The sequence below is a fragment of the Tympanuchus pallidicinctus genome, unplaced genomic scaffold (assembly GCF_026119805.1).
Source record: "Tympanuchus pallidicinctus isolate F22 unplaced genomic scaffold, pur_lepc_1.0 scaffold3, whole genome shotgun sequence".
NCBI classification, from domain to species: Eukaryota; Metazoa; Chordata; class Aves; order Galliformes; family Phasianidae; genus Tympanuchus; species Tympanuchus pallidicinctus.
The window spans coordinates 72,490,194-72,562,282 of record NW_026294747.1 but is presented as its reverse complement, the minus strand read 5'-3'; positions in this window follow the sequence as shown (position 1 = coordinate 72,562,282).

Sequence of the window (72,089 nt, the reverse complement as noted above, 5' to 3'; positions counted from 1 at the left end):
AGCTAAACATGAGAGAAGATCTAGAGGACAGAAAGAACTGCAGTTTGTCCAGAACAAAGAACTAGGACGAAGGCATCCTGAAAAAGGACTGTTTTTATTTTTCCACTTCATTAAATCATATTGCCATTTTCTCAGTAGACTGGCATGAGCCTTAGTATTCATAAGAGGTCACTGGAGAGAGAGTCAGATTAATAGATCACTTGCAGATTAACAATATTTGTCCCATTTTAAGATATTGATCCACCAGCATCCATTCAGAAAAGACATCCTGATTGGCTGGGATCCTCATCTTCCCCAACTACTTCTGAGTAGCTGGAGAAGAGAGGCAATGTTCTTCTGCAATCAGTGATCCAGAGGGGTACACCCCCTTTAATTCCCTGCTGGATTTCCAACAGCAAAATCAGGTTTTACAAAGAAGAATGACAAAGGTTTGCTCTGGCTCCAAGATTCAAGGAAAATTATTATTCCACAGTTTATTTACTGAAGACTTCCCACCATATCCAGGTAAGATGCAAGGTTCTAAGGAAGCAGCCTGTCCTGCTTTCACTTCTTCCACAGATCAGCTGGTTCATTAAGCTGCTGCTCTGAACAGGGGATAGATATGGACTTGAGCAATTGTGAAATAATTGATTGCTTTCTTGTTAAGTTTTCTTTGTAATTAACTAAGGCTTAATAGTCTTAATATTTAAAGCATGTAAACTTTTAAAATGTGAATTAATTAAACAAGAAGAAGCTATGAAACAAATTAATAATAATAATAATAATAATAATAATAATAAAACACCATTTTCCTGATCTGAGGCTTTACTCCTTTTCTTTGAGGAGTGTGTGGCTTTTGCAACTGAGGTGGAAAGCTCTAAGAAAAGGTACCTAGGAGCATGGATGTCCTGATCCAAGCATAGACACTATGGTGCCACAAAGCCTCCATTCTAATTCCTTTCATCTTTAGCAGGTGACTGTAACATCTGCCACAAAACAAGCCTTGAGAAAGTAGCCTTATATCTTAATCCAAGGTATAATATATTCATAAACAATTTTCATCCTTCCTTCTTCTTCTGCCTTTTGAAACAGAATAATATATTACTAAAAATAGGATTCCTGCTATCCAGCCGAGTACATTAATAGTGAAAAAATAAATAGTCTTCCTCATTACCAAAGCCTCACAGGAATCCAAACAGAGAGGGAGTAAACATAAAACCTGTTTCTAAGGTGTTCTGGAGTAATGGATCAGTGTCTGATCTTCAGATATACATCAGTAAATCCAGACTTTGATGTACAAAAGCATTTAAGTACTTGCATAACTTTGAGCATATGAGTAGCCTCTTCACTTGAGATTAGCATGCAGTTAGGTGCTTTTCTGGACTGTGGCTTTTAAAATGAATGTAAAGATTAGTTGTGTGTTTTGTACTGTGGGATGGAGAGGAAGGAAGGAAGGAAGGAAGGAAGGAAGGAAGGAAGGAAGGAAGGAAGGAAGGAAGGAAGGAAGGAAGGAAGGAAGGAAGGAAGGAAGGAAGGAAGGAAGGAAGGAAGGAAGGAAGGAAGGAAGGAAGGGAGGAAGGGAGGAAGGGAGGAAGGGAGGAAGGGAGGAAGGGAGGAAGGGAGGAAGGGAGGAAGGGAGGAAGGGAGGAAGGGAGGAAGGGAGGAAGGGAGGAAGGGAGGAAGGAGACCTGGCTTAGGTTAAAGAACAACAAACTCAAATTGAACATTCAAGCAGATTAAAAAATATCAAGTTCTTCTGCTTGAGGACAAAGAGAAATAAGGATGTACATACAGTACATTGAAGAAATAAACAACTCTTGGCCGTATATTAAAATTACCTCACTGAAGAATTGAGGAAATTTACACATTTTAGGGAAAAAGAGGATGCCCTCTGAGCATCTCATAGCTCCAGGACCACGTGGCATCAGCTTTAATTATGTATCTTTTGGCTTGCTCTGCTCATTCAGTCTCCCTGTTGGAAATCTTATAGAATTCAGATGAGATGATTATATAAGATGCAGCTCTCTGTTTTGGACACAAGGAGAACTCATTTAAATAGATGGTCTGAGTTCATTACTTTTTTAATTGAACATGTTTGGGATGCTCAACTCATACAGCTTACAGATGCATAACTCACATGAGCAGTGAATTGGTGCACTGGAAGCAGAGATGGCTATGCACAAACTGCCCAAGGGTAGGAATATTGGAGTTTCATGTTATACGGTTAATTAGACAGGGCCAGGAGACATTCCTAGGCACTGGAGCTTGATTATTTATACTATGAAATTGTTAGGATGATGGCTGGCATATTTTTGGCAAAGACACAAGCAGTCCCACCTATCACACTGCCAAGTAATTCCCAGGAACAACACAGGGAAGGAGCCCTCCTCTGTAGGCAGTTTGTATTCAGCCACTCTGTTCTGGAGGATAAGTTAATTCAGTAGTATGGATGCAGGCTGTTCTGCATCAGCTTGCCTCAGTGCTAGCAAATGTTCCTGAGCATGCTTAATTTACTTATACAGATGTAGCCATAGGTCCTATTCATGAACACAGTTCATTCAGTTGACTTACTAGTCTATTAAAATCCAGATAGAGCTTGATTCATTGTAAGCAAAATAAATACTTGGAAATGCCATAGAGGTGAAACTAGAGGGAATCTAGGAAAAAAGTGCAGATGCAAGAGGATCTGCTTAGAGCAAAAACTGTAATAAAACTACACTGGCTGTAGATGTAAGGTCACTTAAGGAAACAAACTGAGAATTTGTTGAGCTGGCACAAGAAAACAATTAATGTTAGTGAGCCTTAGAATTAATGAAGTCTGATTTGCTATGATTTATGTTTCTCAGTTGATTGACTTTGGTATTTAAGGAGCTTATTTCTATTTTAGATATATTTTTGTACGGTCTCTCTATTGCCTGGATTCTCTGAAGTCTTACCACATGTGCATGCATAATGCATTTTTACTTCAGTCAAGTGATTTAGAATATCTTTCTGTATGTTGCAAATTATTTTATTGAAGCTTTTAGGAACTTTCTTGCCTTTCGGACTTCTACCTCTTTGCCAGACTCAGTCAACGGGCTCAAAATTTACAGGAGTGAAAGCTCAAGAGTTGGCTGCTGACGCCTTGTTTCCATAGGAAACGACTGCAGATCTGTGGTGCATTAAGATAATGGTCATTCACTCAACATGGAAACAAAGAGCAAGAAAAATCAAGTGGGGAATATGTTAAAACTAATATGTAGCTAACAGTACTCATTAATACATGTTTGTTTCTTTTTTTTAAGTTGAGACAATTAACTAATTTCAAATCACTATTTCCTCATTTTCTAATTCATTAATCTCTTGAAGAAGCACCCACTCTGCTCAAAATATCCCTCTGAATATACTGCTGAGCTCTTGAAAAGATTTATTTTCAGCAACAAGCAGAAAAATAAAAAGATACAGAAGAATAATAAAAAATGGATTAAAGTGAACAGAAATAATTTATCAACTGCAGACATGTAGGAATGGAAAAGGCTGACTACAAAAGATTTCTCAGAAAAAAAAATCAAGGAAGGAAAGGAATTAAGCACAACTGTTTTACACTAACAATACATTTGTGTATATTTGTCAGCATTGCAGACAAGTTGCTTACCTGCCTGTTGATACAACAAGGAATTACACACAGTATAAGGAAAATCAGACAGACAGCTGCACTGGAAAAGTGAATTCTGTTTTTCAAGTCAGACGTCTATCAGGGCTGAATACCTCTTGTTTACATTGGCATAAATCAGGAATAGAATTATAGAATCATAGAATCACTTAAGTTGGAAAAGACCTTAAAGACTGAGTCCAACCACGACCTAATCATACTACCCTAATTCTAACAGCCCTCCGCTAAATCATGTCCCTGAGCTCCACATCCAAACAGTTTTTAAACACATCCAGAGATGGCGACTCAACCACCTCCCTGGGGAGCCTATTCCAGTGCTTACCAGAGAATCACAGAATCACAGGGTTGGAAGGGACTTCAAGGATCAAGTATCTCCAACCCTTCTGCCACATGCAGGGCAACCAACCTCCACATTTAATACTGGACCAGGCTGCCCAGGGCCCCATAATACCTCTAGGGACGGAGCATCCACAACCTCTCTGGGCAGCCTGTTCCAGCACCTCACCACTCTCATACTAAAGAACTTTCCCCTGAAATTCAACCTAAATCTTCCCTCCCTCAACTTCAAACCATTTCCCCTTGTCCTTATCAACCCTTTCAAAGAGTTGATTCCCGTCCTGTTTGTAGGCTCCCGTTAGGTATTGGAATGCTGCAATGAGGTCACCCCACGGTCTTCTTTTCTTCAGGCTGAACAAGCCCAGCTCCTTCAGCCTGTCTTCATAGGGGAGGTGCTCCAGTCCCCTGATCGTCTTCGTGGCTCTCCTCTGGGACCTCTCCAACAGCTCCCTGTCTTTCTTGTACTTTCTTGTACACTTTCTGTAAAGAAGTTTTTCCTGATATCCAATCTAAACTTACCCTGGACCAACTTCCGGCCATTTCCCCTCGTTCTGTCACCTGTAACCAGTGAGAACAGACCAGCCCCACTCTTGCTGTAAGCACCTTTCAGATATTGGAAGAAAGCAATAAGGTCTCCCCTCAGCCTCCTTTTCCCCAGACTAAACAGCTCCAGTTCATTCAGCCTCTTCTCATAGCTTAGTCTAATTTCAGTAATTGAAAACCTGAGGGAATAACTGGAAAACAGGTTGACTGTTTGGGAGTAACCTACAAGCTTGAGTGATGCTTCTGAGCAAAAAGTGTATAGGAGAACAACAGGCCTTAAAAGTACCTCTTGGAGCAGACAGATCTGATTGATAGACAGAGGTTGGATATTAGGGAATTTCTTTTTAGAGTGAGAGGTATTGGAACAGGCTGCCCAGGGAGGTGGTGGAGTCATCATTCCTGGAGGTGTTCAAGAAAAGTGGGGACACATAGTGGGCATGATGGGGATGAGTTGATGGTTAGATTGGATGATCTTAGTGGTCTTTTTCAACCTTACTGATTCTATGCTTCTTAATCTTACTTACCCAAATCTCTCTAATAAAAAACTATATATGCTTTTCTAAAAACAGATTCTTATTTCTATACATTATTTTCTAATTCTTCTGGTTTATTTTTTCCACCATCAGGTTTCCCATTTGCACAGAAATAAGAATGACGTGCCTGTCAGAGCACTTTGTCCCTTATTGTTTTACACTAGAGAAACAAACTGGTTACTGGAGGTTACTCCAGATATAGCTATATATAGCTATTGGAAGAACTTAAAATTAAACTTTGGCTTTATGCATTTCTCCCAGCTAATGAGTTAAAATCTTGTTTCCAGATAGAAGTGGAGGTGGGCACAAACCTGTCCAATTTGTAGACACAGCTCACTTGAACTCTGTAGTCTCAGTCTCTTCCATTTTAATGCTGAATTATAATAAAATTAACATCGCTATTTATGTTCATCTGGTCTTTTGATGAGATGAAGCAAGACACTATGTCTCAAGTACCCTCAGATGAAGCAAGGACTTTCACAAGCTCTCTTTGTTCCTTCAGGCCAAGGCCCACTTTGCTCTAAGACTCTTGGGCCAACACCAAGCCTGGTTGGTGGAGCAGCCATGCGGTCCCACCTTGGAGGCCTGTGCTGAGCCTGCCATGTATTGGCCCTGCATGTACAAGATCACAGCACTTCTCAGACTGGAATATATATATCCCATGCTGCGCCTCAGATCAGGTCAAGCTTAAGATATTGTGGTCTCAGTGATTCCTCCAATTTCGTGTGCTCTTTGTTTGCCCAACCCTTGGGCTGACCCCTGAGTGCTAGCAGAGGGATGATGTCCTTGGGAGGACGTGCTAATGCTGCGCTCCTCACCTTGAGACTCAGTGGTGTCACCTGAGAGACAGAGAGCTAGAAATGGTGACAGAGAAGAACGAGGGAAGTCTCATCAAGACTAAAATAAGGACAAACCGGAAGGAAGGAGGAAGCCAAGGGGAAACAGACTGAGAGTTGCAGGAGTTCAGTGCCAGCAGATGTTCCAAATCAGATAGGCTGAGAGAGCTCCATAGAGAAACAAGGGCTGGAAGGGAAATGCATAGGAGAACAGCAGGAACACAGAGGAAACTGCTGCCAGGTTAAAAAAGAGAGCAGGTTGTGATGACAGGCTCCTCTTAAGCCACTTTTTCTCCCATTCAGTCAATCGGATTTGTTTATTATTCCCCTGAATTTTTCAAGTCATTCTGTTCTGAAATATAAAGCACAGAAAAGGAGTAAGCTTTTTGTGTAATAGACACACATTTCTGATCCTCTGGCCAGTTTATATGCAGGTAAAAGCAGTTACACTTGTGCATCTATCGTCTTACAGGCATTTTATTATTTTTGAGTAGATATCCACCATGTCATAGGGCAAATACCAGGGAGTCCTTAACCATGGCAAAACACAAAATGAAGAATCAGTCCAGTCAGAGCCATCAGTAATTCCTGAATTTCAGCCTATCCATCTGTATAACAGTAAGAGCAGATGAAAAGAACTTAGTTTCTTTCTGAAACTTCAAGGTTGGTGCAAGGCATACTTAGGGATAGGAAATGTACTTTGTCTTACTGACAAATGTGCAGATTGTGCAAGGCACACATTCACAGATTTTCCTTTCCTTCACATTGCAGAAGGCTGGAAACCTCCTTTGCCTGGAGGTTTTTCTTTCATTAAATTCCATCTGGTTTTATGTGATAATGGGTTGAATAGCCCATTTTCCATGAACAAACCAGATACGAGTGAAGAAAGTTGTGGAAACCAAAGATTTTGGAAGAACAAATAAAAACTGTTTTTCTTCCTGTTTTCAACTACAAATTTGTGAACAGTATTCTAAACTAAAATTCATTAACTGTCTTGAAATACTGATTCCTCTTTCTCGAAGTTATATACTACACAACTCTGTTGTTGACAAGAATATTGTGTCAAATTCAGCATCACCTTAAAATCTCTCCAGATTAAAAAGAGAGACAGAGAAGTGTGCACTCTTTCTTTCTCTCTTCTGGGCTCATCCTTATTCTTGGGTCTTACAATGGATCAAATTTTCCGATTCTTGACACCTACCTACAACTTGGATCATATTATCCTTTCATGTTACAAAAGGGCTTTAGGCACAGAACTTCCCATATTAGTTATGTTAACTATATTTTACAGGCTGAGAAAGATGAGACAAGGGAGGTCATTTAAAATGACATGCCAACCAGTTTAAAAAAAAAAAAAAAAAGTAAATTTTATTTGAGAATAAAATACAATTTTTTTTTCCATCAGTGAGACAGTGAGCCCATCCTAATAAAAAGGAACTGTGGAATTCATATAATCCCTGTGGCAGCAGACCCACGTGTTCCAGATAATATTGAATCATGTTCAAATTCTGCCTGAAGAACGGAAACAGTGAGAAAGACCTGAGATCAAAGCAAGTTATGCTATTCAGACCCCCAAAATGTACATGTTCTCAAAAGCATGGCTAAAGCTGACATTTCTCTTGAGCTCTTTTTATTTACAAAGCAGATATAACCCAGGCAGATACTAATTTTCACAACACTACAGGGAAATCATGATCAAGTATATTTTCCACGAGGAGTTTCTCTAATAAATTAGCCATAAACATATTTTCATTCCTCAGAACTCCATATCTCTTGTGCCCATGACATGAATCTCAGATTCCACCACTTTCATGATTTAAGTGAGTGCTCACATGGCTATTCAGATTCTGAAAGTGGTATCAGTAACAAGTGAGCCAAATTTACTGCTTCCTAATTGAAAATCAAACTCTGCTGAACTCTGGGAGTCTCCAAAGAAGGCATCTTTTTTGTGTTTCTCATTCTGGAACAAAAGTAAAACTAAATTTGTTCCATCAAAGGAGAACAAAATTTTAGACAGTGTCATTATTGTAGATAAGACAATCAAGAGGACTGTCTTTGCCACAAATTGTTTAAATGCCCTTGAAAAAGGCCACATGTCCGAGCCTATGTCTTCCATTGCTAAAGTGAGAATGCTATTATTTTACTTCTTCCATTCTTTACTTTTCTGGCCTACTTTGAATATAAATAACGAAGAAGTAAGAGCTGCCTATGGAATCAAACACATCAAACGCAGTACCTTCCCTCTGGCAGTGACTAAGAGCTGATCTTCAGAAGACTGTGAAAGATACTCCAGGGAAAGGAGCAGTAGCATAATCCACCCTAATGAAAGATTCACTCTAATCCCTAGAAATTAGAGAATGACCTAAACCATGAAGCATGAAGTTCCTATCCAGACAAATTTATTTCACCTATTACAAACTGTTATCGTTATTCATATGCGTACCAAATTCCCTTCTAAATGCTGCTAAATAATGTGGGAATGTATTTTGCTGAATGATTCTTAATGTCTGTTTGAATTAAATCTGTGCTATGGGGTATAATTGTGGCTGGGGTTTTGGTTGTTCTTATAAAGATAAATGGTGGTAGAGAAGCAAATAGGCAGAGGAGGAGGGAAAGATGGGTGCTTCTTATAGCTTTAAACTTCCTTTCCTTTGTATTTTGGCAAGAATTTATGCATGAAAGAAAATGTTGAGTTGTTCATTTTGCAGCAGAATTCTTTGCTAAACTATATCAAACAAATGAGTCTGCTCTTTTGTATCCTCTTTCTAATTTCAGACGCCTCTGAGGCAGCTTTGCTTTCATAAAAACAGGAAGTTTGGGGATTCCTTTCCTCCAGATTTATTATTTTTTCACTTAATAAAGCAAGATAGATGAAGCAAACGACACTGATATCTCCCTATGTGACTTTGCAATGCATTCATTTGGCTTGGGAGAATGCAGAGGGGCAGTACCACGACCCCAAATTACTTGCCCTGAATATAGAACTGCAGCTTGAGTGTATTTCTGTGTACAGATCCCAGGTGGGAAGAGTAGATCACACCTTTTCCTTCCTTCAGGCGGAGTTAAGCAAATTGATGCTTCATTTTCTTTCCAGCACTGAGCCTCTTCAGACAGCTGTGTGTGTGTCAGCTCTGTTTGTCCTTTTTTTGCCTCTTGCCCAGGCACAAGAAGCAGGTTTCCCCACTACTGTAGGCTGCATCGGATGCTGGGGCCCCGTGGGAGAAGGGGGAAGTACCCTTCAACAGCACACACCAAGATGAGGAAAAGCAATTTCAATTCACAGCATCAGGCTTACAAAATAAATCACTCTGCACCACCCCAGATAATTTGCAGGGTATTAAACTGAATCCTTTTAAAAGGAAAAGCTTGCATCCAAGAAAAGGGCAGCAAAGTGAGGCTCTAGACTGAGGGAATTGCCAGCCCTTACTTACCGGTACCGCAGGGCAGAGATAAACATTAAATAGATTCAGTAATCAAAATAAGGACTGGGTGAAAGCACCACTGACAGAGGGATTCTGTCCCACTGAACATTCACGAAGATGGGAATTTATTCCTCATTACATCCGCATAATGACTGAAGGAGCAGCAGCACGGGTGCTTGTGCAGCTCCCAGTTCAGCTCAGCTGTTCCTCTTGTGCCACACAACAGCAGACAGTGTTTGGCTGTAGCTCTGTGCAGCGCTGTAGTGGTACTGACAAGAATGCCACTACCAAAAGGTGCAGGAAGAAAATGCATGTCTGGTGGGGTTCATTGCTGCAAGCCATGGGCAGGGAGGGCTGGAGAGGAGATGGTGTTGTCCTGGGAAGGATAGCTGGTGGCTTATGAAGTGATACTGCGTTAATATGCTTCATGAAATAAGTGACGTACTTAAACATTTGAGCATGGGAAAAGACAGAGAGAATGAGATATTTCAGGGTGATGGAATTGGCTGAGGTGGGGAGGTGCCTCTGGATAGCAAGAGCATGTTGCTCCATTGGGCTCCTGCATAGCATGCTGCCGCCACTGCGATATATGTAAGAAAACTGGAGGGGGCTTTGAGCCGTGCTGCAGTGTGCAGAGCAAGTACCCTGAGTGTTAGCCCTCCAGGAGCTGGCTCAGCCGTGCCTATGTGGGCCTCTGTGACTGCTTGTAGAAACACCCTAGTGCCACACAGTGCAATTGCCTCCATTTGGAGCCTGGCGACGTTACAGGTAATGTGGAGCCAAGAATGGAAAGCCTTTCCAGAATTATTTAAGTATCTCAAAAAATAGCTTTTTATTTTTGGCTAGGTTTATTGAAAAACATAATTCTTATAATTTGTTCAAAATTCTTCATGCTACTAGAAAGTCAAATTTTATTTTGTATCTATACATGTTCTGATATAATCCACAATCTAAACATTTAAAAGAAACAGTAGTGTTAAAGTAAGTTATTTAAATATTTTACATTTCCTTAAATATAATTTTAATGTAACTGACATAATTCTGCAGCAGGTGAAAATACGAATGTTTCTGCTGAAAAGTGCTCACCAAATCTGTTTTAGTGTTGAGTAGGAAAATCTCTCTCAGAAGACAGGGTTGCATTTCCATTAAAATATTAAAATCCAATCTCATGTTCTTCGGTCAGGCCAAATTCACACATATTTCACTTGGATTCGTTCCTTAATGAAAGCTGCAAGATCTGAGCTCTGCTTGGATTTCTGCAAAGAGTTAATGAAAACAGAAGTACAGGTAGGTGCAGCAGCTCTCTCTCCCATGAGAAAAAGAAGTGAAATAGTTCAGTGAATATCTTTCCCATGAGGATTAAAAGGAATATATATGTAAAAATGCTTTCAGTATGCAAACTCATCAATTCAAAAGGAAATTGTTAAGGATAGGAGCAGCCTTCACACATACTGATTTCAATAGAAATTGAAAATACTTGGGAAAAACGTCACTATGCCCTTAAATATACTGTTTTTAAAGTTCTCATCTTATATTCTGATATAGCTCATATCATGTGGTATGCAAAACTGGTTCTGCGTCTGCTGCATACATCCTACTGCCGGGGGCAGGCTTGCAGAGCTAAACCATATCATGAAAAGAGAGCTGAGATAGCCCAGTGGTTGTTCACTTTTTAGGGAGAAATGCTATAAATCTGATATCTTTCCAATCTTTCTTGCAGCTATTCATAGAGGAGCCCATTCAGATGAGCAGGATTCAGCAATATTAGACTAATGCCTGTGTAAAGGGTATGAGAAACCATATCTTTTCATTTACTTTACTGCAAGCTCTCTGCACACAATCTACATGCAACACAAGAGGTTAAAGATCCTTAGAGGAAATATCTTTGTCATCTAGCTGCTTTGCTGAGAGATAAGGTTACTAAGACAAATAGGACAATGCCAACCACACAACATTAAGGATATGATTCTCAATGGCCTTAGCAAATTTAAGCAAATCCTTTTCAACAGTCTGACACCACAAATGAAGTGTTTGAGATGGTATCTCCAGTATTAGAAAGAGCAGCCTTGACACACTCTTTGATTAGAAAAGCTGACATTTCTGTTAAAGTTCAGCAAGTCACAGAATCCTCTTAACATATGGCCAAAGATTACAATGTTTTCTTCTGAAAAAGGTGAGTGTGATTGCAGATCTCATAACTTCTGGAGTCAGGAACAAAACTTATTGCATCTGCTTCACTTTTTAATTCTCAGCAAAACAAACAAAGATGGGAAGAAAGATAAAATACCAAAGAAGAATAATGATAACAATAAATCCCTCACATGCTTTGAAGATGTAGAAAAGACAAGAAAGCAATGTAAATTTTGCTATTATACAAATATTATGGAACTGAAATTGCTGAGATAGAAGTTGAAGGATATTTTGTATGATATTATCACTATTCTGGTTTGATGACAAACAAGTCACAAACCTAGAGATTGGACTCCAGCCATAGTGTGAGATTCAGCAGCCAATTTTGCCCAAAGCTCAGATTGCCCCTGTTCATATCTTGAGGTTTGAAGTTCCAGAGAAATACCTGCAAATTCAGAACACATGGAGTAGAAACCAGGCTAGAAACTGTGCCATAACAGAGCCTCCCGAATAGGATGCAGTACTGCTGGGTTGTGACTGGATTGGTATACTGAGAGATTAACCTTCAGAGGATTAAACCAGAAAGTGAACACTTTAATGTAAACATCTAGGAAGGATTAGATTTTATTTAGTTCACAGTGCAGCTAAAGGATCTGGTCAGTTTTTATTTACTCAAAGCAATTTACACTGTCCTCTTGTTCTGTTCTTCACCCAACACCATAAAAAAAGATCTCTGTAGGAAATAAAAAGAAGTATGGAAGTATGTCATAAACAGTACGTATTTACGCAAGGCTTGCAAACATAGAAGTGAATGCTCTGTTTATGCTATCCACCAGCAGTTCATGCAAGCTCTCCGTATAACTGCACATCCTAAACCACGAGAATAAGGACAATCTTCAGATTGTTTAAAAGGTTTAGAACTGCTTTCATTGAAATAAATGTACTGGAAACAACAGAATCAGGAAACTGTGCGAAGGCTATAAAGTTTGCATAAAGAAACCATTATGAAGGTGTGCCAATAGAACAATTGTTTGATGTTGCGTTACAAATGTATTTTTTTTCCCCCTAAGATTCAGTTTATCCAATGGCTTTTCCATTTAAAGAATAAAATGCAGGAATTATTTTCTGAGATGCAAAGTGGAAGTTTTCAAAGAATTAATGAAGACCTAATCAAGACTAGATGTCAGCGTAGAATGTTCTCAATGTTTTTATTGTGATTTAACCCTGCTCGTTGCCATCTCAGCTACACCACCAGAATTTCTTCTCACTATGTTTTCATTTCAGGTACCAGATGAAACCATGAAATACAGAATAATCCAGAAACTAGAACAAATCACTCTGAAATTATAGATTTCTGATGTTTCCATGTTAAGAAAAAATGGTCTGAGCTCCTTTTCAGTTAAGCTATGGTATCTGTTATATCACAGTGTCTGGAGAAGGTCCGCCCTGAGGCTGGATCCTAGACAAGGCAGTAAGGGCAGCCAGAAAGGTGAAAAGCTTCTTCTTTCCCATGTGTGTTCACCCCCAGCCCATCCATTAACTAGAAGATAATGTTTCAGTATTCAAGGAAAACAAAAGCTGCCTGTAACTTATCTAGAATTATAGTTAACTGTCTGCAAACATGTGAAAGGGAATGATAACATCTTTTGATCATCACACCACAACGCTTAAAATACCTTGTATTCTCTGTAATTTATTACCTTTGGATTTTTTTAGGAAACAAATGTTATTACTAGTGAAAGATCCCAGTCTAGCAGTCCATCAGAGAAAGTCCCTAGCCACTGAACAGGAGGATTGTGGCTCATCCCCCCTACCTGCCCCTGTGGACAGCTGTCCCAGTGGTCTGTCTGATGCAACTGCTCACAGGGAGGAGGAGAAGGAATTAGCACTTGGCTTCAGCACAGGCTCTGATGGTGCCTCTGGAGTGGGTTGTAATTTGTTGCTTTGGTAACTAAAGAACGTCATCCAAAACCCATGGGCTTCCCTTTCTGAAATTCCTTATAGAACACGACACCTCTAAAGGGTTTTATAAGAAAACATTAATTGTCCCTAAAGACAGGATATTACAATACTTAAATTTCTTTCCTAGAAATGTTAGGTGCCATACTGATTTTGGCTCTTCAAATTATTTTTATAAGCTCAGATGTTGAACAACCTTTCCAACACAAGTCCAGAGCCAATGGCTAGGAGGGCTCTGGAGGGCCAGCGGTTGAAGGCTGGAATCCCAGCTCTGCTCTTTAGTGCTCAGAGGAATCCTGGAGAGGAAATGAGACTATTGACTAGTCTTAATTCTTTAGCATTTGGAGTGGGCTCTGTGTGATAATCATGCAGCTATAGAGGACTGCAGGAGCGCAAAGGTAATGCAAATGCAGGATATGTTTGTGGGAGGGGTCACTGCATGAAACATTCAACTTCCTTTAATCATCATTTGGCTTCAATTCCAAACCACATTTTACCTCCATAGTAATCTCCTGTGAGTGATTCCTAAGCATATTTCATACAAGATGCAATGCAGTTAACCATGTGTTCCAATGGCTTTGATTTTTAACCTCTTAATTCTACCAAAAATCTGCAGGACATTCTTGGCAAAGGCTATCTGGCCAGTGTACTGCAAACAGTACAAATATCTTTCTTGGGTTTTCAGTTGCAAGTGAACTCTAATCCTAAAGCTGGGGATGTCACAGGAGTCTTTCCCTCGGCTTTTGAGAGCTTTTAAATAAGTCCATAACACAATCACTCTTTCAGTCCTCAGATGCTATTTCAGACTAATGCAGCCAGGAAATTTAAGTTCCTCCATTAATTTTGTACACTCAGAAGAATGCAAGCAAGAAAATGGATTGGAAGTAGAAACATTTCCAAGAACAAGACAAAAGGACCTGGGAGCATGGCCTTTGCTCACAGAAGCATGGTCAGTATATGGTGTCTCCAGCACTGAGCTTTACAGAGACTTAAGGGCAAGGTAAAGAAACAGGGCCAAAATTATAGGCCAAATACCAAAGTCTTATTTAGAAGAAACTCCCCCTGAGCTCAGTGGGAGTTTCCCTTAAGGAAGGGCGGCAAGGTTTGGCTCAAAACCCTTGAATATGGACTTAGCAAAAAATTGATTCATCTTTTCAGATTGAAGGAAGAGAAGTTTGTTCTCAAGAGAACAAACTATACATATGGACCTTGTTAATTACTGGGGCTTCCATGGTGTTTATCTGTTCACCAGCATATTTATTTCCCCTAACATCTAATGTACCTTTGACCTTTAATATAGCATCAACATGAAACAAGCAAACCAATAAAATAACAAGGTTACTGAAACTTATGAGTTTTTCTTGCATTGTGGAACTATCCTTTTCGCAGTCTCATTCATTTCCTGTCAGGAGAGTTTGGCACTCTGTCTCCAGTACATAAACAAGCCCAGAAGCTGGACCAAGCCAGACATTTTGCACAGCTAACTGTAGAAGATGCTTTACAATAAAGCAAAAATTGTTCTCCCCACAGGACCTGATCTCATTTTGGGTGTTCTATGTCCCCCTGCCCAGCTTGTTAAGCATTTATCTCCATCCTTTTGGGGAAATGGCCAAATAAAAGCAGTAAGATAGCCTGTTATTTCTGTGCTGCATTTCAAATGATTTTTTTTCATTGACTCTGAAGACGGTTTGAAAATACAGCTGTGGTTGCTCCTGATGCAAAAGAGATACACTGGAACTGTCCCTTCCCTTGCAGATAGTGAAAGGAGGATACAGTTGCAGCTCCATGGGAATATGAATTAGCTTGGGCAGGGAGGTAAGCCCTATGTGGAGCACTGTCATTTCCAAATTGATATTGCCCATTAGCAGAGCAGTTCATCCACATCATTTAGGGAGCTGAGATGAGTTCTGTAGGGACAACCTGTGAACCTCTGCTTCTCCTCAGAGCATTTTTTTGCCCCACACACATACTCATGCCATTATCTGTGTCAAAATATCCCTTTACTCCTACAGCTCTTTTTTCGAGACTTTGCCACAGAATAATCCTTTTCTCCCTATAAAATTTCAGCTTTAATTGCCTTTCTGGGACTCTTATTCACTCATTTGTTTTTCTCCATGTAAAATAATTCTGCCTTACACTCCTTTGTTGCACCTTGGACCTACAATTATAAAATATCCCCCTTTGCCTTGTTTTCTCGGTTGTTCTCTAAGTGATGTGAGTTTAGTGCTGATACTGCATTAGTGATCAATCAAAACTTTGCCAAGAGCACACAAAATAAATAAATAAATAAACCTTCCAGTATATTTTGATATGCCTTTGAAAGGAGGAAAATTCCTTTCACATGGCCTCTTGTCCCTAGAAATCTACAAGTTTCTTTGTCTTGGCAAATGGCCAAGCAGCACCGTGATGTACCATTTTTCTTGGCCAGTGTTTTTAGGTCTTTTGAAACCAGACCAAGTGTTCACATGGTATTTCTTCATTTAACAGCTGCAAGACAGTGACCACAGCTGCATGTGCCGTGAAACCCAGCTTCCATCTATAGTAAGGGATGCTGTGTTTTTGTTTTTTTGAGATAGCTGACTAAACGAATTCAAACTCAAGGCTGATGCAAACAGCTCTGCAGCTTCCTATGAAGCCATTTTACTATACCTATAAACCTTAGTGCTTTAGAAAGTAGAGTTGGAGGGGGGCCGTTGCAGTGTGAATATGTATACACATGCTAATTTTCTGCATGCCTGGGACTGCATTAGCATCTCTCTAGGTGGATGCCATGCAAGTGGACTGAAGCTGAACATCTGCAGCCCACCTGACAGCAATCTTTGCAAGCCCACACCGCTTGGTTCCTCTCCTCAACCCAATCCTAGACCCCAGAGGTTGCAAACTTGGCAGCCTGTTTAAATTGACCATATTTAGAGTGGTCCCTTACATCATTTCATTTCATAAGCTGTTAACTAAGCTATTTCTGAGATTGGCCCAAGTTGCTTGCTGACAAATTGCAAAGATGCTTGTAAAAAAGAAGAAAAAAAAACAAGGAAGGAGAAAAGCCCTCAAAAAGTGGTTCATGAGCAAGGCATAGTCAGCCAGAAAATATTTATGGTGGCTCTTGAATGATCAGATGTTCTGGAAAGGGAAAAGGAGGAACAAATGTTTCCCTGTCTGCTTGTTAGGGGTTTTTGTGGTGTTCCAGTGAAGAGTGATGAGGTTTTTGTGGGGTTAAGACATCTGAAGCTAAGCCTGGCAGGATGGAAATATTCTGCCCATGCTTAAAAAGAGACTATGCATCTGTGCACTAAAACATGCTGTTTTAAGACCTTAATAATAATATTACTAACTAGTTGATAGTTAGTAATGGTTTGAACATGAACTGAGAGTGGAACAAATTTGTTTTAGAAGCCATAGCAGGAATGGTACCTCATGACTTCTGAGACAAAATTCCCAGTGAGTTTAATGGTTTTTGTCAGGATTAGAGGTCTAGAGCAGTGGTCAGTCAGGTGAATGTGGTACCCTTTTAGTTTCAGTTAGATGCAAGGATGTACGGATATGTTTTATCTGTTTGCTTAGGAATTGTGATAATCTCATTGTGAAAACAGGATTCTTGCCCAAGAGGTCACCTAATCTACACACAATAGGGAATAGATAGACAGATGGGACAAACTGACAAAATCAGCTTGAGATAACAGCTACAGTTAGTAAAATAAACACACTTTTCCTTTTCTTCAGGTTATTTTTTCTTTTTGCTATTTTAGCAGTGGCCTAAGGCTGGGAAGAAGTTGAAATGCAACTCCTGTCCTGGGGTTAATTCTGGGAAAAATGGGGCAAACAGACTGTGCAGGGAGACAGCCTGAGTCTTTTCCTATGCTGAGTGAGCCAAACCCCTGGCAGCAGAGATGGCTGAAAATGCCATTGAAGGGGGGTCACTGGGAACTCAGCATAGCGACCATTATAGACCACCCTGTCTTCAGCTGTGATGGTGGGGCTCTGGGGAGCAGCTTGTGTTTCCTGCCTCCAAAACGCTCCTGGAGGTCTCCCTCCTTCAGAGTCCCTGAGGTATGTGTTTCATGTCTCTCGGCCACACAAAAAATCAGGCACGTGGCTCTTAGGGTCAAGAGGAATGACCACCCTTGTAGCAAAATGAAGCTAATCTGTGTTTATTGAATTCTTTTAGCATGTTGTTTTTACTGAGGAGAAGCCATCTCACCCCATTTCCTCTCCCAGCACAGGCCACAGCATGCTTGCTTAGGCCTTCCTAACAGTCACTATCTTGCTTGGTGTTTAAGCACATATGCTTCTGCAACCTTGTCTGAAGCTATGATGTAATTTTAGTGATTACAAGCCATGGATTGATAAAATTAAAGGGAAAAGAATTACACATTCTACTGAGGATTTACTTACAAAATGCATTCAAAGGTTTGCTAACACATTTGTACTTGCTTAATAAAGGCATAAGCAGTCCAATGGGTCAACAGGTTGCTTTTATCCAAAGTTCATCACTAAGCATAGTAACCTATGCCAGCATGCTTACATTCGGCTTTGGCAAAGCCCCTTGTGTCTATTATGTATTCAGACATCATTAATAATTGATTAACCCTTTACAAACCATTTAGATGTGGAATGTTTCTCTGAAGTGGAAACAGAAACTGATCGGACAGGCATCTGTCAAAGAGGCTATTAGGCAAACTCCTTCCTGTCTAGAGGAACCACATCAATGAACTTGTATGTTCATTCAGGCAAATTCTGCTCCATTTGTGTCTGGAGTTTGTTCGTGAGCCAGTCATTTATTCTTTGTCTTCTTTGCTTATTCAAAACTGTTCTCAAGTACTGTAGGGGAGATGGGCTGTATTTTTTGTGAAAGAGTATCCAACCTCAGGGTATCTATCCTATGTTGTTAATTCCCTCATCCTACGTGACCTGGTCTCCTCAGAACATAGCAGGAGTTGTGCACATGCCCTCAGAAGAGAGAGTAATGATTTCTCCATACAAGGCTTCCAGCCTGTTTGTTTTCAGAAAGTGCTACCATACAACAGCTGAGCTCTGGAGGGAAAACATATGTAGAGGTTACATGAGTGGCTTTGTCTGAAGTCCTGTCCACTAGGGGCTGGGGCTTTGGTTTCATCATCCACATTGAGATCACGGAGGCTATAATTCTTAGAAGTGCAAAGCACATTTGTCCTCGTAGGTTCCCTCAGAAGGACCTCTCCCCTCCTCTCTCAAGCAGCATGCTATGACTTGCCAATGGCAGGATCCGCACACAAGATTTACAGTAACTTAAATGGAATCCACTTGAAGACTCAAAAGCTTTCTATACAACAATATTAGTTTGTACAGACTCCTAAACAACACTCTTTTTAGTTAAAAACCACAAGTCTGTGAATTGGGAAGCACCAAAGGGACTGAGTTGCACAACTGAAAGGTATTGCTGACAGCAGGCTCAGGGGATTCACTATAGAGGTTTCATAAATTTAAAATAAAGCATCTGATTCTTTGTTGAGTCCTGCATTTCTGTGCTACTGAATGCTTCTTTGAAACTAAAGACATTGATATATTATTCACTGCAAGGAGATCAACAAAAATTTTAATCACAAAGTTAAATAAAAGCCAAAGCTACTGACATTACAACTCAGTTAAAAAGTGTGAGTTTGTGCCACCATCCTAAGCCATTCACCACTTAGATGTTTTCTGAAAGTAAAAGTGAAAAAGCAGCAATGTGAATGTGGAGACATGCCTATGAAATAGCAAGATACACTGTGCAGTAAAGAGGCACCAATCACACACATCACAGCAATGCACATGCAAATGAAGATTCACAGGTATTTATTCACCCTTTAATAAGTTGGTGTATACAAATGTGCACACAAACCTATAGGTATATGCTGCTACAAGAATGAAATAAGTAATTTTTTAAAACTATTTAAAATTATGTAAGATAGAGTCAAATACAGTTGTTAATTCTAAATCTAAGTGCTTTTTGTTTGTTTAGTTAATTGCTTCAAAAATAAAAACAATCAAATTCATGAAGAATGGCAGCAACTCTTCCACAAGGGTTGTCTTTATTCTGTAGGTTGCTTAACAGGGAAGGAACGGAGTTTGCAGGATATAAGACTTATTTTCTAAATTGGCTTTGAGTTTATTTTAGAATGATGAACAGAAGCCTAGTTTTTCTTTAACACCAGTTCCTGCTCAGAATCAAAAACAATAGGAGGAAAGTAGTGCAACGCCTTTAGATAAGTTCACTCATGCCTCATTCACGTTCATTAGTTCTGAATATGTTCCGAAATCTCAGTCTTTTTCTAATCGTCACAATATTCTGGTTGGTTGTTCTGCAGCTGTAACTTGAATTCTGGGACAAAAACCAGGAACAACCTGATGAGAATTGTGTCCATGCAGCCATTTCCAGGATGGGGACTGGCTTCTTGAATGTTCCTCTTTGTGGAAGTAACCTTAAGGGCAGAACTTATATAAGAATCCAATAGGGACAGACACAATTGTATCTATCATAGCATATAATGACTTTCTGGACTGCATGTCACTTTACTTTGCATCTTGAAGGCAATTTGTGAATGGCAGTTGGAGAGACAAGATATGCTATATATATTTTCCTGTAGAATATTGAACGTGACACAATAAAGTCTGGTTTTAATCTCAAGATAAATAATAAAAAATAACATAGAAAAGCTGTTAGTAAACAATGTAAAAGGAAGTGCTCGAGGGTGCGTTCTGATAGTGTAGTTATTTATAAATCTTTCCCTTCTACATGCTAAAAGTCTCATTAAGGATGGGGATACTGTATAAGAGCAATAGACTGCATTGTGCTGTGGGTAGCATGAAGTAAATATTCAATAGGCATTGAAGAGTCCTTGTTCAGGGACCAGGCTTGGGAAGTGATGTAAACTGTTCACAGTGCACTTAATTTGATTCAATCAGAGATTTATTTCAGCATATGATTGATGGAAACTGACTAAGTGGTAGTGTGGCAAAAGTACAAAAGCTATTGAACTATTAATGTTATTTATAAGGACAGGACTAACTGTGATAAGCAAGGAGCAACGTGAAATTTTTGCTTGCTTTTTTAGAATGAAAACCCTGCCTTTGTGAGGAGCAAGCACTATTGCACCAGCTTATGGGAAACTAAAGAAAAAGTAGATCTACCAGAGTCATCACTGGCTCAATTCCACACTGTATGATGGTGTGGGAAGCAAGTCAGAGATGGATGATTTTGCATCAGATTTGGAAGCACTTCAGTCAAAAAAACCCAAAACATTAGCACAGAGGTGCTGAACTCCCATGGGTTCAGAAAATGCATCCTCATCCGTGACATGCTGTCTCCACTGGGCTTTACCTTTTAATTTCTCTGTTAAGGAAAGTAGAAATGGGTAAGCAAAGTGAAGCAGAAATCAGTATTATTTGTATTTTACAATAATTTTATTGCCTTTGTTGAGTTCACATTTCCTGAGTGCTTGAAAAGTGTGACAGTATAGGTAGATAGCTCCAAAAGTAATGCCATCTATTTTGTTTTTCTGGGAACTACAACAGCTACGAAGAACACAATAGCAGTAGTTGATAGAGAAGATTCTGAGGTACAAAACACTATTTTTCAACATAGTCACCACCATTAGCTATACATTTTTACCTGCATGTCACTGTTGCTACCACCACTGCTGAAACACACCACACTACCTCACTGGGCTCACATCCACTATGTTGATGAAAACTATTTCGTTTTCTTCAACATTTGGCAAGCATCAATGAATGTCAGTGGGCACAATTTTTTCCTCATGAAGAAATTCAAATCCACACCTTTGTTTCATACGAAATTCCATGTCATATGCCATTTTGTCAGACAGCTCCTCTGCTGCCGTCTGTCACATGCCAACAAAATATAATGGAATACTGGTAGGAAGGTTCAGTCTTTACTGCCATACCACCAACATGCACCTCTGATGTTGTTGGCCAACATAATAAAATAGGAGATATTATTTTTGGATCAGCCCTCATAAATATATTCTAACCAAGTGGTTAGCATAATAACACATTGTGAAATTATATGTAAACACCAAACTACATTGATTGGGCAATTTCCTATCCAGTTATTCTCGAATTACCACTTCCCTGAATAAGTCTTTCAGGAATGTCTGAGCTAGAAAGCAATCCGCGAAGTTTTATTCTCTTTAGACCTAATTTATTCAAAATATTCCAACTCCTACATACCGGTCGATACATTACAGGTTCCTGTGCCAGCAATAGCAACCCAAATTGGCAAGTGACTGACCAGCTACAGAACTCAAGGAGGAACATGGGTAATTAATTTGTAACTATTTGTATGAAATAATTGAACAATATCTTGCACGTGATTTACTGCATGAGCTCTCTAACCCATTTAAAACCATTTCCCTGAACTCAAGCAGAGGGACCAGACATACCAGCATTCCTAATACAGGAATCTCCATGGTACTGTTTAACTTGTGGAGGAAGGAAGGGTTAAAGTCACAGGTGGCTTCACAATTCTTGGGAAAAGTCCCACTTCCCATACAGGTCTCCTCAGCAGCTACACAAAGCCAACCAACCTGTCAATCAAATAGCAGCAAGTAGAAATTGGTCCAAACATCTGCCTTTCTTGTGTGGTTTCCCCGGGTGTTCTGCTTAGATTGTGTTCCACAGAAATGCTTGACATGAAAGAGTTTGCTCACTTCACAGAAAAAGGCACGGCGGCTTCTTGGACTTCTGTCTTATTTGCTTTAGTCAGCCTATCATCTGCACGGCAGAGAATGTATTTTAATTTGATGCTGGTGCACTGATTAACAGCTCAGGTCCCTTTACAGATATATATTTCTTAGACTTGCCAATCAGCAAGATTAAACAATGAGCTTGTAGTAATTTACTTATAAAGAGTGAGCGGGTGACAGCCTCATATCAGCTAACGTTGGCGTATTATCTACTGAAAGAAAATGAAACCAAATATTTTGTCTCCCAAGAATCAAAGTAGGAAAGTACAGGGGGAATGTGTGGAATTTCTCCCCAGTGGATCAGGCAGTCATTTTTCAGATAATAATTTGGTCTCCTTCCTTTATTGATATTGTAGGCTGGATTTATGCACAAAATAAAGTATCTGAAGTAATGAATCCATAATCTGCTTTTGAGTTTATTCAAAGTTCATGGAGGCCAAGGAGAATTTTGTTTTAACAGGGCTTTGAATGAGATGCTGTTTTCTCAATGAAGCCTCCTCTATTTGGTTATCTGTAATATTTTGGTGATTTTTCTTTCTTTTGAGAGGGGGTTTTCTGACCACCCTTATGAGTTATGAGGCCAAAATAACATCTAAAAACTCCCAACTGCCTACGTTTTAATTCTGACAAGAATCAGGATGTATAGAGATCATTTTCATTTTCATACAAATTTAAACCATATTTTTTTCAGAAGCATTCACATGAAAAACATTTGGTTTGTAGTCTTTATCTCATCTTCATCTCATCTATCCCAAGGATCTCTAGAAGTTGGGGAAAACACATGGGAAGTTCTTCAAAAAGAAGTTCAGATGAACATAGAACTTTTTCTGCCTCTCCGTTTGGTCCATAAGCCCAGACCCCAGACTGTGAACTATCTGTTGGCCATGAACTATACAGTAGCACCATGACTGTGATCTTTTCCTCACAGAGCTACCAACCAACCTGTAAGACCACGTAGTGACAGATCAGAATCCTTCTGTTGATCTGCACAGCACATGCCCAGCCCTGCCCGTATTGCATGCATCCAACGCAAGAAGACGAACAAGAAAGCTGCCAACCACCAAATCTGCCTGGGCTTAGGTAGAGCAGGACAGCCTGAACAGAGAGAGGCTGGGATGGACATTCACATGACTGTGTGGACATATGAGTGTGCTGCACAATTAACAGCAGCTGAGAACTGGATGAAGACCTGGCCTATGCCTTCCCCCTCTGCTTACAGCAAATGCCACCATGGTGCTGCTTGGATGCTGCACCAGCCAGGACACCTTTCCCCCAGGCTCCAGAAGTGTATCTGGCTTTGTGGAAGAAAAGAGCACTCTCTGCTTTGAATCCTGCTCCTGTGGCTCGAGGTGACTCCTACTACTGCTGTCGCTGTTTTTGTACACACATGTAATGAAACTTTATTGCGTGGTGCCTGAAATATAAATTTGATGCTAATTTTTCTTGTCTGTCCGTATTTTAATTTGACCAGACTTATTTTCCCTGTTGCAATCATACCATTCTGTGTGTCTGTTATACTGATAAAATGTCTCATGTGCTTTGCCAGAAACTGTCATGTTTCCATTGTTTAGTGATTACAGGCAAGCTGAGTCATAGTGGCATTCAAAACAAAACACATACACACAGAAGGAAAAAATGCCATTTGTTCAGCAATTCAAGCAAAAGCAGAATGTAATTTAGAAAGCTAAATCATAGCAATGCAGAAGGTCAAAAATAGATAACTTCCCCATCTTCTTAAGATAAGACACCCAGTCAGACTAAACTTCTATCTAGAGTATCTCAACACAGAGGTTTGGACAGAAGTTCCATGCACTTGAGCAGTAAGCAAACTCGAAGAGTAGGAGATGTTGGACTGGTCACCTATTTTAGGCATTTTTTTGCTATAATTTATCATTTAATGAGAAATATACATGATTTTCCTCATGTGCTGGACTCTGTGCTGTTTGTAGGATGTTGCAGCTTCTTGCCCTATCTTTACTTTTTAATCTTTCTAATTGGTGAGGCAATAACACAGGAAAGATGTGACGTGCTATGCAAGTGCAAAGAGCAGGCCAGGCTCATTCATTTTAGTGGAAATTAGGGCCTACATCTATGTTTTATGCTTATATAGCACATTCCTTCTTTCACACTTCTCCATTTATGGGATAACATTGTCACTAGAGAGAACACATCGCATTCACTTCCGTATTATTTAGTCATGTAATGTGATAGTGATAAGATCAAGATGTTTGGCACTAAAATCCCAACTGTTTCAGCAAGTGCTTCATGGTTGCTTGGAGTATCATATCTTTTAACAAGCTTATTCATCATCTTTGCTTTTTCCTTGTGGAACAGGTAATGAGCAGTAACTTGTGTATCGTCTCTAGTCATCCATTGCCGTTACAGAAACAGTTGTCCTTCAGTTCCTTCAGTTAAGGAGTAAATCTCCCCTTAAGTTGGAAAGTTGGATGATTTGTTTTTTAGGGATCGTTATTTTGTGGGGTTTTTTTATTTTGTGTTGAAATCTTTTAGCTAATTTACATACGAGATTTTTTTATGCAGAGGCACAAAACCTGAGATGCAGAACACTCTGGTTTTTAAATACAGTACATCTGGGAATCCCCAGTCTGACACACGCTGTTATAATCATAGACCAGACACTTTACAGTCTCGTCTATTTCTCTGTAAATGTGGGACAATCTGACATTTACCTTCCTTGTGGTCACGTGTTAGGACTTTGGAAATGTTTATTTTACAAGATTGTTACTAACATTACATTGTTTACTCCTGCAAATGTTGATTAAGGCCACTGAAATTATCAGTATGATAACAGGAAGGTACAAAAGGAAATGAAAACGATTCTTTAATCACTATGTGTATAAACAAACACAGATAAGACCATTTCCAAACACACTACAAACAGGACTTTGCCTACTGAGTACAATTTTGTCACACATTTTCTGGCAGTTGCATCGTGGCGAAACTTTCTTCTGGCTGCCACAGGCTGGTAACTTGCAACCAAGCTCTCAAACATGATGAAAATGATCAAGACAAAGAAAGTTAATGGCTACAGCATCTCATATGGGTCTCACTGCCACAGATTTGGTAACCTAATAAGGAGCTGCTTTCATTATGAGCAGTGGCACACTGTGGCTTCAATTACATGGGCGCTGCTGTGTTACTGCTCTGCCTACTGACAGCAAGATGCTGCCTGAATAAATACTGCCTCCTGAAGAATTGCATTGAGTCAAGAATGATGGTAATTTCTTCTGGACGAGACAAGTTAGCATTGCTCTTGCTGACTCAAGCAGTGATTGGCATAGAAACGTTCCTTTGTCCAAGTCTGCAACTGCTCCCCTGCTCAGGAGGAGCAGCTCCAGCTCTCTGCATCTCCTAATTTGGTTGGTGTCTATCTCAGCTTGCTGTGATATTCACACATCAACCCACGCATTTCTTTGTCCTCACCAGGAAACTGCTGCATATTATGTGACATGCCAACTTTGGAGCACTTTCATTCTAATGACTTTCACTGACTTCTTAAAAGCCCCCAAATTCTCAGAAATGTCAAGAAGTCATAGTGAAGGAGAAAATGTAGAAAGCTGAGACAAAATATCTGTGATACCTGCATAAGCTTTATAAAAACTATATATTTACTGATTAAAAATCTTCAGTTCATCATTGTTTCCTTCACAAGCCATGTTCACCCCAAGTTTTCTTAGTCCCTTGCAAATGTATTCTGGCAATGTGCATGCAAAATGCTTTGTGCAGTACAGGTGCAGCAATGTATAGTGCAGATGATAAAGGGCTTTTAAGTGAGTACCAAGAATCTTTCATACAGAGTATACATTCATTAGCTTTTCCCCTCCTGGAGCCCAGGAAAAACAGAGGAAAGTAAGAAGTTTGTCATGGGCTCTGTTACTTTCCTACTTAAATTTCCAATTACTATTCTAGATCTCTACCAAGATCATTCCTTCTATTCCTTGGTGCCAAATCTAGGATGACCATAATCTCTTACATAATCTCTTACATAATCTCTGTCCATACTGTAAAACTGCTAACACAGCATGTAGCATTTCTTGGACCAGGCAATCCAACAGTATCCCAGACAAGTAGTAAGCACGGCTCAGGGGTCAGCATAACCCAGAGCTTGTGTCCAACTTCCAGTTTAGATGCATTTACACTACCTGTGAGATAGAGGGGAAGGTTAAGTAAACATGAACAATTGTCTACAGCTGCAGCCACATGAGAGATTTAGTTATAAAGTTAGTCAGATATGAAGTGTGTATTAGAAACTAATTTCTTGGTTCCCTGTTCCTCACAATCTGATTCTGAAGGAAATACATGGTGCAAACGTCCTCCGTCATCCAAAGTAGTACTTCGTCATGAAATAAAATCATGACAAGGAAGCTATTGTTACAATTCCCAAGCTACTTTGTACAGAAGTAGCTGTACAAGGTCTTGATGTACCTTTGTTGAAACCTGAGGCTTGAATACAACATTGAATATTTTTTTCCTCGTGCTCCTCTGACAGTGTTGTCCTTGATTAAACTAGTTTGTAAAGCTGCCATCAAAAGAATCAAGGCTCAGTGGTCTAAGCTTTTGTGCCCAAAATGCGCTGACACTCCACAAGCAGACAGATTAGAATAGATATGCAAAAGGTACAGTAAGTTCAACATAAAGAAGCATGTAACAGCTGTTCATTAATTCTCACTTGGCCACTAAGATTAAGCAACTTTGAATGGCTAGTTTCCGATGATGTTATGGACTTACTAAGTATTGCTGGTATTATAGCTGCTTTTCTTCTAGTCATGTGTTTGAAGGAACCACTGCTTAGAACAGAATATCCAAGGAATATTGTAATGAGATCTCTCTAGATAGTATTTCAAATTTCCACAATTATCTGTAAACCCACATTATTTATGTGAGATTGTAATAATTTTTCTTTGAAATACTGCTGCTGCATTTTGTATAGCAACAGACCACAGGTTATTTTGGTAAGTAAAAAAGAACTTTGATAGGTTAAATTCAGGGACGAGTATCATGCTTTCCCTATGCCCAGCACGGGGAAAAAAATTAGTTCAAAGGCATATCCTGGGGATGCCACTTCAGAGCTTTCCAGGGTGGTCTGGACTGACATTAACATCAATGACATTGTACCAAATGCTTTGTAACAAATGGTGCCCATCTTCCACATCATAGTTCTTCTGTTGCCAGATTTCATGTGCCCTCACAGAGGAAATCAGGCACTCAAAAAACAGTATGGAAACAAGTGCTAGAAGATGAGAGATTTCATCCAGCAGATCTAGAAAATGATTACATTGAACACATCTACTAGACAAGGTATTTTGTGTTGTGCAAAGATGTGTACATATCTTCTGTATAATCTGTACTCTATGAAAAACAACACTAAGCTCTAGACCTGGAATGTACCTTGTAATGCTATAACAGGATGGAAAGTACTGCAATAATAGCAGGGTAGCAAAGACTTTGGCTGCAGCAAATGAGAACAAGCCCAAACGCAGCAGTCACAGTAGCGGAAATAATGAAAAGAGCATCTTATCCTTGGAAAGCCTCACATAGGCAAGGATCTCCAGCAAGAGATGCCTTCACTGCCACTGCCAACCCTTAAATAAAGTCTGTGAAGGGGTGGATCCTTGCTGCACTCCTTCCGGTCACACAGGGGCACTGCATGCACCTGAGCTCGCCTGGATTGTCCCTGCCTTCCCACCAGGTGCTTAATCACTGTTTCAGGCCATGACTTAGCATTTCCACAGAATACTTACATGGGACTGTAAGAACCTGTTCTCTGGCTGTCCATCTGCCGGGCAGATGGACATCATAGATCTGTCTTTTATCTGTTTACTTCTTTCCCCATATCCAGTTGGCAGTTCTTGTAATATTCTGGGCTGACCCTTCCAAGGGCTTGATATTGAATCTGCCATCTGGCTAATAATGAGGCCAGCTGGACACTGACACCAAGGTTCAGTTCCAGACTCACATTTTCTTCATCTGGCCCATTTTTGATCTGTTTGTTCTTCCTCTTGTCAGGACCCAGTGGACAAGATGTTGTGCAAAGTCTCATGAAGTCCTTATCCAACATTTGAGTTTCTAAATATGCTTCACAACAGTGGGGCATTGATTTTCTGTCTCCTCAGGCAAAGTTTTGTTACTGTAAGAGGACCACAAAGAACACCCAAAAGAGGAAACCTCAGTGAGTTTACTATTATTGTTAATAGGAAGCTACATCTTCTGCTTGCAGTGGTTGGTTTAGATAAATCAAGTGATCATTTTCCTCAGAGTTTAACTGAACCACTGCACTAACTCGTCACTTTGATTTATGTGACAGCATACACATGGTTTAGTAGGAGCTATTGGGAATAGGTGAACGGTTGGACTGGGTGATCTTTTAGGTCTTTTCCAACCTTGGTGATTCTATGATTCTATGATTCTATACACAAATTCTTGATTCATAAGAAAATAATGTTTTGTCAATCATTTAGAGATCATCCTCTAGAACATTTGGAACACTTGAATCTGACAAAAACATTGGGTGCTACTGAATCCAACAAAGTTACAGAGCAGCGGGTTTGACTGTAAGAGAAACATATTTGCATTGTGCATAAGCTTGCTGCACGGACCCCATTGTGTCTATCTCCACTGTGTCAAGGACACTTCCGTCAGTGAAATGAGAATTTAGTGGATCTAGGTGTCTTTGTTGTCTACAGGCAAATGACCATTGAGAATGAAGTTCTAGATGTCAGGGAGCAGACTGTTTGGTAAGGTAAGGCAGGTGAGCTGGTGAGCATGGCAGCAGAGCAAACAGAACAAGACTCTGGCCAGTCCAGCCCCATAGCATCCCAGCAATGTGGGCAAAGCAGGTCCAGGGACAGAAGCTGGTTTCAGCTAAGAGTCAGGATTACCAGACAAATCTGTAGTGATGACCCTCAGGTCTAAGTCAAATCAAGAGGACAAGTCTGTCTTTCAGGATCAGAATCCACATCAATAGGATGTATGGATAGACTGTGTTCACACTGGCACAACTGAAACTTTGCTTAGATCAGGACCGAGTGATAGGTGTGATGATTCCTGCCAGAATACATAAGGTTAATCAGATCTGTTATCCTTTATTAGTTTTGGTAATGTGACATAATAGATGTCTTCCTTTCCGATATAAAAGTATAAAGTAGCTATTCTTTGATGAACATATCAAAAAGCATCTTAACTGCTCCACAGACAAGTGTTGCTCTTTATAAACATGACTTTGCAGACATTTTATTCATGAGAGACTGTGAAGTCAGTGTCCATGCTGTTATAGCTTTGCTGCTCATATCCAATAACATGCCAGTGCCATGTCTTCACGGAAGAAAGAGATCATTCTCTCCCAAGGGGAGAGTCTTATTCAACATCTGTTCTATGTTTTCTGCAGCTCCTGCTGCCTGTAACACAGATAAGGCCACTCTCAAGTGTAAAGACCTATTTGAAAATGAGCAGTTTCTTGCCAGCTGTTAAATGAAGTACAGTACAAGGACAATCCTTCACATGTCCATGGAGATAAGTTAATGATCCTATGCTAATCAGGTGTGCATTGTCCTCATTTAGAAAACCTTACTCTATATGTATATGAAGATCTATTCACCCTGATCCCACAGAAGCTTGTGGCAGAACATTGATTTACGCTGTTGTTGCCTTAGAAAGCACAGAAGGGTTCATATTGGCAGGGATGTGGGATCAATCCTGTAATTACAGTCCATTAGCAGGGATGCCACTGTTAGGGCTCTCTTACATTAGAAATAGACCATCATTTCTAAAACTGTCCAAAACAATGAGGTCTATGGAAATATCTTCCACTTGTGAGGAGGCTTATACAATCTGCTGGAGAGGTAATTGCATAGGAGCACAGGTCAGCGCAGAGGGGACATGATCCTTGTCTCCACACATTAAAAGTAATGCACTATGGCTATCGCTGCATCCCTTGGTTTGAGAGTGATTTTCAAGGCCACATTTGAAATCAATCTGCCTGAATGTGGTTTTCACCAGAAAGATTTCCAACCAGACTTTTACTTGGTGCTTTGCACTCTGTCTTCTTCATCTTGCAGAACTTTAAAGAATTACTTACAGGTTTCCCAACCAGTTTCTTATGGACACTTCCAGGCCTCAACCTCACCCATCTTCATCCATGACTTTAGACACTTGCCTCTTCTCCTACCCAGATTTAATTTATTTGGTAAAACCTGTGCACTGATGGAAGTGTAACACCATTTCTGTGTGCTGCGCTCAGCTGAATGTGCTGATTGTATTCAGCATTGCCTTCACCACCTGCTTTTATTTCAGAACTGGAGAAAAAGAGAAAGCCTAATTGTTAGAATAATAAGAAAAATCTAAAGATTATTAATAATGGCTTCTTTCCTTGGTCCCCTTTTGCCTTGCGTAATCATTTAGTCATACCTCCAGTTATTCAATCATGCCAATCTATCCTTTCTTCTATCTCATGTCCAAGTGTCAGCAGTTCTGGGTATGGTGGGGATCAGGCCCTCTGGCTAGGTAGGGCTTAGCAATGTATCCTCTGGATTACTGGAGAAGTTTATGCTAATGTAACTCCCTGGATTTCAGCCCAAAGCCTGCGCATAAAAGAAATGAAATCAGCACTCCCCAGTCTCTAATTCCTAGCTTGGTCTCTACACACTTACTGTAATCTTCCTGGGCTGTCTGGGCAGTTCTTCTAAAGGAAGGGCAATCTCACTCGCTGACCTATAGCATTTCTCTCTCTCAGCTAGGTCAGCAAGCTGCCTCAGCCAAGAAAGTGTTTGACCCTTCTGCAGCAAGGATTGCACTGGGTGATGTTTCCCTGGCTCCTCTACAAGAACAGTGTCAGTGATCATTAAGATCATCGTTAATGATCATTTGTTTAAAAACTCTATGATGTGAATTTCTTGGCATGAAAGTATAGCACAGACCTTCGGGAAATTCAGACTCTCTTGCAGAACTTCATTCCTGTAACCTCCCAGTAACATATCCACAAAATGATTTAGAGAAACTTGGAATTGTCTGCAATATTTTATCCAAACTTCACAACCTAAACCTATTTTGACCTGTGCATGCCTTAGGAGAATTGGCTCATTGAAGCACAGCACGCACAGCAGCTCCCCACTTTGCTCCAAAACCTATGGAAAAGCCAGGAAGCTGTATGAAGCTGCTCTTCTGTCAAGTTAGCAACTGTTCCTCACTTTTGTTGCTTCCATCACCCTGTGTGCAAAAACTGCTCAGTTACACTGTAAATAATTGCATTTCATTCCTCTCCCATGTTCCCCATCTTGTACCAAGTGATCTGAGTGAGTCAGGTAGACAGCTTTCTTTTGAAAAAGAAAAATCTACACAAAATGCACAATCAGTAGTTAAGGTACATCTTTGAAATATCCCCTTACTGCCGCGTGCATATTTAGGTGCTCTTGTACCACCTGAGAAGAAGCAGAAGTGTTTTTGTGTTACTGTGCTGTTTTGCAGAAGAGAACCGAGTGACTGCGCTGCACGTGGTTCACAGAGCCATGGGAAGGATGGGCTGAGCAGCAACAGGCTGTGGCTCACAGGTTCCTCTGTGGACTTATTCCCCAGTGGGACCAACAGCCAGCCACCTTCCCCATCAGATGACTGGAGATGACAGATGCATTAGTCATGATATCTCTGCTGCCTTAGGCTCCAGGAATGAGGCGGTGGTCAGGGCAGAGAAGATTGGAGCTGTGTGACAGATGACAGCCACTCAGGTCTGAAGGGGCATCACAGTGTTAAATCCACCCCTCTCCAGTGCAGGTCAGTGCCCGAGGCAGTCCTCCTGCACCCTTCACAATGTCACAAAGGATTCCCATTTCCCCAAGCACACAACAAACCTGAGCACTTTTTGCTTCTTTTCTCCATGTTCTATGGTGTCTTGCTGTGGGCAACGAGGCCAACCTGAGCCCAAACAAGGACACTCACTTGCCACAGGAAGTCATGGGAGAACAGGAGGGGAGCTTGCAGTGTGGGCATGACAGCAAGTGCAGCACAGCCTGCCACCCAATGCACCAGCAGCAGTCTGTGGAGGTGCTGCTGTGCCCTCCGTTCAGCTGTGGAAGCTTTTATGTGAGCCATGGTGTGTGCGAGCAGTGCTGCAGCTAAGTACCTCCTTTCAATCAAGAAGAAGGCCAATTCTGAATCCCTTACGGACACACAGAAATTTTCAAAAGTGACATACAAAAATCATGGGAGAATCTTTGCTAATATCCGCCTTCAGCAGCTGCTACATGTACAGAGAGACAGCTACATCCTAAAGTGCCTCCACTCTGAGAGAAAAGATAATAAATTGGTACAGAAAGCTATCTAGGAATTACAAGGAAACAGCTAGAAAACTGGTCAGCACAACAAACACTAGTTTCAGCACAGCAGCAGCCTGCCAATTGTCACATCTTTTGCAGCCATCACAGAGAGAGAGTATTTTAAAAATGGATTTGAAGGAGGGGCAGCCCCCACAGAGGTGCTGGTTTGAAAATGGAGTAAAGGAAGACAGAAGAAAATAAATAAGAATTGAAGTACGGAGTGACATTGGACATTTCTGGCCTTTGTTTTTGAGACTGAGCTGTTCTGGGCTGGTGGAAGTATTTTTAGGTGGAGAAGAGAAGGAATACCTGCATGTAGGCACACACGCACAAAACATCTCCCCATTGAGATGTTCTCACTGCCTATATCTCAGAGCCTTTGTTATAGTTATATTTGGTTCTCATTTAATCTTTTCTGCCCTGTCATGCCTTTGTCTGTCATCCCTCTATCGCATTGAGTCTTCTTTCCAGCCTCTCTGATCACAGTGTCACCGAGGCCTCGTGCCAGTCTTCCTCCTCTTCTCCTCTTAGTACTAGGGGAAAGGAGTTAAAACAAGGCTCACTAGAGATAATCCTGGGGGAACAATTATGGGGTTGGGTGTGAGGCAAATGACTCAGCTGAAGAGCATCTATACCAGCACATGCAGTATGGGCAACAAAAAGAAGGGGCTGGAAGCTATCGTGTTGTAGGCAAACTATGACTTATTTGCCATTACTGAAATGTAGAGGGATTGCTCCCACAACTGGAGTGCTGAAATTGATGGTTCTTCAGAAGGGGTAGGCAAGGAAGGGCAGGCAATGGTGTGGCTCCCTACTTTAGAGTGTTCTGATATTGCTAAGCTCAGGGCTGGGAATGATAAGTTTGTGTCTCTGTGGGTAAGGATCAGGGCGAGGGCCAACAGGGCTGACGTCCTGGTGGGACTCTGTTACAGACTGCCAAACAAAGATGAAAAGACAGACGAGGTGTTCTACAAGCAGCTGGCAGAAGTTGCATGATCGATGGCCCTTTCTCTCATGGGGGACTTCAACTTCCCTAATATGCTGGAAATATAATACAGCATAGTAGAAGCAGTCCAGGAGGTTTCTAGATTTCTAGAGTGTGTGAAAGATAATTTCCTCGTAAGATGGCCTACCAGCAGAGGTGCCTCACTAGACCTGCTGTTCACAAGCAGAGGACTGGTGGGAGATGTGAACAGAAGCTGTCTGGGGCAGAGTGACCACAAAATAGCATACTTCTCTTTTCTTGATGAAGTCAGGAGGCAAGTCAGCAAAACTGCTGCCTTGGACTTCCAGAGGGCAGACTTTCAACTATTCAAGACACTCTTAGGAAAGGTCCCTTAGGATTCAGTTCTGAAGACTAACAGGGTCCAGGGAGGCAGTACGCTCCTCAAGAAGGTAGTCTTCAAGGTGAGGAGCAGGCTGTTCCCTTGTGGAGTAAGATGAGCCGGAGGAGAAGAAGACTGGTGAACAGGAAATTTCTGAAACTCCAGGAGAAAAAGAAGAGACAAGCAACTTGAGGAGGGCATGAGAGATCTGCTAGGATTTGCAGGGGGAAAATGAGATAGCCCAGCATGAGCTCAACCTGACCACTGTAGTAAAAGGGAACAAAAAACTTTTTAACAAATATGCTCAAAATATATACAAAGAAGATCAGAGGGTTGGAGCACCTGCCCTAAAAAGACAGGCTGAGGGAGCTGGATTTGTTCAGCCTGAAGAAGAGAAGGCTGTGGGGTGACCTCATTGCAGCTTTCCAGTACCTAAAGGGAGCCTACAAACAGGAGCAACTCTTTACAAAGGTAGATGGCAGCACAAGGAGAGAGATGATTGTTCAGTCTGGAGAACAGGAGACTCAGGGTAGAGTTTATTGCTCTCTACAACTGCCTGAAAGGAGGTTGTGGCAAAGTGGGGGTCAGTTTCTTCTCCCATGTAACTAGCAATAAGACTTGAGGGAATTGTCTCAAGTTGCTCCAGGGAAGGGTCAGGTTTACTCCAAAGAGTGTTCAGGTGCTAGAACAGGCTGCCCAGGGAGGTGGGGGAGTCTCTGACCCTGGAGGTCTTCAAGAAACACCTAGATGTCATACTAAGAGACATGGTTTAGTGGGAAAATATTGGTGGCAGGTGAGCAGTTGGACTGGATGATCTTGGAGGTCTTTTCCTATCTTGGTGATTCTATGATTCTATGATTACACCTGGGTGGTTTTTTTTGTTTTTTTTTTTTTTTTTTTTTTTTTTTTTTTGTTTTGTTTTGTTTTGTTTTGTTTTGTTTTGTTTTTTCAGTGTTCCTAGCACTCACTTTTATTTTAAGGCTTTTTCTTTTTTTTTTTTTTTTTTCCTACAATCTCTCCCTGTCATTATTCCCTGTCTCTATTGTCTGTCATTTTCTATACCCATGTTTTAAGAATGCCCTTTATTTTTGTTTATTTTTTAGATAATTTCCAGCCTTTCTTTTTTTCTTCTTCCTCCTTTCTGATTGCTTCGTTCCTCTTCTCTCTTAATCTTCTTGTTCACTTTCTCACCTGTGAACTGTTGTTAATTAAGCAGCTCTTCAATGTATAGTTTATGATAGTTGTGAATTGAAGATTCCAAGTCCAACTAGTTGAAGAAGATATCTCCTCTGACTTCAATAGGTCAGCCTAAGGGTTGAAACTTGTATGACAGTTTTTCATCCAGAAACTGAGTTTCTGAAGGCTTTGATTACAAACAGAACTATTTACACATTAAAGCATATTCATGACCACAATTCACACTCAGTGTACTGCATTAAGCTTACTTAATTTACAACAAAAAAGCTTTTTTTTCCCCTGCTACCTGTTTATTTCCTATTAAAAACATGTGAAATTGTGTTGAAGAAACATGGTCTGAGCTGAGAAGTGGTTAAGAGCTCCTTTCTGTTTTAAAGAAACTGATGTTCCTAGCACAAATAGTGCTACAGCAACTCTGTAGTTGTGAATTAGTAGTTGCTCTTGATGTGGAAAATAAATATTTTGATTTTAGAATTTGGGATATTCTAGATTCTACTTGCTACGGCCTTCATCTCCACTGAGTGAAAACACCAGGACATCTGAGTTTTTTTCCAACAAACAGAAAAATACAAACCACTTAGTGAGGACATATAGGAAGACATAGTAGTAAGGACACTATTTAAGCTTTTTTTTTGTCTTATGCAGTTTAAGTAGTTGCATTTTTTGTTGCCTATTTCAGTCCTGCTTTTTATCCTGCTGAGGAGAAGAAGTACAGATCCAGAGGAAGACAGATGGGCTGAATATGTGGGAAGCAGTCAGAGTGATCTTAATGTGAAAGGTCAAAAATGCTCTTTATTAGCCATATAAGCTTTATGTGTTATAAAAGGAACCATCAAATTCAAGTCAGGTTCCTTGAACTGCAGGAACTATGCATTTTCTCCATTCTGGATGACCAAGCAAAATGAAAGACATGCAAAAATACATGTATAGGAGAGAGAAGTTCTTCAGTTTAAAATATTTTTAATTAAATCTCAGCAATTGATGTGAATATCCATCCTGCATCAGGAAATTTTTGAGTGCTATCATACCCTGTTGAAATTGTTGCAGTCCTGACCAATGGTCTCTTTATCTGTTCAGAACTGTTCAGCATTTTTTATCCCTTTTAATGATGTTATTTCCTCTCAGCATCTTTACTTTTTCAGTCACAAGCAGTCAAATTCCTTCTCACAGCTACAGAAGTGTTTCCCTCTTCCACTTTCATCTCTCATGTTGTAGAACCCATTTCCTCTTCCGCTGCCATTATCTGGAATGGAATTCTCCATATCAGTGACGCTTTCATCTCCTTTCAAACACCACGTACATAAGTCAGCCTCTCCCTTAGATAGCCTGGCTCGGCCCTCATCGCTTTTACATTTAAATTACAGTTTAATTTATAGCCTCATCATGTAAGCACTTAAGGGATATAATCTGTGCAACTGACCACAATGAAAGAGATTAGTTTCGTTTTATACAGCAGTCGAAGTGTACAGGTTGCAGACCTGTTTAGTCCATATCTCAGCTTGATTAAAAAAATCAAAGAAAGAAAGAGGACTAGGAAGAGGGCTCAGAATGGTGATCCCATGACCTGCCACCTGTGGGAAGGGCACTATTGATACAGAACCACTTCATTGATTATGACAGCTCACCACATTGTCACCATCTGAAGCCTAGTCCTGGACTGCCTCTACAACAAAACCAGATGACTTCTGAAGTTCCCCTCCCCAACGGTATAGCTTACATGACTAAAATTCTGTTAGATTAATTTGGATCCCGTGCCTAAAGCCTTGCTTCCTTGGAAGAGCTCACTATAATAACCACCAGGTTTCCTCCCCACGAAAAGCAGGCCAAAAATTCAAAGGCAGCTTCAATCTGAGAGTATCCACATGGGCTGCAGAAGATTGTTTGTATGAACAATGAGTGAAAACCATCCATGCAGAAAAGAACCTTTGCAACACTGGAATCCAGCAAACCTCTGGCAATAGCCACTAATTAATGCACTTTCTGCAGAGCTATTTGCAGGTGTCATGCCCATGCTTGGGCTCTGCAGGAGCAACACCTGAAGGCACAACATTCCCATGCCCTGAGAACTTCTGGCATGTGACTCTGCAACGTATTTCTTGCCTGAGTCTTCTTCTGAGCTCTCTTTGGGCTTTTAAAGGCAGAACTGAATCCAAAGCATAATTGTGTGAAGTTGCAAGAACAGGTAAGAACACATTTTATATACACATCAGACAGGCTTGAAATTAAAATCTGGTATAACAGACAACTACTCTCAGATCTAGCTGCAAACAGTAAATAAATCCAGCTTGTAACTTAATGATCCTTGTGTTTGAAACCAGCATTGAAAACTGCCTGAGGAACAAAAGCTGGAACTGTACATGGAAGACAGAATGAAGTCATCAACAATGGTATACAGAAAGCACCTGGATTCTATCATTTTGACCTGGAGATACACTCATGTTGGTTATGGCCAGAAATTCGCTGGTTAGTGAGGGCTTCAGGACTGATCCCCTGGATATGAGCTGTGTGCTGCTGCTCATCTCACACTCACACACCCCGTGCCGAACACCCAGTGCCATGTAAAGGCTTACATTACTCCTCCTGCCCCCCTTCTGCAGCTCTGACCAAAATCGTTTGCCTCACTTGGAATTCATTTCAAAAACAGATTCATGTGGCGCCTGCTATTCCCCAATAAACAAATAAATTAGCTGCTGTGATATGGAAATTTGCATGATTCACTGTACTTAAAAACTGTTAGCTGTGAACTTATTAATTGAAAACCACAGGATGATAATAAGTGTGTCCTTCAGTCTGAACATGAGTCCCTTGTTATAATGAATTTGTAAAGCAATAAAGATGTGTTTTTCAAGGAAAAAACCCTACTGCCTCTGGTCAGCTGAGGCCCAGTAGAGGTTCAGAGGGAGGCTGCTGGGTGCTGGGGACAAGCAGCTGCTTCTGCCTCTGCTGCCCATTACCAGCCCTCACTATCCTGCCCCTTATGCCCTTTTCCCTTCCCTCTGCTCCCCCAACCTTGGGGTTCTCCCTGCTCTCTGGTATCCCTGGGGAGAGTGGGATGGGGAGCTGTGATTTAGCCCTCATGTAACATCACTTTTCAGCTGACACTGCTTTCCTTGAAGAATAATGTACCTAATGGTTTATGTGCTCTGTTTTAATTGTACAGACTTAGTACAACTGAAATGTCCTTCTTCTATGCATTTATGGCAGAGAGACCATTTCTCCTCCCTCTCTCTTTTCAGAAAATTCTTAAGCAAATTATTTGTTTTGCAAAGGCAAAATCTTAATATAATCTTATGTTAATCTTAAGTACATATAGGCAGGGCAGACCCATTATGTAACAAGCTCCCCAAATGCATTTGTATGACTAATGTGGGGAGCCTAGGCCCCTTCTGCTTAGACCAATGCTCTGTACAATCCCAGTGCAGCCATTAGTACTCACCAGTCTGCACTAGAACATTTACCATATATTTTCAGTCGCTATGACTTCTAAACAGGAAAATATTAGTTAAATCTGACAACACACACCAATACTTGGTGTGAATCCTGACAGAATTATCCACTGCTTTGTTTTATGTATTTTTCCTTGCCTGTTGTCCTTCACTTATTCAGCATGAAAGGAGTCTGCCTCTAGTGCCTGAATTTTAATTCTTTGCTTTGCTGTCCTTGTGCAGAGCTGAGTGTTTCTGAGAGGTGTAGAGCATCGCACAGCAAAAGCATGAGTGTAGTGTCAGTAGCCCTATTGCCAGGACTCATTGCTGCTTTCCTTGTCATTGGCTGTTATGTCTTGCTTTTTTTTAAAGTACATTGAAAAATACTGATATTTAATTTAATGCAAAATCTACAACCCTTGGAAAAAACAACTGTAGAGTTTGTGGGATTTCATGCAAACACAGATTTGCATTTCTTTTGTTCTTGATGACAACATTAAACTACTTCATGCATTGCAATGTCAAGGATTTGGGTCTTTTCAGAAGTGTACAGTAGTTACATGAACCTGCTGCCATTCTTGTCTCAAACGAGATCCATGTGCATTGCTAAAGATACTGCCTTGTGCATGATCCATTTTATGGAGTAGGACAAAGGCATGAGGTAAGAGGCTAGAACTTTTATTAGCAGGAATAGCTGAAATATTACAGCTCAGTTTAAAAACAAAGAGTTCCTTTACCTGCCAAACACAGTAAAATAAATAAAACTGGTTTTACCCTACCTCAGCCTTTTCTCATCTGCTGGGTTTTTCTCAGTCCATCGTTTTATACCACTGTGATTTCTGATCTGCTATTAATGTTAACAAATCACTGCAGAGGCCCAGCCAGCAGGGCCATGTCTTCAGGGGGCTCAGCAGATGCATATCATCCAGGGATCTTTCTTCGAAGGGGATTCCACATCACTGGGTCCTTGCTATTGTTTTTAAGGTCACCAACACAACTATTACTTATTTCAGGAAAAGTAAAATGAAATCAGAGAAATATTTGTCTTATTAAAATGTTATTATCCAGATTATTCTTTATTATATATTCCATAGCTATTCTGCATCTTGTGTCAAAACTGTAAACTTGGAGTTTGAAAGCTCACTCACTCTCCCTAATACTTCACAGAAGGGAATTATGATATCTGTGCTTTCAAATGTAGAACAGAATATCTTCAGCAAATCTAGCCACTGGGCAAAAGCACTACTGCTCAAAATCTGCTGTGGAAAATTGATTTCAACCTGTAGCCCATCCACAAATCGTATGAATATTAGAAATAAAACAAGGTTATAGATACTACCAGTATCTATACTCCCTCTTTAACATTTATAAAAATAATCCAAATAAAAATGAATGAGGAGTGTGGCAATCAAATTTCTGAGGAATAAAGTACAAGCCTGCCTGAAAATTCTGCATCTTGTTAACAGAGACTGCTATTTGTCTAAAGGACACCTTTTAAAAATGTGTAATTTAACCAGAAAGGCAAGAAAATTATTTGAGCTCACTAAATGAGTGCACATGACTAAAACATGAAAAAATCAAGCTTGACATTCAAGATACATCTGAAGTTAAAGGGCAAGAAAATCTAATAATTCAAAAGAACATTTTTATATCAGAAAACCTCAAGAAACTCTTCTATGTCTTTCAGAGTCACAGAAGCAAGGCCCATGTTATGATTTTGTATTTATTTTAAACTGAGTAATATCTCACCGTTATCTCATAGAGTTCAGAGAAAATTGGCCATGTTAGAGAAGAGCAAGAACTGTGCAGCTCCTAAGACACCTTTATTAGATGGCCCTTAATACCTGATTCTTGTTACTTAACACAAACTAAAAATGTGCTAATGAAGCAGGAAGGTGACTCAGGGAGTGAACAAATAAAAAGGAATGTGGTGAGGCAGTAGCCTAGATTAACATCAGACCCACAAATATTAAAATAATGTCTTTTTCTGAAGCATTTTTTCACTAACATATATCGATGGTTTTAAGGAGGAAAAAAATCACCGAACACAAAAAGAATCAAAAGAAAGAGTCAAAAGTTGAAGCTTATATATTCACTACTCAATCAAGTGACAGTGCTTTCAGTTCTTGGTTTTTTTTTTTTTTTTTTTTTTTGTTTGTTTTTTAATGAAAGGCACACAAATAATAGCTTCAACATCTATAAAAACCAGATTCTCAGCCTACCTCCCCTTATCAACTCCAGTACTGTTATCAAGGATGTTTTAACAACTGTCCTTCTTCAAGCTTTCTTAGGTGATAAAAGGAAAGCAACCAGCTAAGCAGCAAGGAAGCAAACTCAATTAAAAAAGAATCCTTCTCAGATCATTTAACATGTTAGAAATAAATGGTTGCTACATGACCAGGGTCCCCTTGGATTAATCTGGGTATACAGGCAGGGCTGTAACGCTCACTTTATGAATCAAGTTTTGAAGTGGCGATTTTAATCCTCTGTAGGAAAGAAGCTGTAATGTTTTTCTCCCAGAAATGCTAAGGACATATTTTAGTCCTTAGTCCTGCCTTTTAGTCCTGGCATGCCAAAGGCTGTAATTAAATAGGTCATAGAGGAGGTGGACATGAGAAGCACGTGTTCTTTGCTACTGGAGAAAAAGCCAAAAATGCTGCACTCATTTCTTGTATGGACTGGACTCTTACTGACAGCTCCTTAAGTTGAATACAGTCATCTCAGATTGAATGTCTGCTGTGCTCAGTTGTTGCCAAACACCATTTCCCTGACTGAGGGTGCAATTCACAGGACATATCTGTGAGTGAGCCTGCAGCCAGCTGTGGGAGGCTCTCCCTGATCCTGAGGGCACTGGGAAGTGACAAATATGTGTATCTCCTTGTGGTGCAGGGCTGAGGCATGCTGATTTGTCACTTCACAAGTATTTGCTCAGTGGAAGCCACCAGATGCAAACCAAGCTTGATTTTTTTTTTTTTTTTTCCCACCAGTAAAGAAGAAAATGAATAAACAGAGAAGATTTCTGCTGTTGTCCTACTCTTCATAGTCATTTTAAAATCATTGCACTGCATTAGTAGCAAGACATCTCCTTGGAAGAGTGAGTCATGCATTTTTGGAGACTTGTGGGCTTCCTTTCTTGTGAATCACAGCAAGTTTATTGTGGGATAGGGCATACCCTTCCCTACTGAGACCAAAAAAGGGGTGAGGGAAGGAGAAAAATGGCTTGGATTAAGAGAACAAATCTCTGAAAAGAGAGGGTGGGGTTAATGACCTTCACTCCCTTTTTCTTTCCTCCTAAAATTTAAGAAAATGAGTGAAGAAACTGCAGTGCACCACACTAAAGGGAGTTTAGAAATTGCAAACCGCGTCCTATATGGAGGTCGTTATACTTTTGGAAGTAGAAACCATTCTCTGGTTTTCTCTAGAATCAGCTTAACACATCCTCATCACCTGCATATTTAATGTCTGACAATAAGTAACAGTAGAGGAACAGCAAGAGGCAAGGAGTTCTGCTTTGTTTAACCTGAGAATTGCTATATGCTTATCCGAGCCTTATCTGCATCCTCCTACAAATATGTGAACCTCTGGGCATGAGAAATATTTAGACACCTGCTACAGAAATTAATGGGAGCTGCAAGCACAGAGTTCCCAGGACAATCAGATATCTTAAGTCCACAAAATTAGTTTGAAAATCTCCTAGGGACAATTTTTCTCTCTCATCATATTTACTACTTCCCACCATGCAGGAAATATGTGAAAGCACAGGCTCACTTGTGGTGTGCTGGCAATGCTAATTTTTTTTTATGGGAAGAAACCAGGAGACAGAGCAGGGCATCACTGATGTAGCACAAAACCCTTTTAAAGTAACAAATATTCAGTGTCTGAAAATGCTCGGTTTGGATTGTCTCAAAATTCTGGGAGGGGGTTTCAGTTGGTTGTAATTTTTAACACAACAGATGAAGCGCTCTTTGATAAAGGGGAGGTTTCTCTGGAAAGTGCAATGAAAATGGTTTCTTTGGCCCCTTCTTATAATGGAAAACAGATGGGTACACTTCTAAGCTCTTGTACTGCCTTTCTGCTTTCAGTGTGTCTCTGCAGATGCAAGAGTTTTTGGAAAGTATGAGGGACTGCAGGGTTCAGGCTGGTAGGATCAGGATAGCATTTTACACAATCTAAATCAAGAGAAGGGGGTTCTTTTCCATTTAAGTACTCTCTTCAGGGAGAGAAAAAAAAAAAAAAAAAAAAAAAAGGCTTTAGGATGACTTCTGCAGTTTCTAAAACTTAAAATGTTCCCCTAGAGAAAAGGGATACAGTTATGAGGAAGAATAGGTACTGTGAAGTGGCGTTCTGCGAAGGTCCTTAGCAGAAGAGAGAAACTGGCGGGATTGCTTGTAACTCTGCCTTGCTTGGCTTTAGGGATTTGGTTGCACTTTTTTAATAAGGTCAAATTTGTGGCTCACCTGGTTGCTTTCAATACTGATCAAATACTGCAAAACAAAAATGTACAAACGCATTTTAGTGTAATAAAAATATTATATCCAATCACATCAAATACCACTTTCTTTGTAGACCTCCACAAACACTCATGCAAAATCTTTTTTTTTTTTTCACAAATTTTGATATTGGCATGCCTGGAAATGCAGTATACTCACACAGCAAGTAGATTTCACATAACTGAGAATACAGCTGACCACACACAGACCACTCTAAGGTTAAGAGAGCCTGTAGTAGATCTCTCTTCCAACCCTGTCCATAGACTCAAGGCACTGAACATTTCCAAGATGCAACATCTCATGCACATTGATACAAACAATTCAAAACATGCTCTGTCATTTTATGAGCCTGCACAGAACATCTCAAGTATCATTTCTCAAACTCATAAGTTGAGATCAGCCTGGCTGCATCTTGTAGAAAAAAAGGGCATTGACCCTGCAGATAAAAGTGAGACATTGTAAGCTGTGGCTGTGAAAATCAACCACAACCTTTCCAAATGCCATTGCTGCATTTCCTCAGGGGTCATGCAGCATTTTCTGTCCCAGAATTTGCAGAGGCTGTGCAGGCTAAGAAAGCCTTTGGGAAAATGATTTGCCTCCACAGTTATGGCATTCTCCCCAGGCACATTCCTGTGGTGCTAGATGACATTAGGTGACTTTGCTGGAGTAGATGTCTTCCTTATTGCCCCCCCCCCCCCACGTGCCTCCAGTGGAGCCACTTGAATTCAAACACCAGTTCACTGAGCAAGCTTTTGTATTACCCTATCCTATGAACCTTATGAAGTCTTGCATAGTTGGTAGATATGGGAAAAGACAGAGGCACGAAGAGACATTTTATGCTCTTGTGTCATGTGAATTTGAAGCCCAGTTATCTATTTGCAATCGTAAACTGCCTGCCAATCAGCAGATTATCTCCATAAGATTGCTTTCTTTCAACTCCTGGAGGATTTGTTTCTTAAAAGCCTTCTGCAACAACAACATTGGCTGTGAATTCTTCACCAACTTAGTCCATTAGCCTGGGTGTTTTAAGATTGAACAGGGCTCTTTGCACTTCTCACATCTGCAGCAGACTAAGAGCGTGGTTTACAATGTATGGATGTGGGACTCAATTTGCGTAAGCACAGAGAGACCAGACAGTGCATAGTTAAAGCCTTGGAACACAGTTCCAAGTTGTAATCTGTTGTGGGCAGCAGATACTTCTGGGCTTAAAAAAGTTCTTCGGAAAATACATAGTAGGCAGCATCAAGGCTCATGAAAAAGGAAGAAATCTCCTGTGCTGGAGGAGTGCTCTGACCTGCAGATTGCTGAAAAATAGAAAGCAGTATAAGGGAAAGTATCGCTACAATCTCTCTAATGACTAACATTTTCACACCTAGCACCCATCAACCACTGGCTGTTTCTGGTGACACACTGACTGATTTAGAGGAACATTTAATCTTAATTTTTGTAGCCATTTTCACATTCTTTCTATTTTGACTAGCGCTGCTCTGTGAAGATAAGTATATATGCTATTCAGTGGTAAAGGGTTCCTTTCACGGGACCAAGTCATAAGATGGGGCCAAGTCCTGAGACAGGACCATCCTTGAATCCATCTTGAAAAGCTAACAGTCAAGAAGCAGAAGTTGTTACTGCTATAGGTCAGTAGATTTTCACCTTTTATACAGGTGCGGTCATGAACCAAAATCCCATGACTGAAGACCCCATAGTTGAGATTTGAGATTTCATGGGCACATTGTACAAGTAATTGTTTTCTCATCCTGCCTTGCAGGAAGACTTGTTAGAAACTGAGGTTTTCATTTTCTTCCAATACAGCAACAAAAAGGAATTTGTTGGTGTGTAAATTGATTGATGTAGATAACCCATCAGATCCACTGACCACTGCATTCATGTCATTGACTAGAAATTCTTTGCTGAAGATCCATCACGTTTTATTGAGCTGGAGATGCATACAAATAGATACACTGGATGTCATAAGTTGTATCTTCCATGTGCTAATAACATTCAAGTGCACACAAGGATGCACAGTATTGTATATAAGGAGAGAAGAATGGAAAGCAATGCACAGCGTGTGGGTGGACATAGAGATGAAGATGCTTTCACCTATTAAGAGCAAGATATACAGAAGGCCAGCACAAATCTTTCTAGCTTTCTGTCACATAAAGGTAGACTCCAGTTTCCCATTTTAAAGATGAATTTAATAAAGTGAATGATAGAGCTAGATTAATTTTGTTTTCATCTGTAGGTATTGTACCAGCGGGAAATGCCATCTGATAAAGGGTCTGATTCAGCTACCGACCTTTCCTAAAAAGGCATAATAGAATAAAAGCTACCTTCAAAGGACATTGATGTATTTATGTACTGAAATTAAAAAGTAGATACTTCCATCTTTGCCAAAGTTGACTGAGTTTATACCACACTTCCCCAGAAATCTAGCAGGTTGGCTTGGTGAGAACAATGCTCTGCTTTTTTGTCTCAAGGTCAGTGGCCCAGCCTGATAGTCTCAGAGCCTTTTTTTTTAATATTCTAATAAGCTAACTGTGTGAGTTAACAGATCTCAGTTCTGCATAAGGAGATGAGCATTGTTCACAGAGATAGAAGACGCAGTTTTGAAGCTGAGGAGATAAAAGACAGTGCAGTGTCTTTATTTTTGTTCTAGCCTAGAAAAACTCAGTAAGGCTGCACTCAAATCTAGGTGGAATATCTACCTTTGACAGTCTTGGAATATCAGCAAAATTAAAACTCTGGACACAGAGGGTTTTTCTTTTAATTAGACTTACTGCCTCCAATAACAAATTGCAAACACAGACTGAATATAGCTGTAAACAAAAACCTGCCCATGGAACCCCATGTATTGTTCAGATAGACACCAAACAAACTTTTCAGCATTAATGCTCCTTCTGCAGACTCCTCGCACTCTATTTACGTACATGCAAGTATAGAAACAAAAACATATTTTCCTTCATATTTTTTTAGCCTTAGAAAGCATGGACATTTATCCCCACCAGACTATTCATGACAATGCTCTAGGTTTAGCTGCATGTCCCCTTTGGCTTTTCTCCTGAAGCAGAGAAACATTTGCACAGAGCACACCAGGTGTTACTTTCATATCCTTAGCCATACTGGAATATATTAACACAAACACTAAATCAAAACATAGCAAAATTAATGATCACTGCTAAGCTAGAGAAACCAAACTCCCTATTACCAAACAAGACTTGTGTGTATTGTTTCTCTTATCCTAGTTCCCAGATTATTATAAAATCAGATACCAATAGCTAATTAGCTGTTCTAATTATTGGTTTGAGTTTGCATAAATTATGCAGAAATGCCTAACTTTCTCTTGCTTTAATCAATATAATATGTCAGGAGGTTGCTTGGGGTTGTAAGATAATGAGATAACTAAAGCAGTATCCCTTACGCTTCATTATTATAGGCCTCAGCCGAAGAAATATCACTATTTCCAAATTATCCCCACTTAAAGTATGCAGTCTGAAGCCTACTGCTCATCAAGCAACTGCTTAACAGTCCTGTTTTCTTGTAATACTGACTATAAAAAAATATGCATGTTGAATGTGTAAATGGGTGTATCTTTTCCAAAGCCCTCAAATTCCTGAACTTTATAAACTGCACTACTGTTTTAATGTATGGATTTAACCTTTGTATGGATAGGCTTTTTGAGAGGAACCTCTAAACTTTTGAGGGCATAATTTTGCCCAAAGCTAACTCTCATTCAGATATGACTGTACCTTGTATAATCCAAGTTCACTTCCAGGGCACCATTACCTGCTCTAGCTTGTAATGCTAATACTTTAATACAGATGTTACCTCCATAAGCACCATGGACTTTTACAAATGAAGCAAATTCTTTAATCTCCTAAAAAGTTGACATCTCTCTCTTGCTTTCATCTGCTTCTTTAAAGCCCTTACTTATGTACAGATTCAAATGCTTTTAGTACAAAATATAATTTCATGTAGTAATGACATAAGTGAAGGATAAGAATCGAGAAAATATCACTGCAGTGGAAGAGGTGGGAATGAGTACAGTGACAGATGTGAGTGTTATTACTCATGTATTTATATATGCTAATCTTCATAGTATTAGGCAACACTAGCTCTTCAGCTGTACAAATAAGACAAAGATTAATCCCAAATCCTCCTAAATTAGTTAAGCATCCAAAGTGGAACTTTGGCATCTAAGTCCAAAACTGTGATTCTCAAAATGCATTATTTGCTTGCATTTGTGCCAATAAAGTTTCCTCAGAGACAGAGGTTTTACCAGTGTTCAAAGCTTCTTCCACCCTGGCCATCATAAACAGTCTGGCTCTTAGATCATCCTTAACCGATTATGAGTTATACTGTTAAACACTGCCCATCCAGATCCTAAAAAGAGGCGATGCCCCTACCATATACTGAACACACACTGTACAAACCAGGCTCTAAGTAAAATATAGAGCCACTGATGCCATCTGTTAAAATTGATTAAATTAAGACAGCTAAACAAGAAGGGAAAAAAGAAAAGGAGGAAGAAGTCAGTAAGATAAAAGTTGTTGGGAAATGGAGGACCTGGGTGATAAATACCACTATCCTGCTGCCTGCCCTTTGCCCTTTCTATTGACCATCTTCAGAAAGCCCTTGCTCACTCAACATCTGGCTTGAGTTCTGCTGAAAGGTTCCTAGCCCTGCCCCAGCAGCATTAGAAGTCCAACTTGAGCTTCGGACTCTACAGAAAGAACCAGATACTTAGGGTGGTTGTGGTCAAAGAAAACAACACAAAACTAGTGTGGGCAATGCTAATTAAGCCCTATGGTCTAAACAATCTTTTGTCATCAGAAGGGGTGAAGGACTAGCATGCAAGTCCACATCGAAATTTTACACCTTCTGTGAAGTTTTCCTCATATGTTTCTCATACTATTAAGTCCCTAAAATGAGAAGAACATCGAAAAAAGGATGGAAATCAGGATCCACATTTAAAATTGCCTATTGAAATCTTCCAGTAACATCAGAGTGTTTACTTTTTAAAATAATCAGTGCTGCTTTTCTATCTACAATGAACAGGGACTGAAGGTATTCAGAATCTCATAGAAAAATCGCATTGTGAAATGTGGTCCTGGTGGAACTGGTTCTGGCATATCTGAAAATAAATGTATCCATTAAAACAATACGAAAGTAGTTTCTGCATAACACCTTCAACAGTGACTGTGAAAGCAAATCTCTCTGGATTTAAAAGCAATTCTTTCCCATTGAAAAACTGGAGACAGTTCTGGTAAACTATGGAAAAGTACAAATATAAAAGGTAAAACTGGTATGAGTACTCTGAGAGAAAGTCTATGTCTTTTCTTGAAAGAGGTGAGGGCACACTTGGAATAAATACATTAATTAGTGCTTTGTCATGGGGCTTCCAGACAGGGATGGGTGGCAGATGTCAGACACACATGGACATCTCCCAAATGGGGAGGAGGAGATATTAAAATGAAAAACAATTGAGGGTCATAACCTGACAGGTAATCAAGAAATTGAAATGTCTGAAGAATGATAGAACTTTGAGGCCAGATGGGATTCAACATGCTGGAAAAATATGGCGTTCAGAGACATGGAGGAAAGAGTAATCACTTCAGTGCCCTGTAGATTTATAATGTACATTCATAATGGCAGCACCTGTGTATGCTGGTGTATTGTAGACATCCATTTCATCACTTAAGACTTCTGAGTGCATAGCATATCTCTCTTTTGCATTTATTTTTGTTTCCAGCTAAATAGCTTACATTAGTTGGAATTTTTTAAGTTGCCTTTCTTCCTCCAGCTCCTCATCCTTTCAGTCTGAACTCCCTTGCCCTCCTCTTTTGTCCTGACTGCCACTTCACAATTGAACAGCAGATTAATCCACTTACTGCCTCTTTATTTCTTCTTGGTACAGAAAGTGAACAAAATTGATCCTAACACTCATCATTATCCCCCTCCTCAAGGCACAACCCTCCATGGTAAATTGTTCTCATTCAAAATGTCTGTCTTGGTAGCCAGACTAATTCTGTGTTCTTAAGCACTCAAACCATTTCCTAACCCGTTTGTTTGACAAATGACCTTTGCATGTTTTAGCAAAAGCCCTAGTCTCTCTGGAGCAGATTTGCAGGTTACAACTTGGTATTAAAAAAATCAAAATGGAACAAAGCAAAGGAAACTTCTCATATACTGTGCAGTGTACTCAGGGTTAAAAGGATCTGAGATGTGGGATGAGCACAAGAAGGTTGCAGCTACTCCCTCGTTACATGATCAGAAATACATACTGTGCTAGCCAGCACTCATGAGGAAGGTATGATCTCTTTTGCTCATGCTGACAAATTCACACTTGGTTGTAAACACTAAAATTTTGTGTTGGACAAGAGAGACAAATCCAGGGATCTCAGCACAAAGTACCTTCAGGTATCTTGAGAAAGTCACTATTTTTCTTCTATTCAGCCAGGGAATCTGCAAAATAGACTTAATGTTCTGAACTGCTAGTGAAGGAATCGTATATTTTTCAGTAAGAAGCTGGAGACAGGGTGTCCTGCCAGGGAAATGTTAGCTGTGGTGTGTGACTGGGTGAGTGAATGTGATACAATAGCAGACATAAAAGTCTTTTTTTCCCTCTTTTTTTCCCCTACTTTATTTTTTTCTAAAGCCAGAGCCTTTCTATTGTCCCAGTATCGTGCATCCTCCTGAAAAAAACAGCCATGGAGATAAGTCCTCAACTTTAAAGAGAAAGGCTTTTGCACCATTCTCTCTGGCAGGCTAGCAGGAAGTGAGCAGGGGCCAATGACAAGGTGACGTGGGATCCAATGGATCCCAGTGGAGCATGGTGCCTGCCAGCAGCTCAGACTATGCAGCTGTAGAAACATGTCTCTGCATAGACATCTTCACTTAGAGTGGAGCTGCAGCAGTATCTGTTACTCAGCTAGCTCTGTCTAAAGAGGCTGGAGCTCCAGCTAAAGCCAGTCTGATGATGTAAAGTTGGGAGGGCCCAGTTCTTCAAAAGTGATTCTATAGATGTCCAATTCCTGTGGTAGTTTGTACCACCTTTGAGGAGTTCTGTATTCAGCAAAGATAACTTAAAGAAAATCTATATCATCATGACAATCATCTGGTTTTTTGTTTTGCTTTGTTTTGATATGCTTGTTTTGTTCTTTTTTAATACATCTCGGTGCCTCAAGTTATCTGTATATGATTTCTGAAAGATAGGAAATTGCTATCTCTGCTCAGAAAAGTAGTAGAAGACATACGGTAGGTTAGATCCATTCCCTAAAATCGCACAGGAAACCTCTGAGACAGGGTTTAGAGTCAGGATTCAGATTCCCGGCCCAGTGAACTAAATGATAGACTCTCTTTCACCTCTAAAAGGTGACTGAAAATCCTCTAAAGAAAGAGACCTGTACTGCATATCTAACTGCAGCAGTAGGAAGAAATTTAAGTAGTTGTCAGGGTCAGGGATGGGGGAAATTATGGTTTAATTACAGAAAGTCAGCATGAATTCACAAAAGCAAGCTTGTGCTTAACAATCCACTGATGGGAATTTTTTTTTAGGGTAGATAATAAAAATAGCTGGTAACAGGAAGCCATACTTTCTGTTTAACTAGATTTCTACATTGAAAAAGATTAGTTTCTTTGTGTTAAATGTCTGACTACAGGGATGCAAAATAAATCCCCTTTTGACACCTGCCATTGACAGCTTTCTGTTAGAAACTACAAAGACTTCTCTCTCACATCTCAGAGATGGGGATGAGAAGACAGCTTTAAGCCTCCAGGAACTTCAAAACATTATCGAGAACATTAGAAGGGAGGGAATCTCCTACAGGGAATTTACAGTGAGACTCACCAAGGAGAAGCAAACCCAGAGCAGGACCCACATCAGCCTCTGCTGCCCACAGGCAGCTTGCTCCTGGCTGGAGAGGCACCTGGAGGCACTGACGGGCTGGAGGCTGCTGTTCAACTCCTGTCCAGTTGGAAAGTCTGATGGCTACCAGGTACTGTCCCAACTCCTGGTCTACTTCTATATTTGCAGTCTACAGGATATACAATTTTAACAAGTTACAAACTGGCTTAAGTATTTTTTAAGAGAAAAGTGTGAACGTTAACAGTTTAACACATAAGGATGTGACTAAAAGAGAGTCATAAGGATTAGCATGAGGATCAATTTTATTCACTCCATATATCAATGACCTGGAAGAAAGAAGATGCAGTAAGTGGATTACATTTGCTGACAATGTAAAATCAAGTCAAAACAAAGAAGGAACACAGCAAAATTCAGAATACACAGTCTAGGAACTGGAGACAGATGAATAGCTTGAAAGTTTCAAAGTATGTGAGGTAACGAGTCTGGGAACAAAAAACAAGAACAGAGAATACACTCAATAGTCACATATTATGAGACATTAAGGAAGTGCAGCGTATGGAGTTAGTGGTGGATAAAACTCCAACATCATCAGCAAAAGTGCTGAATAGCAGCAAGAAAGTGGAAAAAAATCCCTCTAAACTGTAAGATAGTGAAAGATAACTGTAAAATGGGAAAAAATCATTCAAATCCTGCAAATGAGGCTGGTTTTGTGACAAAATATTGCATATTTCCAACCAACTATGAAAAACATGTTGGAAAAAAAAATGGTAGAATAGGCCTTTGCCAGAAACTGACAGCTGTTGAAATATCTTGATTATCCAGGGACTGGAGATGAAATCCAGGTTTGTATTACTGAGGATAGAAGATTAAAAGGAGGCCTTGCTGCGGTACATGCGGTCCTAAGGGGAAAAGAGGGGAAGCGATAGCCGGCTCCTGGAGCCAGCGACAACCACGAGGGCAAGGAGGCACACACGTCAGCAAAGGGCAGGCGTCAGTGGGGCCAGGAAGAATTTCTTTGTACGGGGAATGAATCACATGGCAAACCAAGAGCAGTCACTGGGACGAGGAGCATAAATAATTTTAAGGAGGATTTTAACGTGTATGGAGAGAGCAGGACTGACATACAGGGTACAGCGGTAGCCCCAAGAGGCCACGCGCTGACGTGACTGCCATCTTGCTGTCCTCTTACACGCCGTGCAGCAGACTGGAAAGCCGCAGGGCTGAATAGGGATCACTCCATTGGGTCACACATGAAGCCCAGCTTCTCTGCTGCTCTCATTTTCCTTCCAACAGCCAATAATTAGCTCACTCGTTCTCTTGTGCTGGCTGCTCTGCTGTACGTGGGCTGCAGTGGCTGCATGCAGCTGCCCCAGGAGCTGGGCTGGCTGCCCTGACTGCCCCCAGCACTCCTCTTTATTTTTCTCTCCGTGTGATCTACACTCGTTGCTCATTTGTCACAGCCATTAAGTTGTCTTGCTCCTGCCTCCCTGGGCTGCTGGCAGCTCCCCACTTCCAGACCTCCCCCCCCCCCCCTGCTGCCCCCAAGCCCCTTTTGCTCCCATTGCCTGCTCTCAGCATTTCTCTGCTCTCCCGTCCTCTTTGGGTAATTGCTCCCTCTGAATGGGACCTCTTGCCCACCTCTGACACTCAGAGACTCTGGAAGTCCATTGCCAACTTCCTCCAAATCTGCTGCTCCTTTAATCCTACGCCATTTGATTTGATGTCCCAGCGCATTGCATGCCGGAGGATAAATGCACACAAACTCTTTCACTCTCTGCTTCTATTGAAAAAGATCCTGTTTACACAGGTTTTGTGATTTTTGGTCCTAACAATTTCCCAAGCCCAGAGTGTCTGAATGGATTGGAAATTTCCATACTATTTTCCTCTCAGCCTAGAAACAAATGTTAACTGAACTGTGAAAAGCAAACCATTGACCATGTTTCTGTCTGAACAGATTTGTGCTAACAATATTCAACCCTGCACTATCACCCACATTTCTTCTTTGCGTCAGAGCCCTTAGCAGCCACTCCACAACCAATGTTGCTTTCCTGAGCCCTGATAATTCTCATTCAAGCCAACAGATTTGTCCTGCAGTTCTAATGTTCGTGCTGGTCACTGCAACAAGTCTAATGAAATCAAGCCTTGCTGCGAGCTTGCAGCAAGGTGTCAGAAATCTGGCAGGGCCCCACACCATGTGATGAGAGCAGCTGGGGGCACTGCTCTCTGGTGAAGCTTGGGAACAGGCTCACCTTGATCCCTTTCCAGCATCTTGTGAGCAAGCCTGAATGTAACGCAAGCCATGGAATAAAATACTTCATTTGGCTATTTATAACACTAAAATAAATTGAATAATTTGGCTTATGTGGATTTCCCTATGACACATAAGGTCAGCAAAAGCAAATTCTCTAGGGGGTATATATGATTAATGTATGATGAATTTATAATACTTTTTTCCTCTAGCAGACAGACAGAAGAAGTGGGACCTGTTCTGCTAACATTCTCTCAAAATAAAATTTCTTTTTTTTTTTTTTTTTTTTGTCAGTAAACTTACTGGTAAGCCAGAAAAGATCAGAGGAATAGATACATTTGGGAAAAGATTTTAGATTATTATTGGGTCTTTGTTCCAAGCAATTTTAGCATCTTAGGAATCAAGGTGAGCCTCCCATAATGCACCTTCTAGTAAGCAGGTATAAAAAGAAAGTGTTTCTAGGCGTTTTTTCTTTGAGATATCAGTCTCTAAGATGAAAAGTAGACCAGAGATTTACTGACCATCATACACAATGGCTTGCTATGATTAAAGCTACATATGTTACCTGGACAAAACTACATCAAAGTGCTAATTAGGGAACATGTACTCCTGACTGGATCGCCTCTGAGGCTAATATGCTTTCATTTGTGTTAAAACCCCTGGCTGATGCAGAGAATCAGTCTGAGCTAGAAAGATATATCTATGTAATGGACAGTATTACTGCACTCTACCATCTTCCCTGTGCTATATTCTCTTTATGCAGAGAGACAAAATTTGTGTTTTTCTCAGTGCTCAGACATCCAATTAAAGAGCTTTGTCCTACAAGATCATCTAGCTGTAAGTAAAAATGAAAGAAAATTGGGCTGATTCATTTATTCCTGATGATAGGTACTTAACTGTCGCTTCTCAGGAGCTTCTAATCCTATAATATTCCCCAAAGGCTTGCTGTAATAGGGATAGACCATTTTTATGTGGAGAAGAAGTGAAAAATACCACGTATATGTTGTATATGAATATAGGTGTCATTAAAAATAATGTGATATACCAAGGCTAAAATGGATAGGTAAAAAAGTAACCATGCATTAAATATATATATATATTGATAATGCTGCAGCCAAGAGTACTTTATCCTGGAGAGTTCTGAACATCCCCCTGGTAGTGGAGGATCTGTGGGAGCAGAGCTGTGCCTGTTCTCTGGCAAACAGTCTTCCTCTTCAAAACTGACACATAACAGATAGTGGTACAACAAATCAAGTCATACTAAAGGAAGAACGATGTTGTTCAATCTGAAAAAAGCATCCAGCTAGTCTCCTACTGAGTCAGAAAACAGCACACGCTTAAATGTAAAAGAAACCAGACCTATCTCTACAAGTCAGAATGTCTTTGATACTCTTTTATCTAAGAAACAACAGATCCCCATTGTTTCTCAATTGGGCATGGACCATTTGGAGGCCAGATGGGCATCCAGGTTTTACAGCACACGCAGAAGATATTTTACAGTAACAAGCCTACAAGCTGAATGCTTCTTCATAGGGTGAATCTGAGACTGCAGGCAGATCAATTTTTTCTTCAAAGAAGAAAACGAAACAAGTTCTACAAGTGCTGCTAAGTGCACTACATTTAGCACTCTGCTTCATCTGGTACAAAAGTAGGCAAGGGTTGCAAAGGTGAATTGAAAATGACTGCAAAGGTGCTGACCCTCTGGAAACTCAGCTGCTTTCATTTATTGCTTACTTGAAGAAGTAATTAAGGTTCTCACTCCTTGGCTAATGCCTCCTAATGGTCACTTTATTCTTGAAAAATTGTACAGTATTGTAATGGTTGGAAAATAAAGTAATTGTGTGAAAAGGTTTATTAGGAATGGTCCATGTAAAGTCCAAGGAGGGAGAATATTTTCTCTCAAGACTATGAAGGCTTATTCCTTTTTTTTTTTTTTTCTGAAGAGAGAATAAAATAATTTGTTTGGTAGAGTGCAGGCAATATAGGCAATAGGAATACATAATGTAGCCCAAGTACTGTGAATGTGAAAGGCTGATCTTGTGGCTGAACAATGCTGTCAATATGAACTCCTGTTTATCCTTTGGATGTTTCTGTTGGAGAGTAGTTTCTTTCATTCTTCACACAATGCAGTTTCAATTTCTATTTGAGAAAATTAGAGGTGGCACTCTCTTCTATTCAGTTATTTTATTCTACTTACCCACATGCTGCTTCTACTGCAGAGGTGCTAGTTAAATACATGGGTAAGAGTACAGATCTGGAGTCTTTCCCGCTTGATGGCTGTATTTATGCTCATAGCAGTGTTCAGGCTGCAGCACCTTCATGTGATGGTGCAGCCCTATGCAGGATGGCAAGCGCTCAACATCCTGGCACGTGAGGATGCAAAAATTCAGTTTAGGAGATGTTCTCAAAGATGAGCACTCAGCACTGGGAAGATGCACATACATCTTCTCATGATGGCCTGGGCAAAGCAGAACTCTTTTTGTCAGTGGAATCTCAACCATAGTGGAAGACTGCTGGCATGATTAGATGATTTTAGTTGAGGAAGGTCTTTGGTGTCTGGCCCATCATATCACTTGCAGAAATCTCATCTTGATTAAAAATGTATTCCTTCCAATGTAAATTTTCTGAGAAATCTCTCACTTCTCTACTGTGGTTGATTCCTTACTTCCAATGATGATGCAAATGGAGTCTCTAAATCCACAAACTACTAACTCAGCATCCTCAATAACTGAGCTGTTAAGTCACTTCCTTCTTGCTGAATGGCATTTCATTCATGATTAGAGTCTGAAGACCATTTTGCTTTTAAAAATAAGGCTGTTCTGAGCTAAAATTCTCCCAATATAGACATGCTTTTCCAATCTCTTACGGGCTTTGTCGATGTGTAAAATCCCATTTTTTCCACATATTCACAGTAATTCAAACTTAGGTGTCAATCACTTTTTCATTCCCAGGAAACAATTTTGTACTGTGGAATATATTTCATTCCTGTCACGGCACAAAGTGAACTATTTGAAAAGGATAAATATCACTTAAGGAAATATATTTTGCCCTGCTTCTGCAGCACTGCTTTTAAAATGCTATTTCTTATTGTGTTTTCTCCTACAACCTGTTTTTGTGATGCTGCTGTTTGCATGCGAAAGCTATTTAAGTGGAACACTGCATCTCACATGTTCAGAGCTTATAATGAAGAAAAATGTGCAAAAGCATTACTTTGTGAAAACCGATAAGTAAGCATACTGGTTGTCAAATGATGTCACCCATGCTTGGCAGACAAAAAAATAAATGACTGCATAAGTCCAGTACAAGAGTCTGCAATCTGCAGAGCATGAAATGTCTTGGGGATGAAGAGTCTGTATTCTGCATCTCTTCAGGCGGCTTACTGATTCTCTGCTTCTTCTGCTATGCTGCAGAATCTGCAGTGTATTGCAAAACACTAGCTGTGAGGCCCCTTAAATGAATCTGAGATCAATCCTTTATGAGATGTTATTAAGAATCACACAAACCCCAGCCTGCTTGGTGATATTTAGATTCCTGCATTAAGTCGGCAGAATGCAAAGAGTCATTAAAGTGAGGTACTCAGCACAGAATATGTATTGCTCCATAAACAATGGAAAAAGGGGAAAGGATTTTTGCTTAAATGTTCTCATAAGCAGGCAGAGGTAACAAAACCTTTATTAAAACTGTTAAGTTTCTCACACTCGGTATCTGCCTGACACGAGTTCTGTATGTTACTCATGGCATTGGGCCGTGTTTTCACTTAAAGCAGGGTTGCTGTTTGTTTTTCTTGCCAGCTCTGTAATCCATATCTGCTTTTGTTTGGGGAAAGCGAGAGTATTTGGTGATGCTTCTGACAGAAAGACAATAAGCAGTTTATATGCATCCCGTGTATGTACTGTGCCTGGGTAACGGGCCTGGGGAGAGGAAGGGCAGCGAGGTGGCTGTGCCTTGCAAGAGCTCCTGCAATACTGAAGCCAGGGCACAGGCTCTCCTGTAATCCATGCTGTACCTCCAAAAATGCTGCACGGTGACATTTTCTCCCAGAACAACAACAAAAAAATCACAAAGAGAGCAGGCTGCTCTGACTTTGGCCTCTCCTGGTTTGACATGTCCCCCGTATCCAGGGGCTGGAAAAATGCAGCTTAAAGTAGAAAGGAGGACACGTCAACATAAAAACTTATTTAAAGAAGCAGCTAAATTTCACTGTGTTAGTAAAGAGTGACAATATCCTTTTCTGGTATGCTCAGAGTCAGGGCAGCTGTCTGTGTGAGATATTTCACTTAAGAAGAGGAACAATTTAAGCACCTCTGTTTGCAGCCAATTACTCTGAGTAACAGGACAAATTATAGCTACAGCTTTAGAGCTGCCTCCCTACCTGGCCATGGAGGCACAGCAATGCGGATTTCATCAATCACGAACATCTCTATGATGCAGAGCTGTAGATTTGACTAGATATTTCCTCTAATACAATCTAAATGCAATGATGAGCTCTCCCTTCCCATGCCTGTCTGAGTAAGAGATGTGACAACCCCAAAGAGAGAAGAGATAAGGGAAAGTGTGAAAATAAATTAATCCAGTTCTAACCATGTGAAGGTACACAAAAGCACATAGCAGAGCTTGAAAAAGAGAACATTTTGCTTTGTAAATTCAAATCAGAAGAGTAGATTCTTTCTGCTTTCAAGAACACTGCAACACCACTTGTCTCCCACAGCAGGCTGGAAAGCAGCATGAGAGAAGGAAGTGAAGACCAAAACTGAAATAAAAGCTTGAGGCATCCAGATGCTCAGGAGAGACAAATTTGCCCTTGGTTATGAAGCTACTTGTATAACTCTTGAAATAAAAACGTTGTTCTGTTAAAAAACAACTTGTATTCCATGACATTATTTCCCAGATCAGTCCTTCCAAAATTCCCTGATGAAGCTGGAGGCTCTGGGCTTTTTCTGGATCATATTTCCTGTGTTCTGAAAACTGTAATACCCGATGCCATTATTTAGACTAGGCAGTAGTTATGTTCTTTAAAGATCTTTGCTTGCAGCAACTTCCCATACCTGTAGTTAACAAGCAAATAAATGCATAAATAACTGAGAATAGAAGCATTCTCTATTTTTGCTAGCTGAGTTTTTTGTTAACAAGCTTTAGGAAAAAGTAATGGAGTAGCACATTTGGAGGTATGTTTTTCCTTTTCACAAGGTTATGTACGGATGCAGAATGGAGATAGTATGCCAACACCATTCTTAATGCTATAGCATGCATCTCTGATCTGCTTGTGGGGAATTTAGGTATTAAAAGGAATAAAGTACATGGTTCTGGCATTATGCCTTACTGTGATATACCTTCAGGAAAGTAAGGAATATCTGCTGAACTGAATGGAACAAATCACTTTTAACCACCAATTTGATGGGGAAAATAATATATCATTCCCCAATCTTGATTCATGAAAGACCTTCCTCCTCCTTCTTCACCCAGTGTGCCAGTTTTCCTTTATTGCTCATTTATAAGCAGTACATTACTAACATTCAGTGATCAGTTTTTTTTTTTCCCCACAGAAATAGTATATGACATTTACTTAAAAGCAAAGTTTAGGGAGTTGTTTTGGTGAAAGTGCCTTCCAGGAAACTCATTTGTACGCACCTTCTAAAAAATGAACAACATGATCTGACACAGGTAGTGTTTATGCACAGATAATGGTGGATATGAAAGTGAATATCTGCATGTATGAATTACAGTAAAACATCAAAACCTTCAAATCTGTCCCCCCAACTTTTGAAAAAAAAAAAAAAAAAGTATATATATACATATAAAATAGGCTCAGTGTTAGCCTGTATCTCCAAGCAGGATGTCTTTTTGTATGTAAGACTGTTTTTCAGCAGCAGAAGAGCTTTCCAATACAACAGGCTGAGTCCTGGGGAAATTTCCCTTCATTTCATCCAATTTTCCCCACAAGTGTACGAGGGAGATAACTTGACTTAATGATGTCATTTCAGTGCCAGCCTCTTCAACGGCAATTACCGAAGGGGAGAAAAAAAAACCTAAAAGAATGAATTCCCTGGGTGGTTTTGTTAGTTCTTCATTATTTTCTCTTTGAAAATTATTCTTCCATACTTCATCTTGAACTGCCTTTTTTTTCAAGCTGAATAGCCCTCTTGCATCTGCTGAATACATGGACATGACCACCCACACTTAGAAAAACCTTACCTCTTGCTGAGCTCCTCTGAAATGGTAGGCAGCAGGGCTCATGCAGCAATAAAACTTCATGATCACAGGGGAAGGAAATAGCACAAGGCTGGGAATCCTCCTGCTGTTTCCATATGATTTCCTAATTTCAAAATAGGTTGAGAAATAATAGGGGGAAAATATATTGTGAGAGTTACCTCTATGTTCTTCTATAATTTGCTGCCTGGCCTGTTGTATGTGCGAGGAACTCTATTAAGCTGCTACCCCAAAAGCAGCAGCTTGGTGCTCAGGCTAACAAGCAGGAAAACTTTATTCACCAGTGGTGCTAAAAGGAAGTTTTCCTCTTGAACCAAGGAAGTGGAATCACAGTGGTCATTCCCTCTGGCTTTTGATTTTTCCCTTCTCTCCAGATGACAATTGTGATTGCTCACACTCAGTGCTCAGTTTTGATCCAATGCTGGGATGAGATCCAGCTGTGCTGATTTTGATGCTTGTCCCCATACATGGTCAGAATGACCTGCATTTTGAGATGTAGATGTCTGGGTGAGTTTCCAGCTTTCTTAAGACAGTTTGAAGCTGAAGTATTACAATTACTGCAATATTTTCTTCTTTCCTTGTAAGCCACTGTCTGTAAAGGTTCAGTGCTTATACTTCAGTCTAAAAGCTCCTATTTTCAATTAGAGTGTCATGTAAAATGATAATTTTAGAGACAGAAAATAAAGCCTAAGCACAGATTAAGTTTCACACTGCAAAGGAGCAAAGCTACATAGAAAAAAAATGATCTTGCACTTTCTATTGCACTTTCTTTTTAAGAAAGATAGCTAAAATAAAGAACGTTATAAAATGTATTGATTATGAAGTTCAGGGCAAGTCCAGATTCACTCCTCCACCCAGACGGCTGTCAGCTTTGCACTGCATTATGAACAATCACAGCAAAATCAACCAGGTTCTAAATTACCAGGTCTGCCATCCATACATTTGAAATATCTCTATTCTGAAGTACCGTTTCCTACACCACAGTGAGCTCTGTCAAGCTGTCCCATCGGCCACAAATCACTTTCTTTGTTGTTTTCTTTTCTTTTTTTATATTATTATTTTTACTTCAAACCAGTCAATTAGCATTATTTGAACACGCGTTTTTTGAGGTTTCCTTTTCCTTTATGTGTCTCCAAATTGTTTAAAGACTAACCCGCAGAAGGAAGTGAATGAAATGAATGACATCACACTGTGTCAGATGATTAAGCATTCTAGAATTTCTATTTCAAAATATAGTGGATTACTGTCCCTTTAGACAGTGTATTTTCACTGTGTTACCACCTAATGAGAACACATGGTCTTCAGAGTTGAAGTCACAGAGGGGCACTGCTTTTAAATCCCATGAATTGTCTGCTAGACTTGTTATTTGCTTTTCCCTCTGTCTCCCCAGAGTTTCATAGCCTTTGAACACCTCAGAAGAAGTGCTAATGCACTACTTCACAGAAAATGTCCCAGATACAAACTGGCCTGCTAAAACAACAGCCGGAGTCCCATTGCTCTCTGGTACTGGTCTTGCTTCACTATTTATTTTAAGCATGCTATGAGAGCGGGGAGGCAGGGAAAGGTCAGAAGAAAGACTAAAATATGAACTTTCGGGGGGTCACAACTGCAGGAAGCGGAGCTCAGCCACACCAGGCCCCTCCACCAACTCTCCCTGTGCTCCCATTTCTCACCCTGGGTAGCTCAGGCTCTCCCACTGCACATTTGCACAGGCTGAATCCCATTGTGGGACTGTTGCTCAGCAACAGCAGCTAGAACAATTTGTTTTTGGACTATTCGGAAGATGATTACGTTTGCGGCATGTTCCCCATCCCCCCTTTGCTCCCCCCCTCCCCGTACCTATTCCTGGATGTTGTAAATATTCATCTGAGTTTTGCATATACAGTAGTTTCCCCTTTAGGTAAAAAGCATACCATCTAAATGAGCTTTTAAGAGTACTTTACTCTGATGCATGCCTACATTTCCTCTCATTTGGTAGATATAATATTGCACATGAAATGGCTTTGTTGGGCTTCTGGGGGTTTTGTTTTGTTTTGTCTATGTCAGACAAATTTCAGCTGGAGCGGAGCCGGCCTCTTTATGGCAGTGCTGCTTCATTGCTTTGTTTGAGGCACATAAAACAAGTGAAGGATTTAAATAGTTGTGAACACCTGAATGACTTTAAAGCATTCTAGTAAAAGATATGTTCAGATCTCCAGATTTCCAATTTCCTTCCTAATTGTTTCTTTATCTACATATCTTTCAGCATCCCATTAGAAAAAGATTTCCAATGCTCTTATCTTAAAAGAATTTATGTTAGGAGTGTAATGCAATATTTAAATCCTTGTCATACATTTCCCTTTGCTTTCACCTACTGTAATAATTCATTCTGAATCTTCCAGCTTTTTTCCCCTGACACATATGAAGCACAGTTCTAAGGGTCACTTGCCAGGGCTGCCATCATAGCCCTCCACCCTTTTGCAGGGCATTTTCTCATTACTAGAAAGCAGATAAAATGTTCCAGTCCCTATGCCTTTAGGTGTCTGCTTCATGCCCTACAGATCAGTATACAGAGATCCACACATCTGTTCCATGCCTGGTAGAATCAAAGAATCACAGGGTGGTGTGGATTGGAAGGGACCTTTAAGAATCATTCAGTTCCAAACCTCTGCTGTGAGCAGTGACACCCAGCAGCTCAGGCTGCCCATGGCTCCAGCCGACACAGTCTTGAACGCTTACAAAGATGGGGCATCCACAGCTTCCCTGTCTGGACAGCCTGTGCCTGGGCATCAGTGCCCTCAGTGAAAAATTTGATGGAGCTAACTTAGATATCATAGCTACAGATATCTCCTGCAACTATCCCCTTAATGTTATTCTTTCAGATATGATGGAATAAAAAAGAGGAAAAAGGGAAAAAGAAGGAGCAAGGAATCCAGAAATCAAATATAACTTGCTGAAATATGACGTGTCTGTCTGCCTGTGTGTTCAGAGAGGTTGTGGTCCAGCCCTCTGAGGCACATAGGCATGTTCTTTTATGTAAGTTGAGCAACTCCAGCACTGTACTATTAGCTAGGTGCATGCTTCTGTACCTTCTAGCCTTGGAGAAGGGTAGTTTGTTCTGCAGATATAGAATGAGGGAAATAAGGCTTTTTAGAACAGCCCTTGTTACACGGTTCTTGCCTTGGCACACCATTCTGCTCTGTTAAGGTCCAGTCAGGGAAAGGGAAGGAGTCAAAAAAAAACAGGCACTGCTCTCATGGTTTCAAGAGCTCTGTTAGAGCTATTGTTCCCCTTGAACTCTCCGTGGAGTGGAGACCCCCCATGGGGCTGGATGTGGGGCTGGCATGCAGTGCCCCACTGCCTGCACTGCCATACAGACTCCAGCTAATCCCTTTCCGCAGCACAGCATGGCTATGCACTCCCACAGCCTTGCCCTGAAACCTCTCACAGAGAGCTGTGTTGCACGGAAGGAGTCTTTCGTGCACTGCAGCCCACAAGATTTGCATGAAGGAGGCAGGTACATAAACATGGAGTCAAGTGAAAATGGGGTAAGCTCTGATCCAGACTCCACTCTGTGCATGCCGAAAAACAAAAGCTATTTTTTTCTTCCTAATTAGCTGTATTAGAGCAAACACTAATGCATGGTTGACCTAAATACAAAATCATATTTTTTTCTCACTTTCCTCAGTGCAAGCTGTATTTAGCATTTAAGTGTACATTTCATTTCTTAAACACTGTTTTTCTCTTTAAGATGCAGGTTAAATGTTAATCAATGAGGTAATCTTCATTAAAATTGCTAGATATCGGTGTTTGGTTCCAACCAGATATTTCCTCATTATTTTGAAGGAACGAATTACCAACTCCTGCTGCAGTGAACTCCTTGATACAACACACATTTATCTATGGCCCGCAGGGATCGTTACAATGAGATTCACCTCTCTGTCTGTGCATGTATATATTTAAAAATAACCCCTCAAAACTCCCCTTTGGTCTTTCAGCAGGGAACATATCAAACAGCAAGAGCAAATCTCATATACACATCAATACCATGCTAACATAGTTGAGTTTCACTGAACCCAATGCCAAATTAACTTTTACAGGGCAATTACAAAATCTTATAATCATGCAAATTAGTAGTAAGCAGCTTACATCTTCCAATTAAACTGCCACCTGCTATTCCAAGATCCAAGTTAGTCATGGTAAACTTTCTCTCCTTCCATTTTAAGGAAAGATTTTATGTGAAGAGGCATCAATGTATAGATTATCCTTCTCAGGGACAGGGATCCAGCTCAGAGGAAGCACTGGCAAGTTATTTCAGTAGAAGAAAAATAACCACATATCATAGTGAGAAGAGAAAAAGGAATCAACCCCAAAGACGATAAAAAATGCAACTGTCCAGGTGCACTCCTGAGCTGAGGTTCTCATCCTTGCTGCATCATAAGTCCATATCCAGGCAAGACAAGAGATCTACCCCCTCCCACCGTCCACCTCCTTATGTGAAGCAGAAAAGATACTGCCTGGACCAAGGCTGGCCTCCAGCTCTGGGAGCATCCACCCAGCATCCCCAGCAGTGTCCTCCTAACTGCGTAGTCTATCAGTACTATGCAATTTTCCCTGCAGCACAAACACACTCCACATTGCACAGCTTTCTGCCAGCTCTCTGCAAGGTAGGCAGTGAACTGAAGGGGCCTGTGGCCATAGTTCTCTTTAAGGTAAGGCAGCAAGGTGAGGCTGCTTGATAGAAGCAAATTAGGGTTTTAAGAGTTAGATTTCTAAGTTCAGCACAGTGAAAGCATTATTTCTTATTACGCATTCAGTACAAACTTTGTAGAGAAGGAGAAATTTTACTTGTTAAAAGCAAACAGAAAATGAATGAACTGCTTGTGCTCCTAAAGCCGTGAAGATGCCAAAGCATACTGTGGCCTACACAATTAACTGTGATGATACAAATCAAATGTCTCCGTGTAAAAGTTAGGCATGAAACATGGCACATAATGGGAACCAGTGTCATCTCTGGAAAACATTACAGAACGGAGGCTTTCTCTTTATTGTCTCATTCTCTCCTCTTTACCTCCCTGCCCCTGTAAGGGCAGACACCAGACACTTTTTGGACAGGCTGCCTTCAGTTTTTAGGAGGTTAACTGTTGATTGTTGCAGCCAACAGCTCTGTTCTTAAAAATCAGTTTAGCTGACATCCATCTTGATGAGATTCATATAGCTTTGACAGAAAGCTGTGCTCATACAGAGAACTACTGCTGCTTGAGATTTTGAGGTGTCACTACAAATTTGTACTGCTGTCCCAGGGACAGCTTTCTGTCTTTTTGCTGGATGTCTCTAGGTGCTCACATTTCCTGGGTTGGCTCTGATCTCATTTGGGTATGTTACCCTCGTGGTGGTAAAAGTTTGATAGCTTTTTTGGAGTGTAAGTCTAGCACAAAAACCAAACATATTCCTGCAAAAGATAACAGAAATTGTAGATGTCTTCATTCAGCCTAAGAACTCCAATCTCTTCTCTCAACTGAGACATGGCAAATGCAGCAACATCAGAGGGAAAGCAAAATAGATATTTTGTCTTTGGATACATCAGCGTTCAAAAACTCTGTTTGAATATTTTAAAGCATCTTCTTCTCAGGGATTTGCCAATGGACTTCCAGCATGACAGAGATTTTGATTCATAGCTGAAAACACAAATGTTTTTGTTGTTAAATGGCTTGTTTTCACTGAAGATTAGAATACCAGATGACTACAGAAATTCCTATCTTTCCTTACAGCCCAGCATTTCTCTGGACAAGCCAGTATATTTGCAATCAGTAGCAGTTACAGTTTGTTTATAAGCAGTGTATCAAAGCACCTTTTCATACATAGAAATTGGGGAGAGAAAAAAAAACATGGTTCTTGTGCCAAATAGATGTGAAAGATTACACAGCTGCAGTGTCTTGAGGTTACAAAACTGCCAGTTTAACAAGCAAGATAAGCAGCAATGCTGATGTATTTATAGGAGTTTAGACATTTATATTGCTTTTTAAAAGAAATGTAATGAACCAATCTGTAAGTAGTAGGGAGATCATAGGTTTATTGCTTCTTAGTGTAATGGAAACCTACAACATAAAAATATGCCAATAAGCAACTTCTGTGTTAACAGCATTGGCAATAAGCTCTTTGGGGCTGGGACTTTGTTTCTGGTGTGTGTGCAGAGACTAGCACAAGGTAGCAGTCATCTGGCTGGAATCTCAAGCTATTGTTATAATCTAAGAATTAGAAAACACCTATGTGAGAACTGAAACCTGCCACATCTTGTGAAAGGATCGTTACCTTGAACCAAAAATATAAATTAAATTTATATTTGTTTAATAGTATCTAATGGTATTTACTGGTGTCTAATCTGAAGATCTTGTACTCATTTCAATAGATTGTGGAGAAGTTCTTTGGATGTTGCAAGTGGCAGATGTACCGAAGGAAGCGGCCTGTATCTGTAAGCAATGCTGTAGGAAGAGCAGGAAAGCAAAAGGCTCTACAGAGTCACTTGCTTTAAAGTAGTGAGATATATTCTCGATTAATTTGAGAAAAGATGTACCATAGAATCATGGAATCACAGAATTGTAGAGGTTGGAAGGGACCTTTGGAGAACATCCTGTCCAACTCCTCTGTTAAATTAGGATGCCCAGAGCAGGTTGCACAATGTCAAAGAATGTATTAAATTCTGACTTATAAATATGTACAAACAACCAGCAGTTTACACTGTCTACTTCACTATTGACTGGGAAGAAAAAAAAAAGATGTAAAATATATCGCCAAATATTCTTTCACCATCCCCATTCATATGTAAATGGAAAATATTTCAGTGTTTCAGTGTTGTCATTGTTTACTGAGTGTACTGGCTTTGCCTTTTCCAGTTATCCAAAGAGGCTTCTCAACATTTCTTTGATAAGAGGAGAACAGAGATAATTTTGAGCTGTCATTACTCAATTCTCACCTCTCTCCCTGTCATGCAATGCTGTTCAAGAATAAAACTGTAGACTCCTTGACCAGCCTGTGCTTTAACAGCATAAGCGAACAACATACTAGAGTTTAAAAGTAATTTCCCTGCCAAAAACACTTTTCTGACTGGGGACTTCCTTTTGAAAATTCTGGCTCCAAGAGGAAGGTAGAAGAGGGCATGCTGATACGTTACCGCTTAATTTTGAAAATATCAGGATGATTCTCTCCAAAATAAATATTGGAGAGGTTCTTAAGCAATGTATGCACTAAGTTATAGCTGTGGACTGGCACATAGCCATGGTTAGATGGTGTTTGGTTTTAGTTTCCCAGCCAACCTCTCATGAGTAAGTGTTAAAATGTGGTGTGAAAGACTGATGAGGGAAAAGCGATGAGGGAGAAGTTGAGATTACCTCTCTGATACAAAGTGCCCTGCTAAGGTCAAGAGAAATATTATTAGAAGGGAAAGGTCATCAGGTTTCAATACCAAATATAAGCCAGCAACATGGAATTTCCTCTTTCAAAATTTCAAGCCTGCATTCAGATGACATCCCTCCTAAACCACCCTTGCTCATTCTCATCATCTAAACCCACTGCTCCTCAGACGTCTCTTCAGGATGGAAGCTCCTACTTTTTGCTCTGGAGTCCTTTGATTTCCTACGAAGTCAAGGACCGCCTTGTCAAGGACCGCTTTGCCCACAGCTCCCACCTGGTACCATTAAAAAAGCTACACAAGCTCAGCATTGCTGCTACTCTGTCATTTCTGTCTCTGAGCAGAAGCCCAGGATCCCCGAGATGCCACTGTCGTTACATCTGCATGGGACCCTCAAATTGCTGTACATCAGTGCACATGTGTTTGTTTTCAAACTCAACAACAAATGTGACATTAAACACCCTTTACTGCTCCACTGAACATCCCTGTCTGCCTCATGTTTCAAAACAGACCTAATTCCTAGTGTTGCTGGCTTGTGATTGAACTAATGGTGCATGCAGAATCATAATTCAGCAAAGTGAATTAAATCATCAAAGAGTCTTTTACACTCAACACTTATCACTGCCTATGCAGAAACCAAAACTGTGTACTTGGGGGAGAGCAAATATTTTCACACAGTTTAGAGGTGGACAGTCAGCTGTGGGCAAACAGAAGGTAGAACTGGCAATTCACAGAAGAGCTGAGGGGCTGGAATATGTAAATGACAAATCTAAATGAGTCAGCAGCCCTCCATAGGAAAAGCATCAGTAGTTTGTAGGAATAATTTTCTCTTGCAGACCCCATCTGTAAGAAAACTGTCATTCATTATCTAGAGAGTTTAATAAGGGACATGAATTATTTATTTGGGATTTTTTTTTTTTCTTTTGGGAGACGGGTTCTCAATTAGTTCCTGGCTCTTTCAGGCCGTTTTCCCATTAAGAACTTGGCAAAGGATCTCCACATGACAACAGAAATCTTTCTTTTTGCTCTGAAGGAGGCACGTCCAATGTCTCCAGGGCACTGGTCCAGATACCATCATGACAACGTAGATCAGTTTTACCTGACTTACCAAATGACATAACTTCATGTGATCAAGAAAACAACTGATTCTCAGGAACTTGCAGAAAGGCATTTTTATAGACTCTTCGTTCTCCTCTGAGGAAGTTATTTGAAGATTGCTATGAAGTTCTTGTTGGTTTGGCTATGTTATTTTGTCCTACTTAGTAGGGAAGTTGTTTTCTTTACAGGATATGCTTTGACTAATCTTTGGGGCCAGAATGCATCCCAAAGGACACACAGCAGACCCATCCCAAATAACACTCTGAGTCCAAGACAAGCATTAATCTACAATAGGTTTTGTACAGCAAAGGAGAGTTTTGGCTTAGTAAACCTTATCTCTTACAGGAAGTCAGCTCTGGAAAGTGTCTCGCCAATCCTTCTATTTTTATAGGTTTAAAAAGTCCTTGTATCTTCAGAGCAAATGAAATAGGTCTGGTTCTTGGTTACGTGTGGAAACATCAGATATAGGAGAGGGAGGTGCCACTACTCCCTTCTACCTCTGCAGAGCCAGTGACAATTTTATCCTTCTAAAATAAAAAACAGCCTCAACTTTCTTTGATCTCAGATTCTTTATCCTTGAAAGATAATCTTCTTTTTGAAACCCTAAATCATTTCAGGCACTCTTTTTTTTTTTTTTTTTTTTCTTTTGGTTTGATTGTTTGCTTTAGACAGGTTTAGGGCTGGACCTGAAGTAGTGATTTGTTTGAGTTTCATGGCATTAAAGTTGCTATTCAGGGATGTTGCTGAGACTACGGCCGTATTACTCCAACTTGGAAAGATCACAGGATTGGCAACTCCTAAAACAAGATCAGCCAAGAACAGTCTCATCTGATGTGTGCTTCCATTTTTAGCCTGCCTGCAGGATTCAGTTTTGATCAGTACTTTGTTGACCTAGTGCTGATGTCTGTGCAAGGGAGAACAATTTTACATAAAATTCTGAAACAAGCCCTATTCTTTTCTGGTACTACTGTGCCCTAGAATCCATCTAATAATATAGCGATGAAATCATTGCTTCCATCTTTTTCCCAATGGAATTTACCAAAACGTTAGTGAAATGATCTCATTTGAATCCCTTTCCACACAAAGCGTTGAGCCATACCAGCCAACACCAACACTGGTTCCAGTGTGGTCATAGTGCAATTTCCTTGACAGTCCTGGACAGTTTCAGAGAGATTACAGATGGATGGATCTCATTTGGTTCCAGCTGGACTGGAATGCAGATGGATCCCAAATGTCAGAAAAAGGATCCTCACAGTTGAAATACTGGTGGATACTAAATTCCCTTGGAAAGCGACAGTTCTGGAAATAACATTTTCTGTACCAGTAAATTAGCCCCAGAATGGCATTTCCTGGCATGTCCAGAGTCTGGATGTGGTTAGTTTGAAAGAGATGCAGAAAAAATATTGAAGATACTAGTTAGCTCAGAGGTGCCCCATGGGAAAATATCTAGACTTGTTCTCCCACATTTTAAAGCCCTCCCTTCTGTTTAAATAGTGTTAAGATGGATACAGGTAATGAAACTTGGGAAGACTGCTGGCTTGCGTGAAAAATAAGACAGCTATTAGGATGTGATCAAGCAACTCAGACAACTAATCTAACTTGCCATGAATACTGTATTTCCTCACTGTGGAAGGATAAGCGTATTTTTTGGGCAAAGTTGTTCAGGCTCCAGCTCCACTGGTGGCACTGCAAAGAGTTTATTGTCCAACTAAAGTCCCATTAGAGCTGACAGTGCTCAGCACTTTGCAGGACTGGATAACAGCTCGTTTGAAAAATATCTTCTACTGAAGGGTTAAGAAGATAGTCAAGTATGCTTTCCTAACAGCAAACTGAGCTCAAATGCTCTGAAAGACATGAAGTGGAGCTACCGCCAGGCACCAGCAGGCTGGGAATCCTGGCTTCCCTGGGGTGCTCCTGAGCGCCTGCAAACTGCCTGGTGGGTTCCAGCACTGATGAACATGTCCATAAGCACAGCAGGTTCCAGCATGCCAGGATTATCTCCATGCAGGCTGAGAAGAAAGAAAACTCTGCTAAAATTCCTGCTGATATCAAAGGAAAATCCTCAGAGATTTCTGCCAGTTAGCTCATTCTGTACTGTCCCTTTCTATCATGAAGCCAGGAACAGAGATATACATCAAATATAGACCAGCTGCTCAGAAGTACATGCAGATACTGACACTTTAATCACTTTTATAGGTAATGCTTTGTGTCAGTTCCCAGTAGGGACTGTAGCCTGGACTATAACTTTGAATGAGAGACCTCAAATTCAAGATTAGTTTTGAATGTGTGTGGGAGAGAAAACAAGAGAAATCTGCTTTATGTGCTGTCCAAATTGTTTATCTTAGGGCTGAGTGATCTGTTAAGCAGATGGCTAAATAATTTTCAAGCTTCCCATAGAAAGCTGAATCCTCTGTGTTTGTAGGTATGTACGTATCGGTATATGTTCTCCTACCTTTGCACTTACTGTGATATGCTTCAGACCTCTGAGCTGCACACAGGGCACTTCTGTGACCTGGCTACTTGACTACAGGACACTCCCTGGGTCTTCTGTATAGTAGACTGACAAGTGAAATTGTTTACCACACAGAAAAGCAAAACGTTTGAGTCTAACAGTCAGTGTATGTGACCTGATATATGAAATAAGGCAGTACTGGATGCAATGCATGTACTGCTTTGAGCTCATAAAAATATCACTGGATATTTAACAGATTATGCTTTTTTTCTTGCTTTTTTTTTTTATTATTTTTTTAACTACATGCAAGGAATGCTTTTCTTCCTTCTAATTTTAACTATGAGAATTGAGTACATTTTCTATAATCTGGAAATAAAATACAGCAGAACCATTACTCAGTTTGTGTGTGAGAAAATGGACGCCTTAGTCCCATTACAGAAGTAAAGCATGGCTGTTCAACCACCCCAGTGATAAACTATACCAAGAATATAACAGTACTGAAGTAGTTTACCTAAATCATTTTAGCATTTTCCATGACTGCTGCTACAACAGTAAAAAGGAATAAAACTGGTACATATCACCACTTTCTGTACTTATCTCTCATTTTGTGATCAGATTAGGCAATGTCTGACTATTTTCATAGCATCAGAACCATCTTGTTAACAGGGCCTTGGTACATGAATTTCAAATAGTCTTTCTATAGTCTTGTTGAGCAACAGTTTCCCAACTATCACCTCATTCCAGTATCCATATATCTGCAAGTAAACCCTTCCAGCACAAAATACATAGATTAATAATTCAAAAAATGGTAAGTCAACATGCATCTCCAGTAAGACTGTTTGAAAGCAAAATGTTGAAACATCTCTTGTAAAACAAGGTACAGTATTTTACTTGTGCTAGAAGGGTTTATTTGCAGATTTTTCCTAAAATTTTTCCTAAAATGTTCAAAGAGCTTCCTTAGGTTTAGTATTTATTTTTTAGAACCTGAAGTTCCATAGCTAGTTCCATGAATTGTCACAATACATACTGCACTTTTAGCTGCTTATTTTCCTTTAACATTGTCATTAATAGAGCATCTCCATTGCATAGAAATGAAGTGTCTCCCTTACATCTTTCATAACCTGAACTATGTCTCATCAGAGAGCACTTCTACACTCTATTATGCCTTTAGAAACATGCTGTCCATGCTGTAAATCCATGCTAGAGCTGGAAAGAAGCAACATCAAAATCTCTAAGACAACACACAAAGATACAACAAATCAAAGACAAAATAGTAATGGTTCGATTAGACTTTTAAATTGGATATTAAAATGAGTTTTGTAGTTAAGTACAATTGTCTCAGAATTTGGCAGGGAAATCATTAACCAAATGATGTTAAATTTGCACAGATTGTTGAATAAATGAGTAAGACTTGCTTTACATGGCAGCAAACCAACCAAAAAACATACAAAGAATTGCTGGCAGTCCACGTGAACAAATAACTTGCATTAGGATTAGACTTTTTTTTAAGATCAGTAATTGAATAGTTACTATTCTCATTAGCTATCCTTCCAAATGGAGCAGCTTTCTTATAGACTGTGCAGTTGTAGAGAGGGAAGGGTAAAGGGTACAGGGACATGTTCCTTGTATAATAAAAGGTTTCTTGCATGTTTACTAAATGGGTGTGGTTAAATCTATAGTTTTTAGTCACAGTTTATGGATATATGTTCAAGATGCTTGTAAAAGTCAGATAATTTTGCATACTTGTTTATTTTCTTATTTTGATAGAGGTGTTTCCTCTCTCCATTAGGTCATATCCAAAGAAATCCAGGTATCTGGATGCACACATACAAACAATGCAGAAATTTTTAGATTTTTCTAAACAGTGGAATCTTCCAAAAAGTACTTCGTAAAGCTCAACTTACTCACCAGTAGATTTGCCTTATATCATTGAATTGGTTTAGCTACGACTACCAATAAAT